This window comes from Panthera leo, chromosome B4 (assembly GCF_018350215.1).
Source record: "Panthera leo isolate Ple1 chromosome B4, P.leo_Ple1_pat1.1, whole genome shotgun sequence".
Lineage (NCBI taxonomy): Eukaryota > Metazoa > Chordata > Mammalia > Carnivora > Felidae > Panthera > Panthera leo.
This window is the reverse complement of record NC_056685.1, coordinates 8,361,145-8,433,233: the sequence shown is the minus strand read 5'-3', so window position 1 is coordinate 8,433,233 and position 72,089 is coordinate 8,361,145. Positions and strand designations below refer to the sequence as shown.

The 72,089-nt window shown below is 37.2% G+C and overlaps 1 long non-coding RNA gene across 1 annotated transcript; it reads left to right on the top strand.

Moving 5' to 3' along the window:
- The first annotated feature begins 32,619 nt into the window (after positions 1 to 32,619).
- On the top strand, positions 32,620 to 58,971 carry LOC122225591. The gene is made up of 2 exons (XR_006205252.1): positions 32,620 to 32,700; positions 58,708 to 58,971. It is a non-coding gene; the product is annotated as an uncharacterized LOC122225591 (long non-coding RNA).
- Positions 58,972 to 72,089: the final 13,118 nt, after the last annotated feature.

The window sequence follows — 72,089 nt, the reverse complement described above, 5'->3', positions numbered from 1 at the left end:
TACATTTGACAGGTTTTATTATGTACTTATGCTCAGCACCATAGTGGTTGCTGAACAAGATAGAAAAAAACCCATGGTGAAACAAATACAAAGCTAGTCTTGGCTTCCTAGGGATATAAACGGTATTTTAGGTAACTCTGAATACTAAAAATATAGCCTAGTTCTTCCTAAGTAAAGGATACATCTTTATTTTTTTTTTAATTTTTTTTAACGTTTATTTATTTGTGAGACAGAGAGAGACAGAGCATGAATAGGGGAGGGTCAGAGAGAGAGGGAGACACAGAATCTGAAATAGGCTCCAGGCTCTGAGCTGTCAGCACAGAGCCCAACGTGGGGCCTGAACTCATGGACCGTGAGATCATGACCTGAGCCGAAGTCGGACGCTTAACCGACTGAGCCACCCAGGTGCCCCAAGGATACATCTTTAAATAAAAGGTGGATCTTTAATCTCCTATTTTGGAAGAGTTAGTTAAAAATTGTTTTATCTTCCTTCCAATAAATGATGCTGAAAAATTTGTAGGGATACAATATAGATGTTGATACAAGAAACCATTTATGTATAATACATTGTATTTCCATGTAAGTCTCTTCTATTGCTGAATTGCCTACTTCAAGTGGTCACAGGTTTATAAGTAATTATTTTTGCTTTAGGCCTATCATTTGGGAAAGTTTGTTAATGTATTGTTTGTTTTCTTTCTGTATGATATTTCTAGATTTAGAATGATCTATTACCTACTACCCCTCAGTGTGTTTACACTTTAACTTAAGTTTCATGTTTAGACTGAATATCAAGTGTATGTGTCATCCAGTAAATAAGACAAGCTCTATAAACTCCAAATTGACACAAAAATAAACATCCTACGTTATAGAACCAGCATCATTCAGGATGGTCAACATCTTGGGCATTCAAACCACAAAATTCATGATTTCAAAGGGATTTTTCCAAAGTTTCAAATATGTGTAATTTGAAGGCACAGATATATGGGTAAACATTTTCCATCTGCAAGAGAAACATTTTTGCTAACTTCGTGAATATGCAGTGTGTATCTGGAAAAAGTAAACCAACTGACAGAACTTAGTTAACTACCTGCAAACACCTGGATTTCAGAAAGGTATCGTTCACACTAGTAATTGACATGACAGTTTTTCTCTTGCTAATCTAGCCATACTCAGAAACTCTGAATCCAGGTTGATACAAAAGCACTTGTCTGGGTAGCTGGCATAGGGCAAATGTGGTCTGGCATTGAAGTGAATCACAATTCATTTATATTTAACACATGAGTGCACGTGTGCACACACACACACACACACGCACACGCACACACACACACGGGTAGGAAACAACCTTTTATCCAAATGCTTTAAAAAAGATTTAATAGCCATAGCTCTATTTTCTACTGTTGTTTTGACAGGCCAACGCATCACTTATATTTGATGTTTTGAGGCAATTATTTTTATGGCTGCTAATGAAAAATGGGTTGAAAACACACGAGGGAGCACAGCTCAGAGGCATAATGTTAATGGAAAATCCAAACGAAGGGGATTAATTTGTACGTAGCCAGTGTTCATGTCTCCTACCTTATTTGAGACAGCTGAAGGACATGTCATTGTTCAATTATTGTAGTCCCTTGGACACTGTCTGCGCCTTCCAAGTCTCTTCCCCTACCTGGAAGTGATGGGTCTTCTGGGAGCAACTTGTAGGGTTAGCACATTTTTAAATCAACAAAAATGCTGACCCACTCAGAAAGGAGACTAAGTATTTCCTATAAACTGTGGTTCTTTATTAGGTCAGGTGCTTTTGCAGTAGAAATGGTTTGAAAATTATGCTGGTCTCATCAGAGGCAACCTGAAAAATGTTCTTTTCTCAGCAGTAGCATCCTGACCTATAAACCCATTGTTAGCACAGCTTCAAAATCTTCTGTTTTCTGGCCATTTATGGATAGTAGCAAGCTTCAAATAAGCCTTCTTTTTACCCCTTTGAGCCTCACTTGGCCTCATGCAGCTTTAACAAGATCCCTGAAGAACCCAATTCAAAGAGATAAAAGGATGTATATATGCACATCTGTTTTATGAGTAGATGAGAGTCAGAGCCAAAGTGTTTTCTAAATATTTTAAGGGAAATTAAACAACAGGTATTGTTTCCTGCTGAGTCTTTATTGCAAAGTGCAGGCATTTGGGGAATCTATGTATACAAAAACAATTAGATAGTTGTACTGTAAAATGTATCAAATCCGTAACCATAAAACCCAAACCATAAAACATCTGACAGCATTTCCAGACATCCTTGAAAAATACCTTTCCCAACTTAATCTCTTAATTCTTTTTCTGTAAGCCATTAGCTAATAGGAGGGAATTTACACTTCAGAAGATTTATTGTATCCCATCCATCTATTGTGGCTGTATCTTTGACCACCAAAGACTAAATTAACCATAAAAATATGGAGTGAATGAGTAGAAAAATATGAGTAGGAAAAGTACACAAGTAGTGTTAGCAACATCTGTATCATTAATTATGTTTACACCTCATGAGTGGTAGAAAACAAAGAAGATATATTCATGGAGAAGGGCACCAAGTCTCCTCTTTTATGAATAATTATTATGACTATTTCATTTCTGGCATATTTATCATAAGTTTGGAAAGAAAACATGGTTTTAAGTGTTGATCTCTCCAAAGAAGAGAAATAAGTGATTCTGAGGCCCCTGATATATGTTCTGGCTGAACTAAATGTCCACTGAGACAGACAGAAGGCAGATCAAGGCTGAGAATATTTTCAAGATGTTTGAGAAACAGAATAAATATGTGGGATTATCTTGGAGTGGAGCCTCCGACGTGGCCGTGAGTGACACATATATGGGCAAAGATGAAGACAATCCACTTAATTGTAGGCGCTGAAGAGCTTATATTTTGATATACCCACTGAGATAGGGCAATGGATTAAGGGGACAGATGCTATTTCATCTATTTGTAGTCTGTTCAGATTTAGAATGTATTACTTGAACGCAAGTAAGAAAACCCTATGGCTGATAGGATGTGCACCAGTTATGAATTATTGCCTCTCAGTTCTCTCTGCACCCTTCCTTGTCCTGGTGATACTGGAATATTTCTCCTGTAACGGATGTCACAGTGTCAGTAGAAGGTTCTGGAAGGAGATTAGAGGAGAAAGGAGAATCTTCTGGTTTCCTCATGCTTCCCTTCCCCCTTGTTCTCATGGCATTGAGCTGGTGCACCTGTGTCCAGGTTCTCGGGGCATTGAGCTGGTGCACTTGTGTCCAGGAGAGCTTTGTCTTAATGTTTCAGAAGCACCACTGGTGGTTTCATGAGATCCATGGACAAACCCAGCTGGCTTCCAGTGGCTTCTGGGTGATGACTTTGTACTTAGTTATGGAAATGGCCTGCCCAGTTTCCCAGAAAGTTCAACACACATCCTCCCCTCCAGCCCCATAGGCAACTCCCTGGTGAATGTCACTGGCATTCTGGCAGGCTGTTCCCAGACCACCAGCCTTAGTCACCAAATATGGGTGAGCTCTGGTCCGGAGCAAGCCAGCAAACTCTGTGGCCAGTCAGTGGGCTGCACACACGATCTCAACAATGTCTGAATCCCAGGCATCCCTTTCTATGTTTGTTCTTCCCTGTATTGATTTACTTGGGCTGCAGTAATGAAATACCGCAGACTGCGTGGTTTAAAGAACAGATGTTTATTTTTGCACAACTCTGGAGGCTGAAAGTCTAGGAGGTAGGTTCCTGCACATCTGGTTTCTGGTACGGGCTCTCTCCCTGACTTGTGAATGGCCACCTTCTCACTGTGTCTTCACAATGGCCTTGCCTCTGTGCAAGAGCATATCCCTGGTTTCTCTTCCTTTTCTTCTTCTTCTTCTTTTTTTAAATATTTATTTATTTTTGAGAGAGAGAGAGAGAGAGAAAGAATGAGAAAGGCAGAGAGAAAGGGAGACAGAGAATCCCAAGCAGGCTCCTAGCTATCAGCTCAGGGGCTCAAACTCACAACCATGACCTGAGCCCAAATCATAAGTTGGACGCTCAACCAACTGAGCCACCTAGATGACCCTGTCTTCTTCTTTTAAGAACATCAGTTATGTGGCATTAAGGTCCCACCCTTATGAGCTTACTTAGCCATAATCAACTCCATAAGGGCCGTATCTGCAAACACAGTCACATGGGGGGGTTGAGGTTTCAACATATAAATTTGGAGTGGGGGAGGGACACAATTCAGTCCATTATAGGCACTCACCCTTACTATAGAGTATTCTTTACTATTCTCTTTTATTCCCATTTGCTAAATAATTTCCTCTGAAGAATAACTCCTTATATATTATTTTCCATATAAATTGCAGTGTGGTCTCTGCCTGCTGACAGCACCTGCTTCATGTAGGAGATAAGGAGATTGAACAGGCCCAAATCCCCCTTTCCTGATAACACTTTAGTGTATAGACATGAGCCTTTGTTTTGCTCCCTTTTTGATATCCCACCTAGTTACCCTAAGTGCCTTGTCTTTAAGCTACACCTGAAGACTTGGTTTCATATATTATTTATATCTATTTGCCTTTCCTGAGACTGGATTAAACCACATATGGGAAGATACCTGAACATTCCCTGATGAAGTCATTGCCATGGTCTCTGTGACCTAGAATCCTTTAATCTTTGCTGTGGAGCCTAAGTAAATTCAACACAGTGGCCAGTCACCACAAAATGAATTTCCAAATATGATGACTGTTGAGAAATTTGAAATCCCATGCCCTTGTTGCCTTACTGATTGCTCCAAAAATCATTTAAGAATTAGAACCAGTGTATGTCTCTCTCAGAAATCAGGATGCTAGGACTTCCTTCCCCGATGAAATTGCTGTAAAATAACTCCACTTTTTTGTGATTATGTCTGACCCTGCTCTGTGTTATGAGGTTGCTTCTTGGCCAACTCAATTAAGGGAGAATGCCATGAACCCACTGCTACCTGCTGGTTTGCGAGTTTAACTGCTACCTTCAATTCCGATTTAACCAGGTTTACGAAGGAGGCAATTTCTGGCTTTCTAATGCCTCGCGTTGAGATCATATAGAAAATACAATCTGTGTCCCTCTCCACTACCCCAATTCCAGCTCCTGAATTTATACTAAATAATTGAGGCGCTTCACACACTGGCATAAATATTGCCTATCATATCATAACCCCAAATTCCTTCCTTCCATCCCTCTCTCTTTCCTTCCATCCCTCTCTCTTTCCTTCCCTCCCTCTCTCTTTCCTTCCCTCTTTCCTCCCTCTCTTTCACTCCCTCTCCCTCCCTTCTTTCCTTCATTTTTTCTTCCTCCCTCCCACCTTTCCTTCCTTCCTTCCTTCCTCCCTCCCTTCCTCCCCTCCTCCCCTCCTCCCCTCCTCCCCTCCTCCCCTCTCTCTCCTTCTCTCCCTCCCTTCATTCCTTTATTTTTTTTTTATTACTATTTCAAACAACGGTGGGCTGCACTAACTAGGGGCCCATTCTAAGGTCTAAGCATGGGTATGAAAGTTTGGAGGATCTGGAATAGAATGAAATCCCCTATCATAGAAAAGAGTAAATTGGGACAGAGAGGACAAGGTTTACATCCAGGAGCTACACAGGTTGGCGCGGTGAAGCGGGAGCTTCAAGGGGAAAAGGAGGGTCACTAGGCTCCATGCCTGCATCCACTCACGCAGTAATGTTGCCGGAGTCTTGGGAGAAGAAACACAACCATGGAGGAATTTGAAGTATCTTTTAAAAGTCTTTTGGGGCGCCTGGGTGGCTCAGTCGGTTAAGCGGCCGACTTCGGCTCAGGTCATGATTTCGCGGTCCATGAGTTCGAGACCCGCGTCGGGCTCTGTGCTGACAGCTCAGAGCCTGGAGCCTGTTTCGGATTCTGTGTCTCCCTCTCTCTCTGACCCTCCCCCGTTCATGCTCTCTCTCTGTCTCAAAAATAAATAAACGTTTAAAAAATTTTTTTTAATAAAAAAATTAAAAAAAATAAAAGTCTCTCTTCTACCTTGCCTTCTCAATCTTCGGCAGATGCTGTCTTGCTCACTAGCTTTTAGAGCCATCTTGGAACCATGCATTGTGGTACTGAAATCTGCTTTGGGTATTGGCACTGGATGGAAAGACTGCAGCCGAGGCTCACCCCACATCCGGGAGCATAGGATACCCAACACTCTCAAGATCCAGAAGTCAGAACTCTAACTGGTCCTGACACTTGAATGCTGATAGGGCAAGTGGCTTAGCCCCTCTGTGCCTGTTTTAGTTTTCTCTTTCATGACATGAAGACAATAATCATCATGACCTCAGAGTTATGAGGATTGAATATCAATACTTACAGTCAAAAAGACACCAACACGTAATAAACAGGCAACAGATGTGTCTATTTTTAGTTTGCATGCTTTTGAAAGATATGGTTGTTTGACTCCAGGCATTAATCTCTCCCAAAATATATGTTCTCTTTTTAAGGACATTTGTTGGTTTGACAGATTTATGCATAAAACACAAAGTTATAAAGCAAAGAAATGCTATCTTTACCAATGAACCCAATTTCTGTGTACTAGTTAAGTCACTTAAAAACGTAATATAGTCCGGGCACCTGGGTGGTTCCATCATTGAAGCGTCTGACTTTGGCTCAGGTCATGATCTCATGGTTCATGAGTTTGAGCCCTGCATCGGACTCTGTGCTGACAGCTCAGAGCCAGGAGCTAGCTTCAGGTTCTGTCTCTTCCTCTCTCTCTCTCTGCCCCTGCCCTGCTTGCACTCTCTCTCTCTCAAAAAAATAAAATAAAATAAAATAAAATAAACTTAAAAAAACCCTGATACAGTCACAAGTTCATTTGTTTAATTCAATGAGACTTCTCTCTGGGCCTAATATCTTGATACTTTAGTCACTATTATAATATCATTAAGTCAGAGTATGTTTCTTGGAAATTGCTCTGATGATTGTATGAAATGAAAAAATAAGTGAAATCTTAACTAGAATTCCCTCAGTTTTGCTAAGTTGGGAAAATCCAATTTGGTAAAACCAATACTGAGAAATTCATCTTGTTAGAAAAAGAGGAAAGAAACTAACACAGGAGTACCTTATAATGTTTACATGAAACCTAATTTAATCCAGTCCTCATGTGGAATAAATAAAACATTATCACCTCTATATACATTTAAGAAAATTGGTTTTTAAAGCTGGTTTTAAAAGGAGGGAATCTGAGGGGCACCTGGGTGGCTCAGTCGGTTAAGCATCCGACTTCGGCTCAGGTCATGATCTCGCGGTCCGTGGGTTCAAGCCCCGCATCGGGCTCTGTGCTGACCGCTCAGAGCCTAGAGCCTGTTTCAGATTCTGTGTCTCCTCCTCTCTCTGACCCTCCCCCATTCATGCTCTGTCTCTCTCTGTCTCAAAAATAAATAAACGTTAAAAAAAATAAATAAAAGGAGGGATGTGAGCATTATGCATACATCACCCTTGGAAGTGGATCATTGGGCATATTGGACGTTCTCACTAGATTCTTGCTTTTCTTGCTTATCACTCCAGTCCACTGTTAACCCAGCTTAAGGTCTTGTACCTTCATCTTTTGTTTTCAGGAGTTCCTTCTGTATCCCTGATAACAGACATGTCTGCTCTGGTCTTGCCTCTCTTCTTTCCATCTGTTTCTTCCTGGGTTTTCTGAGTAGCCACGCACTTGAAAAAGCCTCATTGCCACCTCCTTTCAGGAATCAAATCATCTTCTCCCTGGGCTCCATTCAAAACAGGATAGGAAAGATATCAAAGATCATTTTAGAAATATTCATCGTACAGTAATTTTCACTGATATTTTAAAGACAATCCACATGATTAGGTTATCTCTGTCATTATATAATTCGTTTCAAATATCGAAAGACCAAAATATGAGAACCACATGGGCTCTGTTTCACTTAGCAACATACAAATTACTTGTTGGTAAGTTGCCAATGTGTGTGACTAAATAACCAAATAACTTTAGAGAAATTATCTCATTCCCATAAGCACATCTAAGAAGGATGCTTTGTGAAGCTGAAAATGTTCAAAGTCTTGTTTTCACTGAACGTTCAAACCATAGGGAAAACTAAAAAGGAAAGAAAAATACAACAGAAAAACCTCAGCAACATATAATTTCATAACCTTGGTGACAGAAACATGTTAAAAATATCGAGAACATTTATTTATCCCAAGGAAGGTGATATAATCTTCTTGGTCCTACATTCTCCTTCATTCTTCTTTGCTTGGAAGATGATACCCCTGAATTCCTCCTTCTAAATTATTTTAGGAGCACCTGGGTGGCTCAGTCCATTGAGCATCTGATCTTGGTTTTGGCTCAGTCATGATATCAGGGTCATTGTTGAACATGGAGCCTGCTTGGGATTTTCTCTGTCAGTCTCTCTCTCTGCCTTTCTCTCTCTCCCCTACCCCGCTCCCTTGTTCATGCACTCTTTTTCTCTCTAAAAAATGATAATAATAAATAATTTTATTTCCTGGATTTATTGAGATTAATATGTAACATTATGTAAGTTTAACCTGCACAATGTGATGATTTGATACACATATAAGTTGTGAAATGATAATGATAGTAAGTTAGTACCACCTGCAAATCACATAATTACAATTTTGTTATTCTATGGTGAGAAGGAGCATTCAGGATCTATCCTGTTAACTATTTTTAAGCATACAATATGGTACTGTTAACTATGGTCCCTATGCTGTACATTAAATCCAGACTTATTCCTCTTACACTGGAAGATTGTACCTTTTAAACAACATCTCCTTTATTATACCCACCCCCTAACCCCTGACAGCCACCATCAATTCTGTTTCTCTAAGTTCAGATTTTTTAGATACCACACAGAAGTGCATTCATACAGTATTTTTCTGACTTATTTCACTTAGTGAAATGCCTTCAGGGTTTATCTGTTGTCACAAACGGCATAGTTCCTTCTTTTATATGGCAAAATGTTACTGCATTACGCACACACACACACACACACACACCCCACATGTTCTTTCTCCATTTACTTGGCAATGGACATTCATGTTGCTTACCTATTTTGGCTACTGTGAATACTGTTGCAGTGAACGTGGGACTGCAGATACCTCTTTGAGACAGGGATTTCATTTCCTTCAGGTATATACCCAGAAGTGGGATTACTGGATCGCATGGATAGTTCTATTTGTAAGTTTTTGAGGAATCTCCATGCTATTTCTGTAATGAGTGTACCAATTTACAGGCATGTTGACAGCACACCAGGGTTCCCTTTTCATCACATCCTCACCAGCATTTGTTCTCTCTAGTCTTCTTTTTTTTTTTTATTTTTTTTTAACGTGTATTTATTTTTGAGACAGAGATAGACAGAGCATGAACGGGGGAGGGGCAGAGAGAGAGGGAGACACAGAATCAGAAGCAGCCTCCAGGCTCCGAGCCGTCAGCCCAGAGCCCAACGCGGGGCTCAAACTCACGGACCACAAGATCGTGACCTGAGCTGAAGTCGGACGCTTAACCGACCGAGCCACCCAGGTGCCCCTCTGTCTTCTTATTAATAGCCATTCCAGCAGGTGCAGCATGCTGTCTCATCGGGTTTTGATTTGCATTTCCATGATGATTAGTGATGTTGAACATCTTTTCATATATTTCTTGGTTATTTCTTTGGAAAAGTATGTATTCATGTCCTCTCCCCAGTTTTATCACATTATTTGTATTTTGCTATTGGGTTGTATGATTTCCTTACAGATTTTGGATATTAGCCTCTTTTCAGATAGATGGTTTGCAAAATTTTGCTCTCATTCCCTAGCTTGCCTTTTTGGTTGGTGATTGCTTATTTGTGTAGAAGGTTTTTTTTAAGTCTGATACAGTTTCACTTGTGGACTTCCACTTTTGTTGCTTGTGCTTTTGGTGTCATAAAAACTCATTGCCAAGAGCAAGGTCAAGGAGCTTTTTCTCTCTGTTTTCTTCTAAGGGTTTTACAGTTTTATGTGTTAATGTTTAAGTCTTTAATCTATTTTGAGTTAATTTTTGTGAGTGGTGTTAGATAGGGTCAATATCATTCTTTGCAGGTGGACATCCAATTTTCCCAGCACCACTTACTGAAGACACTGTCCTTTACTCATTAAGTATTCTTGGCCCCCTTGTCAAATATTGCTTGACCATGTACGTGAGGGTTTATTTCTGGGTTCTCAATTCTGCTCCATTGGTCTATGTTTTTATGCCAATACTATATTATCTTGATTATTGTAGCTTTGTAATGTAGTTTGAAATCAGGAAGTGTGATGGCTCCAGCTTTGTTCTTCTTTCTCAAGATTGCTGTGGCTATTCATTGTCTTTTTTTGGTTTCATCACCTATAGATGGTTTGGAGTAGTACGGACATGTGAACAATATTAAGTTTTCTGATCCATGAACATGGTATAGGCTTCCATTTGATTGTGTTATCTTTAATTTCCTTTAATGTTCTATAGTTTAATTGCCTTTAATATCCTACAGTTTGTGGTGTATAGATCTCTCACTTTCTTGGTTAAATTTATTCCTAAGTATTTTATTGTTTTTGGTGGTATTGCAAATGCGATTGCTCTTTTTATTTCTTTCTCAGATATTTCATTGTTAGGGTATAGAAATGCAGTCAACTTTTGTATATCAATTTTTATCCTGCAAATTTACTGAATTTATTTAATATTTTTCATATTTTTTAAGTTATTCATTTATCTGAGAGATAGAGACACAGCGCAAGCTGGGGAGAGACAGAGAGAGAGGCAAAGAGGCAAGCAGTCTCTGTGCTGATAGCAGGGCTCGATCTCATGAACTGGGAGATCATGACCTGACCCGAAATCAAGAGTCGATGCTTAACCAACTGAGCCACCCAGGTGCCCCTCTAACATTTTTTTTTTTTTGATAGAGTCTTTAAAATTTTCTACAGATAAGGTTATGTCATCATCAAACAGAGATCATTTACTTCTTCCTTTTCAATTTGGATAATTTTTCCCCCTTATGTAATTGCTCTGCCTACGTCTTCCAGTACTGTATTAAATAGGAGTGGTGTTAGCAGGCATATTTGTTTTGTTCTTTTTTTTAATGTTTATTTATTTTTGAATCAGAGACACAGAGTGTGAGTGGGGGAGGGGCAGAGAGAGACACACACACACAGAATTTGAAGCAGGCTCCAGGTTCTGAGCTGTCAGCACAGAGCCAGATGCAGGGCTTGAACTCACAAACCATGAGATCATGACCTGAGCCAAAGTCAGACACTTAACCAACTGAGCCACCCTGGTGGACCTGTTATGTTCTTGATCTTAGAGGGAAAGTTTTGAACTTCTCACCCTTGAGTATGTTAGTTGCAGATTTATTGTATATAGCCTTCATTATTTTAATGTATGTTCCTTCCATACCTACATTGCTAAGAGGTTTTATCATGAAAGAATATTGTATTTGTCAAATGCTTTTCTGCATCTATTGAAAGGATAATATGACTGTTCTCTTTCTATTAATGTGGTATATCACATTTATTGATTTATGTGTGTGGAACAATCTATGCATCCCAAGGATAAATCCTGCTTGATCATGGTGTATAATCTTTTTATGATTTTGTTGAATTTGGTTTGCTAGTAATTTGTTGAGAATATTTGCTTTAATGCTCATCAGGGATATTGGCCTGTATTTTTATTTTCTTATAGTGTCCTATTTGGCTTTGATATCAGGGTAATGCTAGTTTCATGAATGAGTTTGGGAGTGTTTTTTCTTCGATTTTTTTTTGAAAAGTATGAGAAGAATTGGTGTTAAGTCTTTAAGTGTTTAGTAGAATTTATCCACAAGGCCATCTGTTCCTGAGCTTTTCTTTGTTGGGAGATTTTGTATTACTAATGTATTCTTCTCACTTGTTATAGTTCTGTTCAGATTTTCCATTTTTGTGTGTGTATGTGATTCAGTCTTGACAGGCTGTAGTTTCTAGAAACTTGCCTAGTTTTTCTAGGTTGTACAAACTGTTGGCATATAATTATTCACAGTAGTGTTTTATGATCCTTTGTATTTCTTTGGTATCAGTTGTAATGTTTCCTCTTTCATTTCTAATTTTATTTATTTGAGTCTTCTCTCTCTCTTTCGCTCTCTCTCTCTTTCCTGATTCGGTAAGTCTGTTAAGGGTTCATCAATTTTGTTTATTTTTTCAAAAAGCAACTCTTAGTTTCATTGATTTTTTTTTCTCATTCTCTATATTTTTATTCTCTATTTCCTTTATTCCTGCTCTGAAATTTGTTATCTCCTTCCTTCTCCTAACTCTGGCCATAGTTTGTTCTTTTTTCCCAGTTCCTTGAGGTTAAAAGGTGGGTTGTTTATTTGAGATACAGTTTTCTTAATACAGGCATTTATGACTATACACTTCTCTCTTGGAAATGTTTTAGCTGCACCTCATTTTTATTTGTATCTTGTATTTCTTCATTTATTCTAAGATACACTTTTTAATTTTCCTTTTGATTTTTTCTTTGACCCGTTGGTTTTTCATGAATGCATTAATTTCCACGTATTTGTGAATTTTCTAATTTTTTCTTCCATTAGTGAGCTAGTTTCATGTCACTATGGTATGAAAGTATACCTGGCATGATTTTAGCCTTTTTTTGATTTGCTGAGATTGTTTTGTGACCTAACATATGATCTAACCTGGAGAATGTTTAATGCATACTTGAGAATAACATGTATTCTGCTGCTGTTAAATAGAATATTATGTAGTATCTGTTAGGTTTATTTGATCTAAGGTATAGATCAAGTCCATTGTTTCATTATTGATTTTTTTGTCTGAAGGATCTATTCGTTGTTGAAAGTGGGTATTGAAAAACACTAGTATTATAGTATTTCTTTCATTTCCCCCTTTAGATTATCTTAATTAGGTGTTCCAGTGTTGGTGCGTATTATTTATAATTGTTATATTTCTTGATAGTTGGCCTCTGTCATTATATAATTACCTTATTTGTCTCTTATGTCCCTTTTGGACTTAAAGTCTATTTTGTCTGATATAAATACAGCTACTCCTGCTCTCTTTTGATTCCATTTTCATGGGATACCTTTCTCCATCCCTTCACTTTGAGCCTGTGTGTGTCATTAAAGTCGAAGTTAGTTGCTTGTAGATAGTGTATAGTTGGGTATTGTGTTTCTATCCATCCAGCCACTCTGTCTTTTGGAGAATTTAATCCATTTACATTGAAAGGAATTATTGATTAGAAGGACTTCCACTGCTATGTTATTAACTGTTGTCTGGCTGTTGTGTAGTCTCTTTGTTCTTTTCTTTCTCTATTGCTATCTTCTTTGTAATGTAATGATTTTCCCTAGTGGGAAGCTTTCGTTCCCTTCTCTTTATCTTTTATGTATCTACTGTAGGTTTTTATTTTGTGGTTACCATGAGGCTTACAGAGAGCATTTTATACACATGACAGTGTATTTTAAGATGATGACCACTAAACTTTGATTACATACAAAAACTGTGAGTTAGGGCAGAGTCAAGTCCAGTTGGAGTTCAAGTACCCGTGCGAGCAACAATCCAGGCATGGTGAATTCTACCTTTCTTAATTTACCCTTAACCCAGCAACTATGTGCCTAAAGGATGTGGGTCAGATAAAAGACTCTAAAGGATAGACATGCTCCTCACCCCCATTGCTTTCTTGCCCTTTTAGAAGTCAGTCTTTCACTGTACCTGCCGACAGACTGTATGTGTAGGTAGGGATGTATCAAGTAACAATAACATGTAAACCATTAGCTTGCTGCCATTTGTGCCGCTGAGGAGACTTATTTGGAGGCTCTCGCATGGTCTACCAATAGCCAGAAAGGTATACATAAGCTTTACTTAAGCCTCATACTACCAAAAACTATTATTTAGTAGAGCTGGATTTATAGTAGGCCTTCACAAGTCTACCACGTTGCGCTTCAGACTTGTAGTCTGCCTTGTCTCCGAGACAAAATCTCTACCCATTACCTCCGTCAGTCAACTGCATTCCTTTTCCATTACCTCAAGCCTGAACTGCTTTGTCAGCCACTGGCTTACTATCCTAATACTTTTAGGAATGGCCCTCTGTCTTGTTCTCAGTTCTTCCTCCCCTCCTCACCACTGGGAATTGACATCTCATCCATAAAACCCAAACTTGCACTGTGGTTCTTCTGCTTGCTGTTTGATGCAAACTAGCTGCCTGTTTTCACACTGCAGATGGTGCCTAAAGTGAGTATTAGAGGAGGACCAATTTCTAGGCCCCAATGCAAGAAGCTCACCTGGATCCCACCATCAGTCTCTTTCCATATCTCTGTATACAGTTCTGCCTGGTGTTTGAATGTTGCTATTCCCCAGTATCTGAACGCACAACTTCAGATTCACGGTGAGCTTGTGTAATTTATTCCCTCATTGTGCATGATATTAACAATCATGCTCTCTATGTTCTAGATAGTCTGTTAGGTATTGTGGATGTAACAGTAAATGAAACATGGCCCTAATTTTTAAGATGTTTCCTTCTAGTTGAAAAGACAGGTAAGTATTAGGCACTGAAAGACAGAATAGTGGCAATTGTACTTGCTATAGGAGTTAGGGCACTGGGGCCTTTGCTAGGAGGGTACTAGGACATTTTATTTTATTCCTTTTTTATTTTTAAATTTTTTATTTAAATTCATGTTAGTTAACACACAGTGTAGTATTGATTGCAGGAGTAGAAGTTACTGATTAATCACTTACATATAACACCCAGTCCTCATCCCAACAAACGGGATCACCCATTTAGTTCATTCCCCCACCCAACACCCCTCCAGAAACCCTCAGTTTGCTGTCTGTATTTAAAAGTCTCTTGTGGTTTGCCCCCTTCTCTCATTTGATCTCATTTTATTTTTCCTTCCCTTCCCCCATGTTTGTCTGTTTTAGTTCTTAAATTCCATGTATTAGTGAAATTATATGTTTGTCCTTCTCTGATTGACTTCTTTCACCCAGCATAATACTCTCTAGTTCCATCCACATTGTTGCAAATGGCAAGATTTCATTCTTTTTGGTCACTGAGTAATATTCCATTGTATATATACACCACATCTTTATCCATTCATCAGTTGATGGACATTTGGGTTCTTTCCATATTTTGGCTATTGTTGATAGTGCTGCTATAAACATTGGGGTGCATGTGCCCCTTTAAATCAGCATTTTTGCATCCTTCGGGTAAATACCTAGTAGTGTAATTGCTGAGTCATAGGGTAGTTCTATTTTTAACTTTTGGAAGAAACTCCATACTGTTTTCCATAGTAGCTGCACTAGTTTGTATTCCCACCAACAGTACAAACGTGTTCCCCTCTCTCCCCAAACTCACCAACATCTGCTGTTTCCTGAATTGTTGAGTTTAGCCACTCTGACAGGCATGGGATGATATCTCATTGTGGTTTTGATTTGTATTTCCCTTAGGATGAGTGACGTTGAGCATCTTTTCATGTGTCTGTTAGACATCTGGATGTCTTCTTTGGAAAAAGTATCTGTTCATGTCTTCTGCCATTTCTTACGTGGATTGTTTGTTTTTATGGGGGGTGTTAAGTTTGATAAGTTCTTTGTAGATTTTGGATGGTAACCCTTTAATTTGTCATTTGCAAATATCTTCTCCCATTCTACCAGTTGCCTTTTGGTTTTATTGATTGTTTCCTTCACTGTGCAGGAACTTTTTATTTTGATGAGGTCCCAGTAGTTCATTTTTGCTTTTCTTTTCAAACTGTTCCAAAAATAGAAATGGAAGGAAAATTTCCAAGCTCATTCTATGAGGCCAGCAGTACCTTGAGTCCAAAACCAGACAGAGACCCCACTACAAAGGAGAATTACAGACCAATTTCCCTGATAAACATGAATATAAAAATTCTCAACAAGATACTAGCAAATCGAATCCAACAATACATTGAAAGAATTATTCACCATGATCAAGTGGGATTTATTCCTGGGCTGCAGGTGTGGTTTAATATCCATAAATCAAACCATGTGATATATCACATTAATAAAAGTAATCCTATGATCCCCTCAATAGATGAAGAAAAAGCATTTGACAAAATACAGCATCCTTTCTTGATAACAATCCTCAAGAAAGTAGGGATAGAAGAAACATACCTCAACATCATAAAGACTATATATAAAAGACCCACAGCTAATACCATCCTCAATGGGGAAAAACTAAGGTCAGAAACATGACAGGGATGTTCACTGTCATCACTGTTGTTCAACATAGTACTGGAATTCCTCGCCTCAGCAATCAGACAACAAAAAGAAATAAAAGGCATTCAAATTGACAAGGAAGAAATCAAACTTTCACTGTTTGAACATATCATGATATTCTCTGTGGAAAACCTGAAACACTCCACCAAAAAAAAAAACCTGCTAGAACTGATGCATGAATTCAGCAAAGTTGCAGGATATAAAATCAACATACAGAAATCTGCTGCACTTTTATACAGCAATAACGAAGCAACAGGAAAAGAAATCAAGGAATCGACCCCATTTACAATTGCACCAAAAACCATACGATACCTAGGAATAAACCTAACCAAAGAGGTAAGTGATCTGTAGACTGAGAACTATAGATTCTTATGAAAGAAACTGAAGAGGACACAAAGAAATGGAAAATGCATGCTAATGAATTGGAAGAACATTTTTTTTTCAAATGTCTCTACTACCCAAAGCAATCTCTACATTCAGTTCAATCCCTATCAAAATAACAGGAACATTTTTCACAGGGCTAGAACAAACAACTCTAAAATGTTCACGGAACCAGAAAAGACCCCAAATAGCCAAAGCAGTCATGAAAAAAAAAAAAAAAAAAAAAAAAAAAGCTGGAGGCATCACAGTCCCAGACTTCAAGCTGTATAAAGAGTTGTAATCATCAAGACAGTATGGTACTGGTACAAAACCAAACACATAGATCAATGAAACAGAATAGAGAACCCAGAAATAGACCCACAAATATATGGTCAACTATTCTTTGACAAGGCAGAAACGGATATCCAATGGAAAAAAGACACCCTCTTCAACAAATGGTGTTGGAAAAACTGGACAGTGACATGCAGAAGAATGAAACTGGACCACTTTCTCACACATACACAAAAATTAATTCATGAATGAAAGACATAAATGTAAGACAGGAAACCCATCAAAATCCTAGAGGAGAAAACAAACAGCAATCTCTTTGACCTTGGCTGTAGCAACTTCCTACTAGACATGTCTCCAGAGGCAAGGGAAACAAAAGCAAAAATGAACTACCAGAACATTTTAAATGTGAATGGAAGTGTGTTCAAAGGGAGAATCTATTGCAGAAGCCAACACAATAAACCAGTTAACTTGGCCAAGGGGGAAAAGGGGGCTGAAACTTAATCAGTCTATTAATGAAGAGATCTTTACCTCACAGCCTTCTTACATACTTCTTACCTGACAGCATCAGAAAGTGGTGATCTCTTGCCTGAATGTCACCAAGGTGTGACTGATAATCTTTACTGTGTCCTACTTGACTTTTTCTCATCCATTGGCCTTTCTTTGTGTCAAAGATTTGATCCTTGGGCTATTGGCATTGGAATAATGCTTTGGAGAGCACTGGATTTGAAGTCAGGCAGACATAGATTGCAACCTTATCTCTGTCCTTTACTAAGCTTAAATAGTTCCCCCACTTGTTAAACCTCAGCTTCCTCACATTTCAAGTGAAGGTAATAATAATAATATTTATGAGAAAAGGCATCTAAAGTATGTCACATGCTCCTGGATATACAGGATACATAATAATTATTAGTTCCTTTTCTTTTCAAATTAGAGTTGTTGAACAGATGTGCAATCAATTCTTGGAAGTGCTGTTCAGACCAAAACCCCTCCCAGGAGTTCAGACAATAGAGCATCCTTTGACATTAATAGGGGTTTGGGACAGTCTAAAAGGCACAATCTGCAATTTCTCACACTTACCATGTTTTATGCTACTGTGGTTTTGCATCTGTATTACAAGCAAAGAGCTGTTGTTACTCATGCATCAAGGTTCAGTTTGATCATCAAATCCTCTGAGGTACTTTCTCTAATCTGCCCTTTCTTCCCCAGAGTACGTTGTTCATTTCCTCCCCTGTAATTCACCAAATATGTAGTTCTCAAAATATGGTCCACTTGCACCGTGTATTTGTATATTTGTTTTGTTGCACACGTCAAGCTCTATTTCAGTTATTTTTGTGTCTACATGTGGAAACTGAATTTTATTTCATGCCCATATTTGCAATATCTCGCTTCATGCTTAGTAAATATATGAATAGTTGAATGGGCAAATGTCTAGACAAATAAAGGAATGTTTGAATGATTCAAGAAAATGAATGTTTACTTGGTGCATAACTCTATCTATCTATCTATATACATAGATATCTCTCTGTATCTATCTATCTATCTATCTATCTATCTATAGAGAGAGAGATCTATATCTATATAGAGACCTATAGATACCTATAGATATATATATCTTCTATAGCATAACACCATTTACTCTGTTACTCTGGGATAAAGAATGGTACTTAGTTAGTTAACAGGTAGTTAGTTAACATATTATCATAGTGGACCAGAAAACTATTTCAAACTACATGTCCAAATACCTCTTTTATCAATAGACTTTTCTTTTATTACCATTCTCTAGTTAGATCTTAATGACTTCTCATTCAACTGAAGCCAAATTCATCTATTATATATTAAGATACTGTATTTGAGAATGAATTTTAATGAAATAATTAAAAGTGCTGCCAGATATTTTTCTCCACATGTCTTCTAGTAAAATTCTTTTTTTTACATCTTTTTCATAAATATTGGGGATTCAAATAACATACACTGGTATGTTGAAGACTGATACCCTATTAATTAAATGAATAAAGCAAGACACAATTTGAATTTAGCTTAATAAGCAAACCAATGTGAAAGCAGCTGTGTCCCATTAGCTTCTGATTTTCTGCAAAATAGAGAGGGAATCAGATACACAAAACAAGTGTCTAAAATTGAGCAGCTTGTGGTTATGTTACTATAGCTACCAGAGGTCTTTCTGATGCTTTCCTGGGTTGGCAAAGAAATAGACTGTTTGGAATAGTGACACTAAAAACCCTTATGCACTGAAATGGTGCTGACATTTGACCATGAGTCTTCAGTTCCTCCACAGAGTTAACACATGGATGTGAAGGGAGAAAAGAAAGAGAGAGGGGAAGGAAGGAAGGAAGGAAGGAAGGAAGGAAGGAAGGAAGGAAGGAAGAAAAATTCAAATTACCTCATGAACATTAGATCATTTTTTCTATTAGCCAAGGAAGTGAAATCCTGCAGTTTAAAAACAAATGTGAGGGTAGGAATATTCCAGATCACTTATATGCTACCTCTTGAAAGTTGATCTGATAGCTCTCAAAAATAAACCCACCTGGGAGGGCATTTAGGAAGTGGAGATGTTAGTGATACACAACATAGAGAACTTAATTTGAAGGAACTCTTTTCCTTAAGGAACTCCTGTAGATGTACATGGCCCAATAAGGAATCTCTTTCCACTAGTTTGGCTCTGTAGCTGTAATGAGAAATATATCCAAGACGAAATAATCAAAGTGAGGGAGAAAACATAAATTTCCCTTCTCTTTAAAGATAAATGCAGAGGTTAAGTTTTCTGTCGTTGTTTCTTTGTGGTTTTATTTGTTTGTTTGTTTTTGTTTTTTGTATTTTTTGGGTTTTTTTTTGTTTTTGTTGTTTGTTTCTTTGTTTTTTGTTTTTGTTTTTGTTTTTTGTTTTTTGTTTTGTTTTGTTTTGTTTTGTTTTTTTCAGAAATCTTGATACCACCATAGGGTTGATGAAAATTTCCTGGAGGATTATGTCATGACCATAAAGAAATTACACAGATTCCAAGAATACTTGGGAGTTGATTATGTTCTTTTTTAATGGGTACCAGTTACCTCCATCCTTCCATTTGTTCTTATGAGAGAAATACTTTTTCTTTTAAAATTAAAAGATTAAACAGAAACCTGGAGTAAGCCTTTAAGACTCAAGAGGACTCTAGGGTGGGAAGGGGCAGAGCCCCATGGCTCAGAATTCTTTTCTTTCCAATTTACATAGTCTTGAGTTTTTCTCTTGTAATTAAAATCGCCCAATACCCCATTGCCCCCTCAACAAGCACAGATCACTTTTTAGCACACAGTATCTCCATTAATATTTGTGAAATGACAGAATTGTAAATGACAGCATTCTTTTTCGGGGCAATGGTCTAATGATAAGTCCCATACTGGCATCTACCTGGTTTCTCAGCTGAGAAATTTCTAGCATTTTGGTGACTCACCCAATGTATGGCCTCACCTTTTCCATTTGACATAGGAAGTGTGATTTAATTCTTTTCAGAACCAACAGGGTAAAGAACATTCTACCATCATAGTAATATGCATAGGACAAGAATGACGCCCATATGTAAACAGTAGGGCTCTATCTGTGCATTCTTCTTGTTTGTTTGCGGAGATATCCGAAGCTGTGTGCAGCACCAATAAATAGAGCCACTGCTACTGTCATTCCACAATTGTGAATAAAAAGATAAGGAATGGGATTTCTGGTTTTTTAAGGACAAGATAATGGCAAGTTCATGGTCAAATCCATTTGCCCGAGCAATTGCAGTGGTGTCCATGTCTTCAATATAACTAATGCAAAGTTTGTCAGCTTTCAGCCAATTAATTTTCTGAGTAAAGATATGATAGCAAAAAGGAAAACAAAAAGAAAACCAAACAACTGAGGTAAAGAATGCCGTGACCGGCGTTACTTTATAAAAACCAAGTAAGCTATATTGGTACAGGACTACCAATTTCTCAATAGACAGATTGTGTGATGCTGGGAAAATTCTTTCTTTCTAATTTTCTCTCTTGCTCTCTCTCTTTCCTTTTCTTTCTCTCCTTCTATCCCCCCCCCCATTCCTCTATAATCTAAGAGGAAATAGTCATTTATTGGTTTGCCTTTTTTTTTTCTATGGTCATTTGTTTCTTATGTTCCACATATGAGTAAAGTCATATGGTATTTGTCTTTTTCTGACTGACATACTTCACTTAGCGTAATACTATCTAGCTCTAAGAAACAGACTCTTAACTACAGAGAACAAACTGATGGTTACCAGAGGGGAGGTGGATGGGGAGAATAGGTTAAATAGGTGAAGGAGTGCATTTGTCCTGATGTGCACAAACTTTAAACAATCTAAGAAGAAATAACTTATGTAAATATTTGCACCAAGCCATAGCAGGAATTAGTCAAAACACATATATACACAGATTTTATATACCTCTAACTCGCTTTCTTCCTTTTTGCAAGACAATTTTTGAATAAATCTAATACCAGCAAATTAGTGCAGTTTGTAGATTAAAAGATTCATGATTAAATGGATGCAACATTATATGGAGGCTAATTTTGTCAACATATAGTTGAAGGTATACTTTTGTGCCCAGCTGTGCCACTGGTAACATGTTTATTTGAACATGTGCATGGGTGTTGTCTTAATGTGTGGTACTTACTTATCAAATCATCTTTAAGAAATGTGGCAAGACTGATGTAGAAATAAAATATGGGTTTTTCCTTTGCAGCAATATTATAGTTTTTCTGTTGGTGCATAATTTTTCAACAGTGAGTTTTGCTCTGGCAACCTGGTATTTATATGTGAACTACACCACATCATCACATCCTCAGAGAATTTAAATGACTCCAAAATTACAACATAGAAAAATGTGAAAATGAAGATTCAGGGTAACAATTTCCGGGCTTCTAAAACAATGGCTGAAGTAATCACAGTATCAAAAAGGTCTCCATGTTTCACTTCAGAATAGCAATTAAGCAAACCCAGCTTTTCAGCTAAGACAAATAAATAAGGCCAAACAGGCAATTGTAATGTTTGTGTATGGTGTGTGTGTGCGTGTGTGTGTGTGTGTGTGTGTGTGTGTGTGTGTGTGTTGGTAGTGTTTCCTTGATTTTAGTGGAGGCTGTTAGATGACAGAAGCAAGGGATTCAATGTTAATTTTCTTTCAATTTCTTGTCAGTTGTGTTTCAAATACAGAAAGAACAGCTCTACAGGTCTTGGCTGCATCTGTTCCAAACAAGACAGGTATAGGGTTTCTGTTGTTAATTCTGTCCACTCTGCTTTTCTTAAAAAAGGGGACACGGTTACTTTAAATTACCAGGCACATGCAACATTGTTAAAACAACATAATTATGATGTGCTGTTTCTCCTGTCTTCTTTGTTTTTGGAGCAGGTGTGCAGGAAAAAGGGCTGGCAGAGCAGCTATGGTGTTACATTTCGGTTTTGTGTACACAAGTCACCAGCTGTGTGATCTGGAATAAGTGACTGTCTGAATTTTTTTTAATGTTTGTTTATTTTTGGGAGAGAGAGAGAGAGAGAGAGAGAGACAGACAGACAGTGTGAGTGGGGGAGGGGCGGACAGAGAGAGGGAGACACAGAATCTGAAACAGGCTCCAGGCTCCGAGCTGTCCGCACAGAGCCCGATGCGGGGCTCGAACCCACGAACCATGAGATCGTGACCTGAGCCGAAGTCAGACACTTAACTGACTGAGCCACCCAGGCGCCCCTGAATAAGTGACTCTCTAAAACTTATCTTTAATTATCGGCGTGGAAAAATAAATATTGACCTAAATTTGTCAAATGATGTATATTAAACCTACCTGAGAAAATATAAGTCACTAAGGAAATACAAGCCATCCCTGCCTTTATCGGGTATGTCAAATAAAAAGTGCTTGTCTACAACCCTGTTCGAGGGAAGATATTCTCTTATTGTTCCCCAGTGCTCTCTAGGAATTCACTACTGTATTTTTTCATCAAGTATTTCATGAACACCCACTAATTGTATAGTTCAGTGGAGAATTAAAAAGGTTAAGTTGTGGCAACGCTCAAGTAATTCATGTGAGCATTTTTCACAAACTTCCTCCTATACAAGTGAGGTGTCATATTTACTGCTCTTATCACATATCTAGAGATAATACATGCTTACAAAAAAATTAAGGACATTAAGAGGTAATGAAGAAGGTGTGTGTGATTTCACAGAAAAGTTCTGGATGTACATCGTCCAGGAGAGTAGCAATTAGCCAGAAGTGGTTATCGAGCACCTGAAATTTGACAACTCCCAAATGAGGTGCACTGTGAGGTGTAAAATCCACACCAGATTTCAAAGACTTAATAAGAAAAGACTACAGGGGCGCCTGGGTGGCTCAGTCGGTTGAGCGTCCAACTTCCGCTCAGGTCATGATGTCACGGTTTGTGGGTTCGAGCCCTGCGTAGGGCTGTGTGCTGACAGCTCGGAGCCTGGAGCCTGTTTCGGATTCTGTGTCTCCCTCTCTCTCTGCCTCCCCCCTGCTTGAGCTCTGTCTCTCTCTGTCTCTGAAAAATAAATAAACGTTAAAAAAAAGTTTTTTAAAGAGAATATAAAATATCTTAATTTATATTGATTTCATGCTGATATGATCATCTTTTGGTTATATTTGGTTGCATATACTATTAAAATTAATTTCAGCTGTTTCATTTTACTTTATAACATATGGCTACTAGCAAATTTAAAATTATATATGTAGCTAGCTTATATTTCTATTGACTGTTGCTATTATAGTACAAGTACTTTTGAATAAGCCAAAAAAAAAAAAAAAAAGAAACAAAGAAAGAAAACAGGAAAGAGAGAAAGAAAAATCAAGGAGAAGAGGATGAAATGAGGAATTAAGTGGTGTATCTTTGCTCCTCTTATCTTATGCTTTGGGGCTCCTACCCAAATATGAATGTGACACCAATCAAATGATCCAAATCTGATTTGTATGAAAATTGAACATTCTTCTTTTCTGCATTTTTGCTATTCTAAGAAACACAAAATAAAAAAAAAAAAAACAATTTAGGAGAGAGGGTATGGGTCGTCAAAAATAACCTTTGTTATTAATGATCAATTCATAATTCACTGCCTTGGCAGAGATAGTTTATCCTTTAGACCTTCAGAGTCAGAGACACAGGGCACTAGGGAAGGCCACTGGGAGTTTAATACATTTGGTTTGAGTTCTGGATCTCCTTAAAAGCAGGTGGCAAGGCAAGGATTTTAGTGGAAATGGTTTATTAGGGAGGTGATCCCAGGAACATTTGTTGGTGGGGTAGGAAGTGAGATTGACTAGAGGAAGCCAATGTATCACTGGTTCACCGGAGCTTTTGAGGAGCTCCTGGAGACCTCTAGTAAGTACATGCCCTCCAGCATCCTCCCTTCTAAGGAGTGGAGGACTGAAGTATTTATTCAGGAGAACCTGGGCCCATTGGTGGAGAATAGCTCTGGAGAGGTCTTAGCTCTCTGCCACTTCCACGATGCACAGTGCAGCCTCAGAGAACTTCAGCCAAAATACCATAAATTCTGGGAGCTGAAAGTTAGGCCAGTCTGCCTGGAAAGTCTCTGTGGGATACAGATAAAGCACTGATAATGTCTGCGATAGTTCATCCTGTGTACTGCTCATCCATCCATACTCCAGGTTAGTTGCAATCTCCCCCATGCCATTGTTTCTTCTGTTTGGCAGTTAATTACAGTTTTCAAGGAAAACACGTATCAGGGAGACGAGTTACAGTCTCCGTTTTTGCAGTCAGTGCCAAGACCATAACTAATATTTATTATGTCTGTTCTCTACCATTTATTCATTTCCCTCACACTCAATCAGCATTCACACTGGTCTGGGTTCCTTGCCCAGTGGTTTAACCCCAACCTTCTCTGAGAGATGTGAGATCCTAGTTAGTATGACCTTATCAGGCCATACTTGCTACCACTTCTCCCCCGCCCCCACCCCATGTCTGTCACTGGATATGCAAATATAAAGATACCCCAGTGAATCTCCTGAATTTCAGACTTGTGACTTCTTGTCTCCATAGTGTAATAGGAACCCTATTTCCTTTTGATATTTAGCACCCATGATCATTTCTAGTATAGTAGCAATTCCTTTCTTTGCCTGACCTTCTTGATCGAGACAAGAAAATATTTAGGTTAAATGGAACCTTTACCGTGTTCTCTAAGGATGATCCTTGGTGGAAGGGTTTCCCACTTTTGGTGATCAAGACATCTCAACAAAACTGTAGGGCTGGGAAGCACAGGTTCCCCAAGTGGGTCAGGAGGAGTGATGATTGGATGAGCTACTTCTATCTCCATCTTGTCTTTTCTGGATTCATGTCTTCTAGCAATCTGGGACTCTAAACCATGTAATGATGGCTGGTTGGAAAGATACACCACTTCCTGGAGAGTCCCACCCTGTGGGATGTCCTCTCTAAGCTAACACGCAGAACTCCGAGCTTTTGACCTTTTCCTCACTGCCCTACCTTTACTACTGGAGGATTTCTTTTTTGTTGTTGTTGTTTTTATTCACTAAGCTGCCATTCTGAATAAAGGTTTCCATTCTTTTCCTTTTAGAATTAATTCAGAGGGGACTATATATATATTTTTTAATAAAAAAGTAAGAAGAGCAAGTGAGTAATTTTAACTTGATTCAAAAGACTGATGCAGTCAGGCCAAAGAGGAAAAGGTATCTACCTTTTGATAGATATTTGTGTGAAATTGTAACAGTATTGTGTGGTACAGTCACACTGAACAAAATCAAAAGGCAGAAACCAACTGGGACTAAAATGTAAGTATAATATATACAGCCATTAAAAGGTTACATTGTTAATATGTAAAGAATTTTTACAATTTAATAAAGATACACATCAGCAGGGGAAAAAAATGAACAGTAACATAAATAGGCTATTCATAAAGATTATGAAGGTTAGGAAGATTAGGAAGGTAATATATGTGTAAAAAATGTTGATTTTCTTCACCAGAAAGGAAGACTGATTGCAAACAAAATCATTCTCTGTAACTTATACGATGAGAAATACTATCACTTTGAGAACGTTTTAAAATTGTCACTGTTAAACCTAAGCTTTAACCATACAGAGAAAGACAGATACCATATGGTTTCACTCTTATGTGGATCCTGAGAAACTTAACAGAAACCCATGGGGGAGGGGAAGGAAAGAAAAAAAAAAAAAAAAAAAGAGGTTAGAGTGGGAGAGAGCCAAAGCATAAGAGACTGTTAAAAACTGAGAACAAACTGAGGGTTGATGGGGGGTGGGAGGGAGGGGAGGGTGGGTGATGGGTATTGAGGAGGGCACCTTTTGGGACGAGCACTGGGTGTTGTATGGAAACCAATTTGACAATAAATTTCATATATTGAAAAAAAAAACTAAGCTTTAAAAACATCATTATTTTTAAAAAGAGAAAATTGTTCGGTTTTAAAAACAGGAAGTGGTCCTGGGAAAATTGCATTGGAGAAAAGCATACAAATGCATTTATAAGATCTAAATACATGTACGCTACATTACAGAGTTTTTAGTAGTAGCAACTATTATTAAATTGCTTATTTGTTCTGCAACAAGAACAACACAAACCTAAAATAATTACACACACACACATACACAATGTCTACATAAAATGTAAGACTACAACATAGCTATGAACATAATTATATGTCTTTATTAACAAAGATATGTAATAATGTAGTAAGTGAGAAAAGCAGATTACTCTTAATGCCCAAACCACTTATTTTAGAACCATACTTGGTTAGGAAATGTTTCATGTGTATTTGTCTTGACCACTTAGCAAGTTCAGGAGCTTATGATGCAAGAGAATTTGTTTTATTTTATTGTTATATATATTTTACACCTTACATTCTAAATCATTATAGGAAGTCCAAGTAGACTGAATTCATATAAGTGCACGTGTGCGCGCGCACACACACACACACACACACACACACACACACGTGCATCCCTCACACATAGATACTCTCTTTAGATAGAATAACATTTTATTTCTTCCTAAGTTTTGCTGATGCAAAAGCTATTTTTCCTCTCATAGTTTTGTTTGTGGAAACTTAATTTTCTTTTCCAAAATAAAAAAAGTGAGAAAAACAAGTGAGAAATTATAATTTGATCCAGAAGAGACATGTGATAAAACCAAGTTAATGAGATAGATTCTTGCCAGGCTCTACCACAGGTCTGGTACCTTGCCAGAGGAATGAAGGAAAGATGAGCAATTCTTTTGTGTTAGACTTTAACAAAAAAAATAACTAAATGAAGAAAAAAATAAGCAATGAAATTTTTACTAATGAGGAAATCTGAAGAGGTCCTTAGAGCACATTGGGAAATAGACTTTACAGAGAAGAAGAAGTTGGAGGAGGAGGAAGAGAAGGAGGAGAAGAAGAAAAACATGGAACTCAACATATGGAGTCCTCTGCTGGAGCAGAAGTTACAATTTAGAAAATGAGAGTATATAACTTCCAAAAATCATGACTAGGAGAGCCCAGTACAAGACTGGGTTTTTCCACTGGATGTTCACCTCTATTAAATAAACTATAAAACATAAATTCCCTAAATGCCACCAAAATTCCCTGAATACCTACATCATGTGTATGAATTTTGCTGTCGTTAAAGCTCTACTTAACAAACCATTGTTCAATAACTGCTCTCAAACCTACCATTTCCCTTTTACAAGGCTTGGAAATGGGTCTAGAGATCAAACTTTTACAGTAGGAGTAGCTCAAGGGAAATCAGCAGTGTTTTAATGATAATAAATGACCTATCTACAATTTTTTAAATGTTCATTTATTTTTGAGAGGGAGAGAAAGAAGGAGTGGAAGAGGGGCAGAGAGAGAGGGAGACAGAGGAACCAAAGTGGGCTCTGTGCCACCCCATTTGTGGGCCCAAACCCACAAACCGTGAGATCATGACTGGAACCAAAGCCTAACCAACTGAGCCAGCCTATCTACATTTTTTAGAGACTGTTCTGAATCTCAGAAATTTGAGTATTAATGAAAGATTAGTAATATAAAAGAACCTTAGAGCTCAATCTCTTTTCTCTCTTCCCCTCTCTTCTGCCTCTGCCTTCTTCTCCTCTTCCTCCCATCCTCCCTGCCTCCCTCCCTTTGCCCCTTCCTCCTTCCCTACCTTCCTCCCTCCCTTCCTTCCTGCCTTCCTTCTTTCTTTCTCCCCTTCTTTCCCTCCTCCCTCTCTTCCTCCCTTCCTCCCTGCCTTCCTTCCTTTCTCCCCTTCTTTCCTTCCTTCCTTCCTCCCTTCCTTCCTTCTTTGTTTCTCTGCTTCCTTCCTTCCTTCCTTCCTTCCTTCCTCTACCTCCCCCTCTTCCTCTCTCTCTCTCTCCCCATCCCCCATTATTTTATTTGACTGGTGAGGCCAACATAATTTGTCTAGGTGTACATGGAGCGATAACTTAGTTTCTGGCTTCTTTCCACTATATCTTGAATCACAATATCAATGAGCTCAAAAATATTTTGGCTGTAATCAAGAAGCTTTTGTTACATAATCTCTGTGTATCCAAAATTGGTCTAAGGACTATGGAGTCATGTAAGGATGTTAACGCATGACCCAAATTACCCTCAGCGTTGAGATAGCAGAAGAATTGTAGGCGGAAGCTAATCATCTAATCATAATTATCAAAACTGAATAGGAGTTCAAACTATAAAAGTTTTTTACTTCTTTCAAAATTACAATAATACATTTCATTGTGCATTTTATGAAAGAGCGGTAAGCTTAGCTTTTCACATTAACTCCAGGGATAGGATGAAAAAAAATAATAATGAACATAAGTCTGAATTGTATCTGTTGTGAGAGAAAAAGTTAGTTCTTCATCAGTGGTTTTATACATTTCTCTTCACCTTTGTTCAGGTTATAAACAGAGAAATTCTGTGATAATGTGCCTCACAATAAAGCAACTTCTAATAGAATTCGTTTGGCCATCAGATCCTGACCTCTGCCGCTCGTTTTGTTCAGTTATCTCTTTAACCTTATGCTAATACGATTTTCCATTTTACACAATTGAATTTTCTGGACCTTAGTTCGAGTGGTAAGGGGTTATACACTCACCTAGATTCACTTTTGTTGTTTATATGAATATAGTTGTCACTGGTTGTCTTCCTCAGCGTAAAGACTAAAAGCCAGCTCCTCACAGGGAATAATAAACTCCAATTAAACTTGATATTTGAAGCATTTCAAAGTGAGTATAACCCTAGAAGATTGTGGCCCACATCGTCATCAGTCTGCTGTCATACACCGTGTGGACCCAAGAGCTCATTTTAGTGTTTTGTCTATGTTGGCGACATGACATGCCCCAAAACAGAAGACTGATTGACACTGAAATGCCATTTTAATTCAAAAAAATGTCGCCGGGTTATATTTGTATTGATCTTTTGATTATTTTTTTTCACAACTTAAAAGATGAGTCTTGTCAAATTTCAGGAAACACTGTTGTTTTCAGTAGATAGAAAGGCTTTCTAGAATGGGAACTCAGTTGACACGTATCATCCTTTCCTTTCTGACATGACTGATAATGTTTCTCTATACTCACTGGCATGAGACTAATAAGAAAATCATAGCAGACTATTGATACCAGAGAAAAAACATGAACGAGACTTTCAAAAGGTCCCATTGCAATTCAGTGATTTAGGAAAAGAACACAGTAGAATGACAGATTATTTTCTGATACTGGGAATATATGTGGATTATATAGAAGGTTCTCACTTTTGAGAAAACTTTTTTAAAGTTTATTTATGTATTGAGAGAAAGCGAGAGAGCAAACAGGAGAGGGACAAACAGAGAGGGACAGAGATATCCACAAGCAGGCTCTATACTGCCAGTAAGGAGCCCGATGCGGGACTCAAACTCATGAACCTTGAGATCGTGACCTGAACCGAAATCAAGAGTCAGATGCTTACCCGACTGAGCCACCCAGGTGTCCCTGGAGAAAATTTTTGAAAAGCAATAAATACATTTCTAAGATATCTGGAGGTCTTATTCTTCATTTTTTGGAGTTCTTATTCTGTTACATAATATATATTGTCTGTTTGACCTTTAAAGTAAGTATCCTTAACTTAATTTACCTGCTGAAAATCTATAGTAAATTACATGAAATCATCTCATATCCTAAAAGTCAGTGATTGGAATGAAACACATGATCTATGCAAATAGCTGTAAAAGACAAGTTAGAACCTGAAAAAGAAGGAAATTAGGAGAACAAAGTTGTGTATAAGACATAAAATATTTTTTAAAATAATTATGAGAAGCAGAATATATGCTGCCACATGATAATAGATACAAATAAAATGAAAACTCTTGGAGAGACAGTTTATTTTCTTCAAATATCAAGAAAGTATCGGCAGAGGAGTTGAAGTCGAGTTGGATATGGGAATGAGTGGGTTTTCCGATAACAGACGTGTTAGACAGTGACAACTCTTTTGTTCTATCTCAGAATATAAAAGGTGGAATGAGTGTTTGAAGTCATAGGTTGGCAAAGGTGCAGAGAATGTTCCATAGTTCCTTAAAACGTCTCACTTGTGTGCGTGTATTTGTGGATATGTGGAATCATCATGTGTGTATGGGGAAGACAAAGACAGTTCTTCTAGACAATTCTGTTCCTGTCCCCTGGTAAAATTCTTTAAAAAAATTTTTTTTTATTAGTTTCCTTTATTTTTGAGAGGCAGAGAGAGGCATGGTATGAGTGGGGGAGGGGCAGAGAGAGAGGGAGACACAGAATCCGAAGCAGGTTCCAAGCTCCGAGCTGTCAGCACAGAGCCCGATGTGGGACACAAATTCATGAGAACCGTGAGATCATTACCTGAGCTGAAGTCTGATGCTCAACCAACTGAGCCACCCAGGCGCCCACCCCTGGCAAAATTCTTACTGACTGTTTTGGTTTCAGCATAAGCATTTTGTTCCTGTGATTCATTTATGTAGACTTGACTTTCCCTTCTTGACATTTCTATAGCACGTGTTATGTTTTTTTATAACTTGATATTGTACCTTCATTACATGATTGTACATTTATGTCCCCTGTTGGACTATAATCTCCTGCAGCTAATAAGTGAATGCTATTAATTTCTGTGGGCTCAGAACCAGACTTATAGCCTGGCACATTGTAAATTTTCATTGAGCCCATTGTTTTTAACTGAATGAAAGAATTGATAAATATAAAGGGGGTTTTAACCTCCTCTCATTATTTTGAATTTTTGTTTATGATGGGAGTGCAGGCTCTTTCTTTTACAAGGAATATATTTGTGGCTATAAGTATGTGTTTTATCAAAGGGTCATTTTCCTGACTATATTCTTCCCGAAGCATTTTAAACAACATAATTTTGTGGGATAAAAACAAGAAGGGTTGGGAGATTGTGTAAAACCTCATAAATTGTTTATAGTTATTGAAGAATTTATAAAGAGACAACTTGAACATTTCCTTTTTATTGCTGAGTATTCGAAAAGGTTCTTCTCCCTCTAATATCAGTTATGCATGGAGGAGTACTTTGTAGGTAAGTGAGAGCATCTTATAACATGAACAGCATGTGCAGGAAACATAAATATCTCTTCATATGCAACATTTAGTTATAACAATGTGAAGCTTATTCTCCTCCCACATGCCTACTAGAGAAACAGAAATTACTGTAAGTAGACACATGGGTATTTAGCATCAGACCTTTAGGTTACATAATTTTGAAGACTGTGAACTACGGGGTAACAATACAAACTTTAATCATAGAAGTTTTTCACCACTTATAATCTATAAAAATATTTATGACCCTTAGATGCTAATTGTGAACATTAATATTGGCTAAACAGTACTCTGATGGGAGACGCCCATTTTATTTAGGAATGAAAAAAGAAAATGGGATATGATTAAAAGCGTCTTTAAAAAGGCAAATAAAGGGTTTCGTGGTTGGCTAAGACTTAGGGATTTCAGTACTGTGGTAATTACACAGCACTATCATAAACTGTAGAAATGATTGTTGGACTGTGCCTCAGTCATACCTTTCAAATTGTTAACAGTAACAGATGGTCCCTTCAGTTTTAACCACAAAGTTGTTCCAATGAATAGATGATGTTTTACTTCAAAAAAATTTTTTTAACATTTATTTATTATTGAGAAACAGAGAGACACAAAGCGTGAGCAGGGAGGGGTAGAGAGAGGGGGAGACACAGAATCCGAAGCTGAGCTGTCAGCACAGAGCCCGATGCAGGGCTCGAACTCACAAACTGCGAGATCATGACCTGAGCCAAAGTCAGTCACCCAACCAGCTGAGCCACCCAGGCGCCCCAATCTGTTTTACTTTTAAATTCTCACAAAGAATTCAGGAATTCTTACATTATAAAATATCAATGTATGTAATGCAAAACTTAAAAATTCTCTTTTTAAAACCTTCTATGACTTTTTCCACCCAATCCCAGCACTCTCTACAATTTTGTATATCCTTCCAGATAAGTATTCAAATATATACATGCATATATTTATACTTGTGAACATGTGGCATTTATAGTTTATATATTAGTATATGTGCATTATATTTACATTATACACCTGCTTCTTTCACATTAAATCCTTGAGAACAGATAAGTGCAATTATATGTAAGCTTTATTTTATTATTATAAGTGTCTGTAATTCCGAAGTTTGCACCACAAAAGTTTAAAACTATTTCTCTAGTTATGGACATTTAATTTGATCCAATATTTACCTGACCAAAAGTCAAAATTCGTATTCTGGTCATGATAGAATAACAGAAAGATTTAACCTCTCCCCTTACAAAACTAGAAAGCAGAAGAAAATAAATGAAACCACTTTTTCAGATGTTGGACAACAGGAAGGACAGGTGTAGCATCCCTGAGAGAAGGGAGCAGAGCAAGGTAAGCCATAAAATCCACCCTGGCTTTCTGCCAGAGGCACATTATAGACCAGAGTACAGGTGTGGACAAGCACTGTTCCAGGACTAGGCTTCCCCAGAGTTGTAAAAGGATCCAGGTCACATCCTGCCCAATCTGCCTTCTTTTTCTTCTTTCCCTCCTAAGCTGACTAGCAGAGCTATACTGCATTCTAGAGAATCTTCCCATCTGCTCCCATCCCACCCCCGCTGTATCTTTCATAGGTGTTATTCACAGTAAATATTTTGCATATCTATTCTGTCTTCACCAATAATTCTCAGAAACTCAGAAAGACACAGACAAAGAAAAAAGAAAACTTGAGCAACGCCATTAACCAATTTAACTTAATTAACAATCTGGAAAAACTTTAACCAACAAGGGCATTTTGTTCGTTTTCCAATTGTATTGAGATAAAATTGGCATGCAGCACTGTGTAAGTGTAGTGATTTGACTTACATATACTATAAAATGATCACCACAATAAGCTTAGTTAGTATTCATCGTATCATATAGATACAAAAATGTGGATTGTTTTCTTGTGATGGAACAGTTAGGATCCACCTTCCAGAACACCATCAATTGGGGCACCTGGGGGGCTCAGTCGGTTAAGCGTCCAACTTTGGCTCGGGTTGTGATCTCTTGGTTCGTGGGGTTTGAGCCCCCAATCGGGCTCTGTGCTGACACCTCAGAGCCTGGAGCCTGTTTTGGATTCTATGTCTCCCTCTCTCTCTGCCTCTCCCCAACTGGCGCTCTGTCTCCCTCTGTCTCAAAAATAAATAAACATTAAAAAAAAACCCATCAACTGGATATATTGGATATCTGTAGACTATTTCATCCAATAACTGATTAAAAATTCTTCCTAAGCTGGAACATTCTGGGCCATAAAGCACACCTTAATAAATTTCTAATAAAGGAAATCCTACATTGTCTACTCTTAGACCACAATGTAATTCAGTAAGATAATAGCAGAAAGATAGCTGCAAAATCCCCAAAAGCTTAAGAAATTAAACAACATACTCTCCAACAGCACATTGGCCAAGAAAAAAATCTCCAAGAAAATTTAATGTATGTAACCTTAAATATAAATTTAAGTGCAACTTATCAAAATTTGTGGTGCAGATTTAGTGATGCAGTGAAAGCAGTGCAAAGAGGAAGGTTTTTAGCATTGGATGACTATTTTAGATGAAAAGAAAGATCTAACACAAACAAACCAAAAAGCCATATATGAAAGACCCAACGCTAATGTCATCCTCAATGGGGAAAACTGAAAGCTTTCCCCCTAAGGTCAGGAACAAGACAGGAATGTACACTCTCACCACTGTTTTTCAACATAGTATTGGAAGTCTTAGCCTCAGCGATCAGACAACACAAAGAAATAAAAGGCCTCCAGATTGGCCAGGAAGTGGTCAAGCTTTCACTGTTTGCAGATGACATGATGCTCTATATGGAAAACCCAAAAGATTCCACCAGAAAACTGCTAGAACTGATTCATGAATTCAGCAAAGTTGCAGGGTATAAAATCAATATACAGAAATCTGTTGCATTTCTATACACCAATAATGAAGCAATAGGAGAAGAAATCAAGGAATTGATCCCATTTACAATTGCACCAAAACCCATAAAATACCTAGGAATAAATCCAGCCAAAGAGGTGAAAAATCTATGCACTGAAAACTGTAGAAAGCTTAAGAAAGAAAATGAAGACAACACAAAAAAATGGGAAAATATTCCATACTCACAGGAAGAACAAATATTGTTAAAATGTCAATACTACCTAAAGCAATCTACATAGTCAATGCAATTCCTATCAAAATAACACCATCATTCCTCACAGAGCTAGAACAAACAATCCTAAAATTTGTAAGGAACCAGAAAAGACCCAGAATAGCCAAAGCAATCTTGAAAAAAAACCAAAGCAGGAGGCATCACAATCCCAGACTTCAAGCTGTACTACAAAGCTGTGATCATTAAGACAGTATGCTACCAACACAAAAACAGACACTCAGATCAATGGAACAGAATAGAGAACCCAAAAATGGACCAACAAACATATGGCCAACTAGTCTTTGACAAAGCAGGAAAGAATATTCAGTGGAATAAAGACAGTCTCTTCAGCAAGTGGTGCTGGGAAAACTGGACAGCGACATACAGAAAAATGAACCTGGACCACTCTCTTACACCAGACACAAAGATGAACCCAAATGTATGAAAGACCTAAATGTAAGACAGGAAGCTATCAAAATCCTCGAGGAGAAAGCAGGCAAAAACCTCTTTGATCTTGGCTGCAGCAACTTCTTACTCAGTAGTCTCCAAAGGCAAACAAAAGCAAAAATGAACTATTGGGACCTCATCAAGATAAAAAGCTTCTACATAGTGAAGGAAACAATCAGCAAAACAAAAAGGCAACTGACAGAATGGGAGAAGGTGTTTGCAAATGACATACCAGATAAAGGGTTAGTATCCAAAATCTCTAAAGAACTGATCAACTCAACACCCAAAAAACAAATAATCCAGTGAAGAAATGGGCAAAAGACATGAATAGACACTTCTCCAAAGAAGACATCCAGATGGCCAACCGACACCTGAAAAAATGTTCAACATCACTCATCATCAGGGAAATACAAATCAAAACCACAATGAGATACCACCTTACATCTGTCAGAATGGCTGACATTAGCAACTCAGGCAACAACAGATGTTGGGGAGGATGCAGAGAAAGAGGATCTCTTTTGCATTTTTGGTGGGAATGCAAACTGGTGCAGCCACTCTGGAAAACAGTATGGAGGTTCCTCAAAAATTAAAAATAGAACTACCCTACAACCCAGCAATTGTACCACTAGGTATTTATCCAAGGGGCACAGGTATGTTGGTTTGAAGGGGCCCATGCACCCCAAAGTTTATAGCAGCACTATCAACAACAGCCAAAGTATGGAAAGAGCCCAAATGTCCATTGATGGATGAACGGATAAAGAAGATGTGGTGTGTATGTATACACACACACACAATGGAATATGACTCGGCAATCAAAAAGAATGAAATCTTGCCATTTGCAACTATGTGGATGGAACTAGAGGGTATCATACTAAGTGAAATCAGTCAGAGAAAGATAAATTTCATATGACTTCACTCATATGAGGACTTTAAAAGACACAGAACAGATGAACACAAGAGAAGGGAAGCAAAAATAATATAAAAACAGGGAGGGACACAAAACATACGAGACTCATAAACATGGAGAACAAACAGAGGGTTGCTGGAGGGGTTGTGGGAGGGGGGATGGTCTAAATGGGTAAGGGGAACTAAGGAATCTACCCCTGAAATTATTGTTGCACTATATGCTAACTAACTTGGATGTAAATTAAAAAATAAAATAAAAAATTAAAAGCAAAAAACAAAACAAAATCTTAGCATCTACTTTAGGAAAATGAGTGAGTTCAATCCAAAATAACAGAAGAAAATAAATAAAACAAAAATTAGTGCAGAAACCAATGAAAGTGAAAACAGAAAATCAGTATAGAAAATCACTTAAACCAAAAGCTGGTTCTTTAAAAAGACCAAGAAAATCAATAAACCAGTAGCCAGGAAAAGAGAGAGAGAACAGTAATATCGTTATTTAAAAACAAACAAAAAAAGGGTAACAAGGAAATACAAAAAGTTACAGGACTGACTTCCTGATTTCAAAACTTTCTATAAAGCCATAGTAATGAATTGGTGATATATATTTAATTGGTATTGGTGATATATATTTAATTTGAACAGAATAGAGTGCCCAGAAATACACCCACATAAATATGGCCAACTGATCATTGACAAAGAGCAAAAGCAAACACAGTAAAGACAGTCTTTTCAACCAGTGACGCTAGAACAAGGGACATCTATAGGCCAAAAAAAAGAAAAAAAAAGCTAGTCACAGATCTTATACCTTTCACACAGATTAATGCTCAAAATAATCATAGTACTAAACTATGCAAGTCCTAGAAGATACATAAGAGAAAATCTAGATGACCTTGAGCTGATGATGACTTTTTAGATAAAACATCAAAGGCATGACCCATGAAAGAAAGCATTGGTAAGGGGGAATTCATTAAAATTAAAAACGTCTGCTCTATAAAAGACAAGGGAATGAAAAGTCAAACTACAGACTGGGAGGAAACATTTGCCACAGACACATCTGATAAAGGACAGTTATCCAAAGCATACAAAGAACTCTTAAAACTCAACAATAGGAAAATAAACAACCTAATCAAAACTGGGCCAAAGCCCTTTTCAGTCTTTGACAAAAAGAAGATATACAGATGGCAAATAAGCATATGAAAGGATGCCTTACATCAGAAAGATGTAAATTAAAATAACAATGAGATACTACTATATACCTATTAGAACAGCCAAAATCCTAAACACTGACAACACTAAATGTTGATGAGCATCTGGGCAACAGGAGCTCTCATTCACTGCTGGTGGGAATGCAAAATGGTACAGCCATTTTGGAAGACAGTTCCTTGGGTTCTTACAAAACTAAATATACTCTTACTATATGATCTAGCAATCACATCCCCTTGGCTTACCCAAAAAGTGGAAAACTTATGTCTACACAAAAACCTGCACATGGGTGGTTATAGCAACTTTATTCATAATTGCCAAAACTTGGAAGCAACCAAAATGTTCTTCAGTGGATGAGTGGATAAGTAAACAATGGTCCATCTAGACAATGGACTATTTTTCAGTGCTAAAAATAAATGAGCTATTAAGGGATTAAAAGACATGGAAGAACCTTAAATGCCTATTACTAAGTGAAAGAAACCAATCTGAAAACTCTACATACTGTATGATTCCAACTCTATGACTTTCTGAAAAATATGAGGACAGTAAAATATGGAGACACTATCCATATATCCCAAATAAGAAGACAGTGGTTATCTCTAGTTAGAAGGGAAGGAGAGGTAAATAGGCATTGCATAAAGGACTTTTAGGGCAGTGAAACCACCCTATTTGATACTACAGTGGTGGATAAATGTCATTATAAATGTGTCTGAACCCACAGACTGTCCAACAGCAGGAGTGACCCCTAATGTAAACTATAGACTCTGGGTGACTGTGATGGGTCTGGGTAGGTTCATCGGTTACAACAAATGTACTGCACTGGTTTGGGATGTTGATAATGGGGGAAGCTGTGTGTGCATGAGGGAGGGGGTATCTGGGAAATCTTTGCCTTCTGTTTAATTTTACTGTGAACTTAAAACTATTCTAAAATAATAAAAAAATAAAAAAATTTCCTGTGCCATAATCGTTTGTAGTGTCCTTTATTTTACAAAAGTAACTTTGTGCTTGCCTTAAAAAAAAAATTCATGGGGCGCCTGGGTGGCTCAGTCGGTTAGGCATCCGACTTCCAGCTCAGGTCATGATCTCATGTTCTGTGAGATGACAGCTCAGAGCCTGGAGCCTGCTTCGGACTCTGTGTCTCCCTCTTTCTCTGCTCCCCTCCCCCAACTCATGCTCTCTCTCATTCTTAAAGAGTAAATAAACATAATATTTTTAATTCAATCATATTTAGAGAATGGTAGAGAGTACTGGGTTACGTGAAAGAAGTTACTGCTTCATAATTCAATTGAGGAAGATTACACATAATCATAAATTTGGCCAAATCATATAGGACATAAATGCCATGCTCTTTAAAATGTGGTTGGAAGCCTTTGCCAACTGAAAAAGAGGTGTTAAGGGCCATCTGATTCCAGAAAATTATTCTATTTATATGTTCTTATATACGGTTTTCTAAACTAAGTGTGGAATCATGCATGGCTATTCGGAAATATAAAACAGCATGGAAAATAACTTCTGTAAGCAAATTGCCTCCAAACCCTATAATGGCCAAACTTTCATTCGTGTCTTAGCAAAGATAATTGATGGGTAGATAAAAGCCTGTAATGTTTTGTCTATAAATAACAAAGAATGTTACATAGGAAGCAGAACAATTAGCAGATTCTAGAGTTGTTCCAGTTGTGAAACAAAAGAGCTGCTCAAAAGTCTGCTCCCTCCTCTGAAGAGCCTCCCTTGATCTCTGGCACAGCTGTAGTCCAGATGGGGGGGGGGGGGGGGGGAGATGTATATCCTGCCTTCTTTTCCCTTTGTCTTTGTTACCTCCCTCAATGATAGAACTGCGAGTAGTCTTAGTAACTAGTGGATCACTGAGTCCTGCTCTGTGACAGACACCATATTAAGCATTGCTTAAAAATTGCTAAGCATTTTACACTCAGAGTCTTAAGTACAAACACGTGTCTTGGTTTTTTGTCTTTAAAAAGAAATGAAAAAAAAATGAAGGTTAAGCTATTAAATTAGCAACACAATGCTGACTCAATCCAAGATTGCCAACATCAAACAAAGCATTACTTTTACCCACCATGCCAGACAGGCCATATTTTATTGTATCAGTTACTTGCATGTGTGTTTCAGGCCCTAGCCTAGGACCACAGATCCTATCTTATAGGTGCTCAACAGACATGTAAGAGAACCAATAATTTCCAAGTTGTTTTGAGACAACAAAGGCTCACAAGAAAGCTTTATTTAGGATATACATTATCTAAAGATTCTATTAAAACCTGTCCAGATATTTTAAAAGAAGAAAAAACACAGCCAGCTTTGATTGACGCAGCTGCGATCTAGGTGATCTGCCTTGAACACAGTTAGGACAGAGAATCAATTGGGCTTGTCGTAGGAGTAAAACCTTTCAAGTCAAAGTACTCCAAGTAAGATGATTACATCCTACATGCTGTGTAGGAGTGTTGACTTAGGCATGCCAGCTAAATTACCTGGGTTTATGCCTTGGGATTTCTAGGTGTTTTATATTTTAGTCATAATTAAATTCAAATGCAAGGATGTCTTTTAAATAGTGGAAATGTTAGAATTTAGAGGGCTACATAATATTTCCCAAATTAATGTATTCCAAATGTATAGCCCTGTCTAGATGGTGTAATGGGGTGGGGTGGATTGGTGTATGTTTTATATATTCTGACATCTGTGAATTAAAAATAAAAACTTAGTTATCTCATTAAGTACAGAAAAATCATTTCCATGCGTCATTATGAGAAAAAGACTGTTATAATAGGGCTACTTCCTTTGGTGAGATTCAAGGAGAGAAAAAAATCTGGGAGAAGGGAGGAAGAGAGAAATGGGAGGGAGAGACCTAAGGCTAATACTCAGGCCAAAATAGGTACAAGAATATATTGTATGACAATTGTCTCTCTTAAACCATTAGAATCAGTGACCTATTTAAATGTGTATGTGTTTCCCCCCACTTTCCTAAGGCATTATTAAACTTAGAAGCTGCATTTGAACAGCTTGTATACACAGCTCTGTGCAAATATAGATTAGATGTTCAAATTCTCACGATTAAGGCATGTTTTGTTTGTGGTTTCTTTTTGAGTATTCCGATTGCAGCCACATGTTCAGTTATCTGCAATATGCCATCCTTTAATTATCTCCAATATACTGTGATGAAAGTCATTTAATAGTCTCTTGAATGTCCACAAAAGTAACTGGCTTAAAATATTAAAATAGGGGTGAGTTGCTAAAGTGACCATTTGCATGGAATTTACGCTTAAATGATTAGTGCATGTCTATTTCTGTTCTCTTAAGCAGCAACTCTCTCTTCTCCTCTGTCTAGACATCTTTGTTTACACACAGGCAATTTAAAAACTTCCTTACAATGTAATGAGTTGGTATTTCCTAGAATTCCCCAAGTTCTGTAAAATGGTATATGCTCTTCCTCCTCAATCATCAATATATTACCTAAACAGCCACTAGAAACATGAAAGCCTGATATGGCATGAGATTGTTTTCCAGAAAGTATCCTACTGGCAGGACACCTTACATAAGATGAGGCATTTTTAATTATTTTCTGAGTCAGTATTTTTTCTGTGATATATCATAAAAGTCTCTTTAGGTAACAGAAACACATGATTCTAGATCCACAATATATGTACTGTTCCAAGAAACACTGCATTCAGAAAGGCTGGGTTTAGTTATAGGAACATTTTGTATATGTTTCAATGTGCACAGGGAAAATCAACATAAAAGAGAAAATGGGAATTTTACCACCATGGCCATTTAAAAGCTACAATCCTTGCAAGCAGTGTGCTGAGGAGTATTTTTCCCTAAAATATAAGCTGGAAAAACTGAACAGAAATAGTCTAACAGTGGTTGATTGCTAAATCACTATCACTTCAGATGCCGTAAGTTTAAGTAACAAAAATTCTAAACTCAAATTGCTTAAACAATGAGAAGTCTTACTTTTTTAAACATTTTTATTTATTTTTGAAAGACAGAGTAGGAGAAGGGGGCATAGAGAGAGAGGGAGGCACAGAATCCGAAGCAGGCTCCAGGCTCCGAGCTGTCAGCACAGAGCCCGATACGGGGCTTGAACTCACAAACGGCGAGATCACGACCTGACCCAAAGTCTGATGCTTAACCAGCTGAGCCACCCAGATGCCCTGAAGACTTATTTTTACATTTAGGAAGACCTAAGGCAGATTGCCTACAGTGTTGGTTAATTCAGTCACCCAGTGTCATCACCAAGAATGCAAGTTCTTCATTTTAGTCTCCTACGATCAGTGCTGTTGCCTTTGTCTTTTGTGAGTCCCCTCCTGTTGGAAAGAATCCTGCAAAGTTCTAGGTGGCGTGTGTAGGTCTATAACATCCAACAAAAGAAAGGAGCCTTCCTTTCTCTTCTTATGGATCTCTTTTAATCGGTGAGGATCCCTTTCCCAAAGCCAGTTACACACTTGGCCCATGACTTACTGCTTGATATGGTCACATTTCCATGGTAAGTCAATCACATCCAAGGGGAATGTGATCACCTATCAGTTAAGCAGATGGCTTCAGGAGTTCCATTGCAAAGGAAGAAGGGCATAAGAATGAATGTTGAAGGAAAAAGTCTACGTGTCTCCAATGTTATTATACAATGTAGGTACCTTGTGAAAGGGTGTTGATTAGATTTCAAATGATGGGAAAACCTAGAATTGCTTATGTCATAATAGTTACCCCCAATACACTGATTGCTAAAATTCACTAAGATGGGAAGTTTATGCAGAAATAACTGAATAACTGGGACATCTTGAGATTAAGATATTCTCTAACAGAACTTCAATTTAAAAAGCCAGCCTCTCCTGGAGTGTCTCAACACTTATCCCTTCTGCCTCTCTGTATTCTACAATCAAGCACTTTGCTTTACACATAGAAAACAACAACAACAAAACTTCTGTGTTTTTCCGTCTGAAGTTATAGAATCACAAGCAGCCTTTGATTTTCAACAGACTCTTTTCCGTTAGTTTATTATCACAGATAGAAGCTGTTTCATAATCTGGGGACAATTTTGGGCAAATGTGTATTTTTCTAAGCTGAAGCTAACGATGAATAAAATATTTATTACGTACCTTTTATGAGCAAGGACCACAGATCTGTTTAAATTTTCTTTAGAGGACAAAGGCAAATGCCTGCACTTGGACAGTGTTGCTACCATTTCTGCTTGGCTTCATTCCACACTCTTATCTGTTAAACGAAGGGAAAGGAGATTCCCTATTCATAGCCTTTGAAGGCAGTTTTGAAAACCTTTCCCCCAAGTGATATTTGAGCTAAATTCTAGCTATAATGGTCAACCATGATTTTCATTTCACTTCTCGGACATGACTGCATCATAATGTTTACAGACCCCTGCTCCAATATCTTCTCTCTCGTAAAGGATATATAATATGAATGACACTATCATTGTTACATCAGAATTTCCATTTTCAGAATCCTGATAGTTCACATATAAAGCTAGTCAACACTGATGTAATTCTACAAAAAGTTTCTCCTTTCTTTCCAATTTAAAATAGTTCAAGAGACATTGTGGCTGGGGCTGACATCTCTAGTTCAGTGGTTGGTGAGTCACAGTATATTCTTTGAGATTGGCGTTCTTAATCAGGAGTAATTTTTTTTTTTTTAAAAAAGCTCTCACGTTATATTTCAGATGTGACTCATACCTTAAAATATATATGCACAGCGTTTTTTCATTAGGTTCTCTCATTTGTCATATCTCAAACAATGAATTAAAGTCATCAGCCAAAATAAGAGGTGTTGCACTGTATTTGGGGCAAATAGAAAGAACGGGATGCTCGGGAAATCCGGTGCCTGCTTATCCCAATAAAGGAACTTTGCATCTTCTTGTGTATTGAAACTGCTAGGCTTAAAATATGTATTTACAGAGGACTTAAACTTTAAACACCCAAGAAAATTATTATTTTTTTTAGGATATTTTATTTCTTTGTAAGCATATGTTGTTGCTTTTTACCATAAAGCATTCTGGCTTCGAATAGCCCCTGTTTCTGTTGTGAGGGGAAAAGGAACAGCTGTTTGTCTAGATTATCCACTTGTGAATTTTCACTCTTCTTCTGTTTTACTCATATTGTTAATATAAAAACCACTGTGAACAAAGTATCTAGGCCCTTAGCCAAGACTGTCTGATATGAATCACACTAATAAAAACAAAAAGATAGATAAGCATTTGTATTAAAAAGTTATAGGAGACACTAAGCTGTGTTTTTAATGCAAGCATTTTCAGAAAAACACAAGAATATTATGCTAATTCCGAACATATTTTCTCCCATGCTTTCAGCATCTTCAAAACATGCATCAGTATTGTTTTCCTTGACATTGTTACTATTCTCATTATTTTGCATAATACAGTGGTAGGTTATCTCAGAAAATATGGAATGAAAAGTAAAAATGAGGAAGTTTGCTGGAAGCCTTCTCATTCTAGAAATGTTCAGTTACCCACTCATGTACTGAAACTTGCATAAAAACCAGTGGCTGGCAAGACCTCATTTCAGGACTTTAATTTTTTGGCTTAAGGGCACTTGAGACAGAAATCACCTAAGATCGTTCCTTGGAATTTTTGTGTGCTCTTAAACTGGCAATATCCAGTCCTCAATCTAATGAACTAGTTCACTAAGCACTGGTGGAGAAAAGAGAAGAAAAATTGCCCAAATGGGACAATGAGGACTTGGAAACTGTTGTTTTCTTCATAAACAGTTTCTTTGTATGGGACTTGAATGGTTGTTTTAAAATGTCTATATTATTTTTAATTGTATTCTAAAAAATATTTTATATCTCATTCTATTTTTCCTGCATAGCAAAGCCATTTGAATGATTTGTTGGCTAATTTTTCTGTGAAATATTTCAACAACAATGGCTTCTTGACATCAGGGAGTCAGTCAGACATAATAGAGTTTTGCTAACAAGCCTCACAGAAATTAAGAAACAGATAATAAATCTGACGTATAATCTTCACACATAATAAAGTGAAGTTTGGAAAATTTAATTGTCTAACACACCACAGTGTATGTAAACATTAAGAGCTTGATTCAAACAGAAAAACAAAAAGTCAACACATATTAAAACTGATATCCCCTTCTTAAATCACCAGGTCTCTGTGCTGACACATTGGCCATCCTATCTTAGAAACAGAGTACAGAGGCCTAAGGGGAACCACTGGAACTAGGATAAGTTCTGGAGTTCTTTGGGAAGTTGGCTAGAAAACCAGAAGCCATATTGAGTAGTTCAGGTACAGCTGTGCAGGACATTTCATTAGTGATATTATCAGTCTCTGGTTAAAAGAGTAAATGGAAATCTTACGAATCATTAGTAACCCTGAGCTGGAAATACAGCTGGCACTTTGCCCTGGGTTAGAAGTTTGAGACAGCAAAGAATGACTGAGAGTATTTGTTTCTTTGGCTTTTCAACATATGATGACTTCTGTACTATTAGTGATACTCAGTGTTGAGCCCTTGATACTGATATTTCTAACATCAGTTAGAAGGTTGCCTGTATTCAAGTAATACTCACAATATTATAGAATTTCAAAGTTTAAATAATGAAAGTAAATAAAAATTTCAGTACTAGGATTATTTTAATTTGCATGATGCTTTTCATCTGACTATCCAAAAATAACTGAATCTCTTTAAAAGCTGATACAAGTCTTTCAAGAAAATGGCTCTTTCAGTATACATTTTCCTTAGCCTGACACTAAAACTTCTAAACTTGTCTTAAATTCAAACCTAGAGTAGTTCACTTAAGAAACCTGGGTGGTGGCTCAGTCAGTTAAGCATCTGACTCTTGATAACTGCTCATGGTCCTGATCTCGTGGTCCTGATCTCATGGTGGTGATATGGAGCCCCGGTCAAGCTCCGCACTGAGTGCGGAGCCTGCTTGGGAATCTCTCTCTCCCTCTCTCTCTGCACCTTCCCTACTTGGGCGCTGTCTCTCAAACATCAAAAAAAAAAAAAAAACAAAAAAAAAACATCAAAAAAAAACCCCACAAAAAACCTAACACCTAATGGTTTGTCATAACCAGTAGTCTTTTTTCATAGCATGCAAATAGGGATTAACTTACATTTGTTCAAAATGTCTTAGAGAAGACCAGTAAATGGTCAGTAATGTTGAATATGAATTGGAAACAATTGTTTAGTGTGTGAATATTAGTACTGATCTGTTCCTGTTTACCAACCCATTTCTAATTGCCAATCCGAAGCTATACTGTGTATTGCCAATGTGTTACTTGATTTTTATAAGAAACAGGATTTTAAGGAGGAAATGAATGAGCAGAAGATAAACAGTAAAAACAGACCTTCCATTTCTGTATCTATAAGTGTCTACATTCACCTATGTGTATACATATAGAGTCAAGTCTACCATCATAGAAAAGCTTAGAGAAAGTCATAAGACTCAACTTAGTTTTTCCCATTTTTGTTGTTTCACCATAAAGTATAGAATCCTATTCATCACATTTTAGCAAAGTAGCTAAAAGAATAGACCAGATAATTTTTTTTCAATATATGAAATTTATTGTAAAATTGGTTTCCATACAACACCCAGTGCTCATCCCAAAAGGTGCCCTCCTCAATACACATCACCCACCCTCCCCTCCCTCCCACCCCCCCATCTACCCTCAGTTTGTTCTCAGTTTTTAAGAGTCTCTTATGCTTTGGCTCTCTCCCACTCTAACCTCTTTTTTTTCCTTCTCCTCCCCCACGGGTTCCTGTTAAGTTTCTCAGGATCCACATAAGAGTGAAAACATATGGTATCTGTCTTTCTCTGTATGGCTTATTTCACTTAGCATCACACTCTCCAGTTCCATCCACGTTGCTACAAAGGGCCATATTTCATTCTTTCTCATTGCCACGTAGTACTCCATTGTGTATATAAACCACAATTTCTTTATCCATTCATCAGTGGATGGACATTTAGGCTCTTTCCATAATTTGGCTATTGTTGAGAGTGCTGCTATAAACATTGGGGTACAAGTGCCCCTATGCATCAGTACTCCTGTATCCCTTGGGTAAATTCCTAGCAGTGCTATTACTGGGTCATAGGGTAGATCTATTTTTAATTTTTTGAGGAATCTCCACACTGTTTTCCAGAGTGGCTGCATCAGTTTGCATTCCCACCAACAATGCAAGAGGGTTCCCGTTTCTCCGCATCTTCTCCAGCATCTATAGTCTCCTGATTTGTTCATTTTGGCCACTCTGACTGGCATGAGGTGATATCTGAGTGTAGTTTTGATTTGTATTTCCCTGATGAGGAGTGACGTTGAGCATCTTTTCATGTGCCTGTTGGCCATCCGGATGTCTTCTTTAGAGAAGTGTCTATTCATGCTTTCTGCCCATTTCTTCACTGGGTTATTTGTTTTTCAGGTGTGGAGTTTGGTGAGCTCTTTATAGATTTTGGATACTAGTCCTTTGTCCGATATGTCATTTGCAAATATCTTTTCCCATTCCGTTGGTTGCCTTTTAGTTTTGTTGGTTGTTTCCTTTGCTGTGCAGAAGCTTTTTATCTTCATAAGGTCCCAGTAGTTCATTTTTGCTTTTAATTCCGTTGCCTTTGGGGATGTTTCAAGTAAGAAATTGCTACGACTGAGGTCAGAGAGGTCTTTTCTAGATCAGATAATTTTTTTTTAATTTTTTTTTTAACGTTTTATTTATTTTTGAGACAGACAGAGACAGAGCATGAATGGGGGAGGGGCAGAGAGAGAGGGAGACACAGAATCGGAAGCAGGCTCCAGGCTCTGAGCCATCAGCCCAGAGCCCGACGCGGGGCTTGAACTCATCTACCGCGAGATCATGACCTGAGCTGAAGTCGGACGCTTAACCGACTGAGCCACCCAGGCGCCCCTCAGATAATTTTTAAAAACATATTGTTTCACAGGCATCAAGCTTTTAACTACTTGTTACTGAGACTTAGGTCAGCAAAACAAAAAGCAAAATGTAAGTTACGCAAAGCTGTGGAGAAAACTGTGTGCAACATTGTTGTAGAAAGTGATGAGCAAAATTAAACCTGACCTCAGGGAGCTCCCACTTTAACAGGAAGAACAAGAAAGGAAAACTGGAGTATGTGAGTACGATTATAAATCAAATAGAATAGCCACACTTAAGGTTTATTTGTGTTTTTGATGAATAGACTTTCTTAATTTTAGTTAGTTCATTTTACCAATATTTCTGAATAGTGCTTTATGTGTACTGTTAAAAAACCAATTTTCCCTCTGTGACATCATGAAGACTTTTGCTTATTTTAAAACTAGGATGTATTTCATAAACCATAAAATTTATCTTTTAAGATATAAAATTTAGTGGGTTTTAGCACACTTACAGAATTATGAAAATATCACCATTATCTTATTTAAAAATGTTTTCATCACCCCAGAAGAAATCCCATACCTACCGGCAATCAGTCCCCTTCTCTCTCCCTCAGTCTCTGGAAACCTTTCATTTGCCATCTTAGATATTTTCCTGTTCTGTACACTTCACATTAATGTTCTGTACACTTCACATGTAATTTTTAGTCTTTTGTGCCCAGATTCTCTCATGTAGAATAATGTGCTCAAGGTTCATCCATGTTGTAGCATTTACAAGCACTTCATTCCTTTTTATGGCTAAGTTATATTCCATTGAATGGATACACCAAATTGTGTTCATTCATCCTCAACTAATGGGCATTTCAGACTGTTTCCATTTCAAGCTGTTGTAAGTAATCCTGCTGTGAACATTTGTATGCACGTATATTTTCACTTCTCTCAAGTATATAATTAGGAGTAGAATTTCTGAGTCATACAACTCTAACTTTTCCAGGAACTATCAAACATTTTTCCAAAGTGGTTGCACCATTCCCATCAGGAATGGATAAGGGGTCTGATTTCTCTCTCTCTCTCCTCCTCCCATAGATAGATAGATAGATAGATAGATAGATAGATAGATAGATAGATGTACATGTATATGTGTGTGTGTATATATATATATATATGTATATATATACATAATATATATAAATGTATACGTATTTATCTACATCTATATATAAAGATGTATATATATAAATATATATATATAAATTTATATATATATATATAAAATCATGTCATCTTTATTTTTTTTAATTTTTTAATGTTTATTTATTTTTGAGAGACAGAGCACAAGTTGGGGAAGGGCAGAGAGAGAGGGAGACAGAATCTGAAGCAGGCACCGGGCTCTGAGCTGTCAGGACAGAGCCCAATGCGGGGCTTGAACCCACAAACTGTGAGATCATGACCTGAGCCAAAGTCAGTCGCTTAACCAACTGAGCCACCCAGGCGCCCCTCGTGTCATCTTTAAATAAAAATAGTTTTAGATATCCCTTGCCAATCTGAGCACCTATTATATATTTATTTTTCTTACCTAATTTCCCATTGCTAGAACCTTCAGTGCAGTGTTGAATAGAAATGGTCAGACGGACATCCTTGTCTTGATTTTTATTTATCTTGCTTTTGTCTTGTTCTTGGGGTAAATATATCATCTTTTATCATTAAGTGTAATGATATATGTAAATTTATGTAGATATTTTCTCAGGTAGAATAAGTTCCCTTTTCTTTCTAGTCTGTTGAGTATTTTAACATGAGTATTAGATTGTGTTAAATGCCTTTTTGCATCCATTAGGAGGATATATGGTTTTTTGTTCTTTATTCTGTATGATGTGTTACATTGATTAATTTTTGTTTGTTGAACAAACCTTTATTCTTGGAACAAATCTCAGTTGGTTATAATGTTTAATCGTCTTTTATATGTGGCTGGATCTGAGTTGCTAGTATTTTGTTGAAGAGTTTTGTGCCTATATGCCTAGAAGATACTGGCATTACTTTTATTTTGCTGAAAGGTTTTTATCCTGCTTTGATCCCACAGCAATACTGTCATCATAGGATATCTTGTGACATGGCCTCTCTTCCCTGATGTTTGGAGTTTTGAAGTACTGGTATTAATTCTTTTTTGAACATTTGGTAGGACTCACTAGTGCATCCATGTAGGCCTGCAGTGGACTTTATGGAATTTTTTGCTTTGTTTTGTTTTGCTTTACTAATTGTTGTCTTTGCAATAGATCCTTTAAATTTTCTTAGTTCATTTCAGTAGTTTGGGTCTTTTTAGGAACTTGTCCATTTCATTTGTTGACTTGCAGTCATTTGTAGTGGTCTTTTATTTATTATTTTTTTAACTTTCTGTGAGATTAAAAATGATTTTTACTTTTCATTTCTGGTTTTAATAATTTTAGTCTGTGGTTAAGAATTTAGCTTGCTCTTATTTTGTTGTTATTTTATGGTAAAACATTACAATATTGACTTGAGATCTATCTTCTTTTTGCTATAAAATTCCCTGTAAACACTCTTTTTGGTGTATCCCATAACTTTTTTGTATGTTTTGTTTCTGTCTTTGTTTTCATTTATTTTCTTGGAAGTGTTTTGTAATTTCTCCCCCCCCCCCCGACATTAGTTCTTTAGTAGTGTGTTCTTTAATTTCCACAATCTTGTGAATTTTCCTAATTCCTTTTTCTGATTTCTAACATCATCCCTTTGTGGTTTTTGTGTTTTTGAGAACACTGTGTCTCTGATTTCACTCCTTTTAAATTTGTTAAGACGTCTTGTGTTGTGACCTAATACATGGTCTGCCTTGGATATGTTCCTTGTGCACTTGAGAAAGTAGTATATTCTGCTCTTGGTGGCTGGAGTGTTACAATTTGTGTGACAGTGATAATCCAGTCTTCTATTTCTTTTGTAATCTTCTGTTTGTTCTATGGATTATCCAAATTGTGATAATGAGGTTTCCAATAATTATTGTTGAAAAGTCTGTTTTTGTATCAGATTTGTCAGTTTTTCCTTTACATATTTTTGGGCTATGCTGTTATTTGTATACATGTTCATAATTGTGTGACTTCATGATTAACCCATTTATCATGAAATACCTCTTTTTTTTGTATCAAGTAGCATTTTTCTTTGTCTTCAAGCCTATTTTGTCTGATATTAGTATAACTACTCCAGCTCTCACTTTTGCTTTTATTAACTTTTAGAAGCTTAATGATTACTTTGCATACTTAACCAAAAATTCTCTGGAACTGACTTAGTGTATGGTGTGAGACAAAAGTCTTTGTGTGTGTGTATTTTATTTGTTTTTATTTGTATAATTTTCTTGTATGGATTGCCAAATGGCCATGCAACATTATTTTAATTCAGTAATTATTCTTTCCCTATGAATCTGTTGTGCCATTTTTTTCATAATTTAAGGATCCATTTATAGACAGTTCTGTAATTTCACCTTTTCTCTTCATCTGTTTCTCTGCCCTTGCACCAAACCCAATATTTCTTACATAATGTGGTTTTTAGGTAAGTCTTTACATCTCTTGTTATTTTCTTTAATAGTTCCTCAGTGATTCTTTCCTCATTGTAATTTTCCATATCAATGTCAGAGTTTTTGTCGCTATCTATGGACAAAATATTCATGATAGTAAAACATGAAATTACAGATTATTATTAGTAGGACTCTCATTTATGTATCTATTTAGTCCATGAAAATAACATTTTTCTAGATTTTTAAAATGATAAAATTTATAAATTTTATATATAAATTATTGTATTTATATTTATATAATTTATATTTACAAATAATTTATATTTACACATGTATAAGTTATTATATATAAAATTTGCAACATATGTAATGTTTTGTCATTCTTTTCTAGATATCTTGTATTTGTCAATATTTTTTTTTTTTTTACAAATTTTTTTAACATTTTATTTATTTTTGAGACGGGGAGAGACAGAGCATGAACAGGGGAGGGTCAGAGAGAGGGAGACACAGAATCTGAAACAGGCTCCAGGCTCTGAGCTGCCAGCACAGAGCCCGATGCGGGGCTCTAACTCACGGACTTTGAGATCATGACCTGAGCCGAAGTTGGCCACTCAACCGACTGAGCCACCCAGGCACCCTTGTCAATATTTTTAAAATAAACTTTAATTTTCAGAGCAGTTTTAGGTTCATAGCAAAATTGAGCAGAAAGTAGAGTTACCATTTACCACCTTCACACCCCCACCCTCCCAACACATAACCTCCCTCATTATCAACATCCTGCACAAGGGTGGTAAATTTGTTACAGTTGATGAACTGCACTGACACATCATTATTACCAAAGTCTGAAGTTTATATTAGGGTTCATTCTTGGTGCTGTACATTCTATGGGTTTGAACTAATGTATAATGACATGTAATGTCCACTATTACAATATGCGGAGTAGATTTACTACTTTAAAAATTCTCTGTACTCTATTTGTCCCTTCCTCTGTTCCAGCCCCTTATATCAAGATTTTAAAATGATACATTTAAAATTTTATTTAAGTTTTATTTAAAATCAGTTTTCATTTAAAACAACTATTTCTTTTTCTTTTGATTTTTCCCGTATCAAACTATTTTGCAAAACTTCCTAAAAATCTATTTGTAGATTTTGGAATTATTATGTTTACAATTATGTCATCTATGAATAATGTTTGCTTTACTATTTTTATTACTCTTATTATGCCATTTATTTATTTTCTTATATTTGTTCACTTGCTGGTACTTTCAGTATGATGGTTGAAGTGATGGTCCCTAATACAGTTCTGTTTTCAAAAAAAGAAACTTTCCAACATTTCACAAATTGTGTATTGCCTTTATAAGATCTAAATATGTGTCATCTAGTCCTTGCTTACAGAGAGTCTTTATCATGAACATATATGCAGAGAGTCTTTATTATGAACATATATGAATATTGACATTTTGTATCTATTGCAATAACTCTCCTTTAAGTATTTATTAGTGTGTTGGGGCACCTGGGTAGCTCAGTCAGTTCAGCGTCTGACTCTTGATTTCAGCTCAGGTCATGATCTCACAGTTCATGGGATTGAGCCCCAAATTAGGCTCTGTGCTGACAGTGCGGAGCCTGCTTGGTATTCTCTCTCTCCCTCTCTCTCTGCCCCTCCCCCACTTGTGTGTGCACGCTCTCTCTCTCTCTCTCTCTCTCTCTCTCTCAAAATAAATAAAACTTAAAAAAAAGAATGTGCTAATATGTTGAGAAATGTTGTGACCACAGTATTAGGCATTGTATAGTTGCAAACTTAATCCACAGTAAGATATGCAAGAGGGTGCTTAAGCCCAAAAGACTGAGAATGTAAACTTTTAGCCAATATGTGCATAAATGGAAACCTTCATACCCATGTGTATCACCTCTGGAAAATCCTTTGGCATCATCTACATACGTTAAAATACAAATTTGCTAAGATTCATCACTTCCACTCCAGGTACATAACTAACAGAAGTACATCAGGATATGCCCTGAGGGACATACACAAGAATGTTTATCAGACTATTGCTTGTAATGACTAAAAATGAAACAAAACAAAACAAACCCCAAAAACAACAACAACAACAACAAAATAAACCATGAATTCCAAGCCAGACGTATTATGCTTAATTCAGCAGTATAATAATATAGAGATTATAAAAATGAATAGGCTATATCTACCTCCAATGACACAATTGGTTCCACAAGGAAAATATTGGGTGGAAGAAAAGGAAAAGTAATACACTGAATGATTCCACGTATACAGCAATAAATACCTCTCTATGTATAATATGTATAAATGCAAGCATACATACAATACTAAAGTGTATTGTGAAGAGATACATGTGATGTGCCTAAACTAAAAATTGGCGGTAGGCATGGGGGGCGGAGGGCCAGTGACATAGCTTCCAGGAACATCAAGATTGTAATTTCTTTAGTGCACAGGAGAAAGACACAACAGGAAAGCGTCTCAAGGTACTGGCAAACTTCTAGCTCTTGATCTTGGTGGTGGTGACATGGATATTTTCATTGTGACGATTTATCAACCTGCAACTTCACGTTTTCTTGCATTTTCTGTATGTGTAGTGTACTCTGCATTTTAAAAAATAGATGTTGTTTGTTTGGGATTTTTTTTTTTTCTTTTATTTTTTTTTTTATTTTTTTTTATTTTTATTTTTTATTTTATTTTTTAATATATGAAATTTACTGTCAAATTGGTTTCCATACAACACCCAGTGCTCATCCCAAAAGGTGCCCTCCTCAATACCCATCACCCATCCTGCCCTCCCTCCCACCCTGCCCTCCCTCCCACCCCCCATCAATCCTCAGTTTGTTCTCAGTTTGTTTGGGATTTTTTAAAGAAGAAGTAGAACACTTAATGGTTACAGTATTTTTTGTTTTTCTTTCTTAAGAGCAAGACTTCTTTCTGAGTCATCCTGCATCGCCTCAGAGAGGAAGATAAATGCTTGTTGCAGGCTATTACTTGTAATATATGTTTCTCAGCTATTTTTGAGCCTCAGTTCCATATGAACCTTATAAAAATTTAAATTGCTTGGTTACTATAAAATTTAAATGTTTGGTATAAATTCAAATAAGCATCTCTCAATAACTATTATACTATCTCTCTTCTATATATTGTATGTGGACCATTAGAATATCATTTGGGAGAAAATGTGTCATTAATGAGAAAAATGGGTAGAAGCCATGTGGCAAGGCTTCTGTTCCAATGACAGAATTGAATTTCTTCAGTCCTGAACAAGTCCCAAGGATAACTGGCTGTATTGTCAATGACAGTAGAGTCAGTTGACAATCATCTGTATCAAAGTTCACATGTGTGTTACCTTTTCAGCTTCATGTGCAAAGTTATCTGCAATGGGCTGAATGTGAATGATTTGAAAGGTGTTATTTATCTTTTAGGTTTAACACCAAAGCAGGAATTCTGCACAACAAATTCATATTATGCAAACCTATTTTATAAATATTTTTTTCATGTTTATTTTTGAGAGAGAGACAGTGTGAGCAGGGGAAGGGAGGAGAGAGAGGGAGGCACAGAATCCCAGGCAGGCTCCAGACTCCAAGCTGTCAGCACAGAGCCTGACATGGGGCTCAAACCCATGAACCATAAGATTGTGACCTGAGCCGAAGTTGGGTACTCAATCGAGTGACACCCGGGGTCCCCTAAATTTTAACTCACCTACATTCTTTCATGATTTTGAAAAAAGTATACCTTATAAAATATAATGAACTATTTAAAGAACATGCAAGTTAAAAAATCTGTCTCATTGCCAGAAACTCTGACATACGACATAATCCAGAGAGTGCTCTAATTTCATAGAATATGTATAGGATGAGAAGTCATTGAATAGAACAAGAACTTACTCTCGCTCTTTTTCTGTGGTGAAATTGCTTATCCAATTTGGGTCACAGATTCCTTGTTCATAAAACCAAAGAATAGGACTCCCAATTTTGGTTTTCAAACTATATTCCAAGATTCTTTAGGCTCCCCATAAATGGCTCAAGGACAGCCATAAAGCAACAGGGAACCTAAGTGAGCAAGAATCCTATAATTTATTCAGAAAAGTAGCCCCATTTTTAAAGATTACATATCAGGCTTTATATAAACTCTCGCTGGGCTAAAGGAGGTCCTGCTGGCTAAATTAAAACAAACGATAAGAATATCAATGATATTGGCGCCTGGGTGGCTCAGTCAGTTGAGCGGCCGACTTCAGCTCAGGTCACGATCTCGCGGTCCGTGAGTTCGAGCCCCGCGTCGGGCTCTGGGCTGACGGCTCAGAGCCTGGAACCTGCTTCCGATTCTGTGTCTCCCTCTCTCTCTGCCCCTCCCCCGTTCATGCTCTGTCTCTCTCTGTCTCAAAAATAAATAAACGTTAAAAAAAAATTAAAAAAAAACCAAACTGCTACCAATTAATCATTCAATTTTGAACTCTTTTACCTTAGTCATCTGTAGAATGAAGAGATTGGACTAGATAAAGCCTAAGGTCTCTTTCTGTTTAAAACTTCTGGCTCTAAATCTTGAGAAGAATCCTAATAAATTTTACCAAGTGCCTTACATTAAAAAAAGAATACTAAGCAATTCTCCACTGGATCCACCATGAACTATTTTTTGAACAAACTAATAACCCTTCTTAAAATATTTAAGAACAATACCTCAAGGAGCTTGTGAAGTGATAAGGGAAAGTTCAATAGTACTTCTTTCATTTTCATGAGAGTCAGATTTATTTTTAAATTACATTTACTCAAGCAAAGCATCCAGCACTAATATGGAAGTGACATCTAAAATTCCATCATTTCAGTGCCCAGTATTGAGTTCTGCCTCTCAAATGAAATGTGAGTGCTCAGATTTAAACTACATTGACTTAGAGTCCATCATTCTAAAATAAATGTCTTCAATTTAAAAATATAACCAAATGTTTATTGGGGATTGTGTAGATTCTAAATTGAATTAAGAAGGAACAGAAATTTCGACAAAATCAAAGCTTTTCATATGCTTGTCTTGAAAATATCAGTAGGTATTGATAAAAACCTTCAATAGCCTCAGTTCCACTTTAATTCTAATTAAGACTTAAACATGAAACCAAAACACAATGAAGATGGAATCAAAATAATTTTGTTACTCAATCTGTAGATTAAGCAGAATACAGAAACATCTTTAGAAAATATCAGGTGGATTGGGGTGCCTGGGTGGCCATTTGGAAAAGTGTTCAACTTCAGCTCAGGTCCATAATGTTCATGGGTTTGAGCCCCGCGTCGGGCTCTGTGCTGACACCTCAGAGCCTGGAGCCTGCCTGGGATTCTGTGTCTCCCTCTCTCTCTGACCTTCCCCCAACTCACGTTATGTCTGTCTCACTCTCAAAAATAAAATAAACATTAAAAAGAAAAGAAAATATCAAGTAGATTCATGATATCTCTGGGAAATATGTTATCCACGGCTATTACGCACATGTGCGTTATTATGCACATGAAATTAGGATCTTCATAACCCCCAGTTGTTTTGGTTTCAGTATGCCTTACACCGATACCACATTCTTCAATGCTGAAGGATTTCTGAGATGACAATAATCCATCAGCGCAACTGTCCCTTTCATACACGGGTACTTGGATGGTCATCTTCTCATGGTCATCTGTGACATCAACATGTAATTGCAAAGGTATTTTCAAGGGTGTTGACATACATGCCCAACTTTAAATATCTTGTCTATATCAATCCCCTAACCTACCAGTTTTAAACTTACCCATGTCAACTTTAAGTTTCTGAAATTAGCCCATTAACATGAAAACAGAAGTAAATAATAATGTAACTTTATGAAACATCCCTAGGTACAATGTTGATTCATGTCCCTTAAGGGAGCTCATTCGTAATGAGATAATTTCAGGTTATTGTAAAGCTACAGTAATAAAGATAGTTTGGTATTGATGTTGACAGACAAATAGAACCATGGAATACAACTGAGCACAGATATAAACTGACAAATATAACGAGAGCTATTTTTTATAAAGGTATAAAGACAGTTCAGTGATTGAAGAATTTTTTTAAATCAAATGGTGCTGGAACATTTGAATATCCGTGTGCAAAAAAACCAGGAACTTGAATTCATTTTTCACGCCAGATGCAGAAATCCTCAAAATGGATCATCTATATAAATTCAAAACTGAAAACTATAAAATTTCCTGAAGAAAGTAGGAGAAAAATTATGTGATCTTGGGTTAAGCCGGTGGTTCTCCAACAAGGGCGATTTTGTCCCTCAGGGGACTTTCAGAAATGTCTGGAGACATTTGGTCACTCTAAGGGGGAGAAGGTGCGACTGGCATTAAATGGGATCCTGCTAAATGTCCAACACGACACAAAACAGCCACGGACAACATAATTATGTGAATGAAAAGACAACAGTGCAACTACTTAGAGACCCTCACTTAGGACCAGTTTTCTCGAATACAACACCAAAAGCACTCTCAATAAAAGAGAAAAAAAAAGACAATCTGATAAAGCAGACTTCATCAAAATTAAGGACTGCCCTTCAAACGACATTGTTAGGAGAATGAAAATACTGACCAAAACTGGAGAAACTTTGCAAAGCATGTCTGATAAAGGATTTAAATCCAGAATCTCCAGATGTCAAAACAATAATGAGCAAATACAAGCAGCTCAATAAAAATGAATAAAATAGATAGACAGGCATTTCATAATAGAAAATGTGGAGATACGAGTACTTAGAAATGTTTACCATCATTAGTCTTTTTAGGGAAATGAAAATAAAACCGCCATGAAATACAAGTTCACATCTTTTAAAATATTGAACATTTGAAAGAATGACCATACCAAGTTTTGACAAAGATGTGGAAAAACAGGCATGTGCATATACTATTTTGATGATGTAAAATGGCACAGTCACTTTGAAAAGCCGCTTGGTAGACTCTTAAAATGTTATACATATACTTGCCACATGATCCAGCCTTTCCACTTGTACATATGACTCAAGAGAAATGAAAGCGTATGTTCACGCAAATACATTGACAAATGACAGAGAACCAACAGAGCGTCGTTGGAGAAGACATGGGTGGGGGATGGATGAAATGGGTGATGAGGAGTAAAGAGGGCACTTGCCGGGATGAGCACCCGGTTCTGCTCCTGAAACCAATACTACGCTGTTTGTTAACTAACTTTAATGTAAATAAATAAATTTAAAAATGTATATGCACAAATGATCATAGCGTCTTTATTTGTAATAAGCCTGAAGCGGAAACCACCCAAGTGTCTATCGTCTGGCGAATGGATATATAAGCTGTGGTATATTTATGCAATGGAATGCTTCTCAGCTATTAAATTAAAAGGAGTATGCGCTACAACATGGATGAATTTTGAAATGAATTTGCTGAACAAAAGGACACAAGCCAAAACACATGTATACTGCAAAAGGTTAATCACTAGTTGTCTGGGGATGGGTGGTAATCTGGGGAGAGGCAACGGAAAGGACTTCAGAAGGTTTTTCCACGTGACTGATATGTCATTTTTGAGATTGCGCTGATGATGCCACAAGTTTGTACCTATGTCAATCACTTAAGTTGTTCCCTTTAAATATGTGTAGTTTGTTGTATGTCAGTTATACTTTAAGAAACTACCCAAAAAGAGCAAATTAAAGAGCTAAACCAGTATACCAATCTAGAGACATTAAGAATGTAAGCCTGAAGGGCATAATGTTCAAACTAGAAAAACAAAATCTGTTCATGAGTTAAACCCCAAATCAAAAACACATTTTTATATCTTATTTAAGAATTTCAGGGACACTGTAGCAAGTTAGAAAGATTTGATTTAAATTAGAGCTGATTTAAAATTGTATTTATTGAATAAAAGTCAGTTGACTGGAAAAAAAAAAAATCTTGAGTGTGGAAAAGCTTAGCCCTTGAATTCAATGGGTGAAAAGTGTCACTGTTCATAGTTAACTCCATTTGGCACAAGGCACAGAATTTCACACCTAGAACACTTTAATGTCCTGTGAAAACAAACCAGTGAGTGCTGTTGAGTTTCATGCCCACAACATAATGGAGAAGACACAGTTAAAAATTGTATAACAGATAGAGAGGACTGTGGTTTTAATTTGAAGCAATACCTAACCCTTGTGAATGGGCCCATCCAGACCATCTGCTCCTCCAAGGAAAGTACCGATTATTACAGCTCTGAGTGGAGTTGGTTCCCTCCCATGATAGCAGAAGGTAAGAGGCAGTTTAAAGCATTCAGGGACCTCATGCTTGTTTTTAAAGCTGATGATTTTTCTGTTGACAGTACTGATTCGTGGGCTCCTTCGTGCTGATTAGCAGAGAGACTGCTGAAGACTTGAAGTCTGGGAACAAAGCAAAACAAAGCCCACATCGTCCCTCTCCTCCCCTCCCCAGCTTCCTACACAGAACATTTCCAAACAAACTTCCGTACCGTCTCATGTGATCGCCTAGGTACACAGCAGCGGCTCCAAGCAATGTATTTATAGTGTTTATCCCAACACAGTACTCATGAAACCATTTAAGTAAATATTATTTTGATATTTTCCCTGTTTTTCTTTTTGCATTGTCTAAGATGGAAAAAAATAAAGGGCTCTCCAGGGAAAGCAATGCAACATTTTAAATTCTCAAATGGGGGCCCATGGGTGGCTCAGTCGGTTAATCGTCTGACTTCAGCTCAGGTCATGATCTCATGGTTCATAGGTTCCAGCCCGGTGTTGGGCTCTGTGCTGACAGCTTGGATCCCAGAGCCTGTTTTGGATTCTGTGTCTCGCTCTCTCCCTGCCCCTCCCCTGCTTGTGCTCTGTCTCTCTCTCAGAAATAAATAAACATCAAAAACATTTAAAAAAAATAATAAAATGAAAATTCTAAAATGTAGTTATGGAAGGATTGATCAATGAAATTTTTAATGGCAACCAAGAAAATTAGGCAAAAATTGTGAAATACGGTTGAGAAAGACATTACTTATCCAAACTGGACCTGAAGAGATATTGGCATTGGGCAAGACCCTCAATTTCACTGAACTGTAGTTTCTATACCTCTGTTGTCAGAATAGATGTGAGGATGCCAAGAATTCTACAAAGAAAACACAGTTACTTGCCTCTGCTTTAGGGAGAGGGTGGTATATAATTATACGGTGCAGAAACCAGAGGTTCTATATAATATTTTATAGCTACAGTGTAAATTCATCATTTCTTCATTTTGTCCTGCACATTGGGGAATGGAATCTTAATTTTTGTTTTGTTTTGTTTTTGAGCCTTAAAATTTAAGTAGAACTTAGTGTGTCTAAAGAGCCAAGAAAAACAGGTTTTCCAAATCTTCACAATATTAGGGCACGAGAAAAATTTTTAGATGTGGCAATCAGCCACCTTCTCTTTCCAGGAAAAGCTTACAAATTACAAATTACAATCATGGGTCATCACAAGGTGATACCAACTGTCTCTGTGATAGTCATCCTTATACAGGGAATAAAATAATTCATTTTTTATTCATAGATATGTTGTTTACATTGATCTGTTTTAATGATGAGTTGAAAGTGAAATCCTTCCATGGAGACTGAATAGAAAATATCAACATTCTACAGAAAGTAAATTGCCATCCTAAGTAATTCATTCTTTGAAAGTCTCCATTGTTCAGGGTTTATATTTATATTTATTAATTGAATATATGTATATATATATGTATATATAATACACATAAATATATGCCTTACTTCAAAATTAGGGAAGTAGCTTCAGCTTCTTATGTAATTTTTCACAATTTATTTGTCTATTAAAATATTTATGAATAACACATTATGTCTTCTAAACCTGCCACTTAATAACTACTAAATCTTGAACAAATTACTTACGTTATCTTTCCTTCAGTTTATTTTCTCATTTGTGAAATGGCTCAAAGAGATATCCTAAATATTAAATGAGCAAATAGAGGCAAAATACTTAGATTAGTGCCCAGAATACAATACTTTTTCAAGACGTTTAGCTAAATAGCTTTACATATGCCGAACACTGGAGAAACCATGGTGTGATAAGACTAGTGTATCCCCTAGCTTCTCAGAACTTAGAATTCCATGCAAAACCTATAGTAGTCACACATGATTATACTTATTTCGTTTAATAATATTTTCATACAAACTATGTAAAAAGGAACAGAGCATTAAAACATATCAACCCCAGTGTCTAAAGGAACACCCAGATACAGATAATAAATAACAAAGCATCATGTGTATAATGAAGGCACAAAATACTGTGGTTTATGGAAAGGGAAAATTTTTGTTCCGTTTGTATGATTATGGAGAATGCAGAGACAAATAATACTTTAACATAATTTCTAAACATGGCCATTGTAGTTCTTTCTAGCCTTAAGATTACAGACCACAGGGAATTCCAAAAACAATACTCCAGTCAAAACTATAATTCCAGAAACAAAACGATAAAATATCCCAGTGACAACAAGAGAAAGGTTTGAAGGAACAAAGAACTTGTATAACATCGTAAGCAACAAAATGATTATTAACAAATTCAGTGTGATCCATTTTTTGTCCAGGAAGATTAGAGGAAATTTACTCATGGGAGGGAAGGAGGGAGCCTTGGTAAGGTTGATTTCGGCAGATATTTTTTTTTTTAATAAAACAGATGCATTAAAGGGACATTCTTTCTGTGCGTATGGAAGTATCTTTCCTGATACAGGATGCTTCTCCACCTAACCAATGAAATTCTCGTTTTCTGTGCTAACTAGTTTGTCCTGAGGGTAGTAAAAGCATTCTGCAAACTGTACCTGCTTGTTTACAAGCAATCTTCTGGCCAGTTCAAAAATAGTGAACCTGTACTTCTAAGAAAAAAGGAAAAACTCTAGTTATCTATATGGACTGAGTAATTGTTTTTAATTCACGTTTAAGTGTGCTTATATGTATTTAATTGGAAATGGGTATGAGCCCTCATGCTCAGAGGTGCTCTCGAAACACAAGCTAATGAGTCTTGGGAGAACAATGTGAGAGATTACGTTTAAAGTGTTAGATCAAATGAACACATGCTCATTTCCTTCTTATCCGGAGGTGGCATTCAGATGCCTAACTGCGGATACATTATTTTTTTCACAGACAAGACATTTGGCTTCTTACACAACTGCTTACTTGGGAAGACTGTTGGGTTGGCAGCTATAGCCAATTCCCATTGTCAGAAATGAATAAAATTGCAAGTTCGAGGATGATTCTTTAAAAAAAAAAGAAAGAAAGTCTTTTTGTTCTTTCACAGACACATATGGATCATTGGGAGAAGAAAGTGTTTTCCTTCTGTCTCTAATTAAGCTTTCATGCATCCCTGGCCTCCATTAACTTAGAAAAGCAGAGACCTTGTGTAAATGAGATTGCAGATGTGAAGATACTTGGAAACTGCAGAACACTATACAATTCTAAGGCATAAACACTACTGTAAATACAACAGGTTCTCCCATCTTTTCCATGAAATCATCACTAACTACCTTACTATGTAATAAGCTTCTTCTTTCAAATCTCGTTACTACAGTCTTGCTAGTCATTCCTTAAAAACAAAAAAGAAGAAGAAGAACTGTAAATTACACTCCACCAAGAATGTGCTCAAACCATTCCATCAACAGGGAACATTCCTTTCTTTATTTTGCCTATATTAAATCCTCTAGCTTACTTAATTTAAAATGCTAACTGATCACCTACTATTCACCAGACACTGTTCTGAGCCCCACAGTACAGCAATCAAAGGGACAGAAATATATTTCCTTGGGAAGCTTAGTTAGTTTTTCTGTTTTCTCCCCTTGATTTCTTCAAGAAAAAGAAGGGAGGCCAGTAGGCTGGAACATGGTGGGATGAGGGAAAGCGAAACCAGAAGTTTTCTGTGGTTCTCTACCACGTGGGGAGCCTTGTTGCCATGGTGAGGAATATGGACTTCATTTTAAGTGTGACAGAAATATACAGGAAGGTTTTAAGCAACAGGGAATAATGGCCTGATGTATGTTTTTATAAGATGATTCTTTTTTTTGCTAGAACTACCCTTAGACTCCGGCAAGAGAAAGCCACTGCCTTGAGCCCCACCATTTAGAAAACTCTGTATATCAGACACACAAACAATAAATCTATTAAAGATATGCCCTCCTCTGTCATTTGGAACATGACAAGCAGCACTGGCACAGGACAACTTGTCACCATAAATACCAGTTCTTGAGACAAATGGTGTTTAGACCCCAGGGCAATGCTTCTCCACATCTCTGGCCCTGTGTCCTTAATACTAAAGGGGCCTGCATTTGAATGCCATAAAGGTCTATGAGTTATACCCTTGTCAAAGTCAGAAACAGACACCACCCCAGTATGCGAGTAGGATTTGGACAGCAGGAATACTTAGGTAGGAGATAAGACAAAGACATATTTTACATCCATTTTCTCGGATGAGTACTGAAACATTCTTTTCTGGTAACAAGCAGTCACATCCTTGTATCTATTTATTGTCCAATTCATGTTTATGTGTATACTTATGAATCAACACAACTATTTATAATCCAGGAATAGTGTACAATTTTAAATAGTTCCTGTTGTTTTTGAATTTGTATACATGTGTACCTAGATCGGAGGCAAGCCAGAACACTACAAAGTTTGTGGGCTAAATTGAGCCCACCTTCTGTTTATGTATGTAAGGCGTTAGCTACCCCCATTTCTTTCTGCGTTTTTTATGCTTGTTTTTGTGCAAGATTAAGTTTTGCTATTGAGACCCCGCAGCTCCAAAACCCTAAAATATATACTACCCAAACCCTTACAGTAAAAGTTTTCTTCCATCCATCTATACATGAAGTGTCATGCTAATTCTTGTATATGCCTAGATGTTGCTTAAGACATAGTGAAACAAAGTGGCTAGCTTTGGAAGTTCACAAAGGTACTTTCCTGAGAGTGGAAAACTATGCCTACACAAAACATACACCATTGGAAATGACAGCTTTACTCATAATATCCCCACACTGGAATAACTCAAATATCTGTTATCAGTTTAATTGATAAGCTCACTGTAGTATGTCCACAAAATGGCATGATTCTCAGCAATAAAAAGAAATAACTTCCACATACACGCAACAGTATGCACAAATTCAAAAATATGCTGAGTGATAAAAAGCAACAAAAAGAATACTTATTGCACAATCCCATTTATTTGGAGTTCTACAATAAGCAAAACTACTTTACATTTAAAAAGGAGTTCGGTAGTTGCCTGCAGCCACAGGTATAGGGAAAGGAATTGACTGCAAAACTCCCTAAATTTGAAAACTCCTAAAGATCTTTGGACGAAGCTCAAGGACAAAGGAAGCAGATTTGTGGGGATTGGCCTGATTTTATACACAGTGTCTGCAAGCCTGAAAGGAAAGCAGGGTGGCATTTAGCAAGCAGCTATCTACTTTGCTGAAAACCACAGGAAACTGGCTGACAAATTGGAGTCTCCTGCACTCTCTTCACTGGAATAGGAATAAGAACAAACGTGCACGTGACACAGGATCAGCTAATACAAATAATGTGAACACTGTGATTGACCCCGGTGCTCATCAAGATGTCCTTCTAAAAGCCAGTTCACCTATTTTGCACCTTTTGGGACTCGGATCTATTGACTATGACTATGACTATGACTGTTGACTATATGACTGTGATCGTATTGCTAGGTCTGTCCCTGAGAGTTCCACAGAGCCTCAGAGACTTGCATCACCCAAGGTGGTATCTTCTCCTGGAAGGTCATGCTTGGTCAGTGGCTAGCCAGCTGATGCAGGGACATGAATTCTGTGGTCCCTTGCCTTGTCATGAAGCATCGATCAAGGACCAAGTTTGGAGCTCCCCATAGGATCCATAGTTTTAGCTGCTCTCCGTGCTCACTACTTTTGACGTAACTTTCTCATAAGAATATTTTTTGAAAAAAATTTCCAGAAATCTCCCATCTTAGTCTACCTCCAAGAAACTCAGTTTAAGAGAGTGCCAGTGGTCTAAGGAAGCGGATTCTGAATGGGGTTTTGGTGCTGGATCACTCCACATGGCAAGTCTGCTTCTCTCTCTGCCCAGTCCTGCTTTTCTAATCTCCTTACAGATGTACCTTCTGAATATACTCCCAGTAAACCTACTGCAAGCAATTCACCATCTGGGTATCTATTTTCAGAGAACTTAATCTAAGACAATGATACAACTTGTGACTAAGATCTTCGGCCAAATGCACAGAGGGACAGAAACCACAAGATTAAATTTAACAGAGCTAAACATATTCTTAACTTTTAGTTAAATACTGAATTTTGAGCATTTATACTTTTACCTCCATCCAAAACTGTCACTAATGTCACAATTAAGGAATTCTTAAAAATGCATGACACCACCACAAAGTCAAAAAGAATGAGAAACAACAAGAAGAAACGTGCACAAAATGTTGGAAATTATAAACTCAGTGGATGAATGTTACCTGACTGAGGAAGGATGAAAAGGGGGAAACCCATGCCAGCAAGAAATGAAGTCAGTATTAAGCAAGTTGATTTGCATCCCAGAAATCTGGAGGCTCACAGGTTAAACATGCCACCACCACAGTTGGCAGAAACATAGATTGAGTCTGAAAGCTCAATGATTAGATACTTTATGAGGACCAACTAATGTGTAAGGTCCCTTCTCCCACCCTGTCGATTAGAAGAGTGCTCTGTCAATCCCAAGAGCAGGCTAAATATTTAACCTATGTACCAGTTTAATAAATAAATTCTGGATGCAGAACACCAGCCGTGGGTAAAGGTGGAGGTGAGGCATTTATACTACATTATGAACTGTGAAACCATTTAGAGTCCCTTCCTCTGTTCTACCCTCAGAGCCTTCTGTCTTCGTTTTAGGTCTCACTGTTAAAGATGGAAATGTAAATTTAGTAAAGCACTTAAAAATAAAACATACAAAAAATGAGAATGTAGAAACCAAAGACAATGCATGGAACAGAGGAATATTTCAAAATAAATATAATCAAATATACTCATTGAGTTAAAAGAAATATTAACATCTCCCAAAATAAACACTAAACTAGACAAACAGGAAATTCTAAAAACAAGGAAAATCTATTGGAAATGAACAGTAACACCCCAGAAACAAAATTCAGTAATAGTTAGAAGACAAAGTCAAGAAGAAAATCTCACAGAATATACTTCAAAGTATCAAGGGGAATTATTCCAGGAGATGCAAAATCCAAATAAGATCTGTAGAAAGAGAACATAAAATATGAAAGGAAATAATATTATTCAAAAATAGTAAAGAATAATATTATTCAAAAAAAGAACCCAGAAAATTCCATCTCCACTTGGGGAAATAGGACACAAAGGACACTGCTCTTCACACAGACCTCGACAGTATAGCCAGATAATCTGCAAAAGCATAACTTTCCTTGAGCCTATCCGAGAATTAAAGTCAGATGGTACACAAGAAAAATCAATTCCAAAGTGGGTCAGTGCCCTCCTAGGAGAGATACATCACAAAAACTGCTTTACTGTCGGCAGAACGAGGAAGGAACAAGAAGCAACTCTTTAAATTAGATCTAGCAGAAAGAGCGAGCAACCCAGGACATTTTAGCTAAGATGGAAACTGTGAAAGGGGCAAGTGAACACGGTAGGAAAAAAACGTGTTAAAAAAGTTGGAGGGTTTCTCTTAAGGCTTATCAACACCACTAGACCAAAGTGTAGACATCAAGCAAATTCAAGGAAAAAAATGGTGTGTGCATTTGTGGGGCACCCATCTTCCAAGAATGTTGGGGCAATAGCAAACAGTGTAAGAAAAGTGTAATATAGGTACAGAATACATAGGGGGTTGGTTGAAAATGTTCCAGGATTAGTAAAAGACATTAATCCCTCAATCCAAAAAAATCAGAGAACCCAAATCATGGTAAAGACAAAAACTCACATCATAGTCAAAATGCTACAACCAAAGATAAAGTCTTGAAGATTAACAGGAAGAGAAAGAGACAGACACACGGAATTGGGGAGAGAGAAAGAGGAATAAGAAAAATTGCAAGGGAGGAAGGCAGGGCGTAAGGAAGAACTACTTACAGAGAAAAAAATGTAAGAAATATACCATGCTTCTCTGAAACTATACAAGTCAAAGAAAATGGTGGGAAATAACTGGATAAAGAGAAAACACCACCCAAACAAAGAATTTTATATCAAGTAAAAATATCTTTCAAAAGTCAGCCCCCTCCCCTCAACAATAACAACAACAAAAAGAGTTTTCTAAAAAAATAAAAGTTGAGAAAATTCACTGGAAGCAGGCTTGCTTCACGAACTAAGATGACAGATGGAAATTTGCAGTTACCCACAAATTTTTTTGAAAACTCCACTAATGGTAAAAATAAAAGAAAATGCAGAAGACATATTTCCTTATTTTTAATCTCTTTAAAATATAATTGTCTAAAGGAGTGGTCAGCAAACTACCTGCAGGTCAAATCCAGTCCACTCCCTACTTTAGTGAACAATGTTTGATTGGAACATAGACAGACGCAGTCATCTATGAATTGTCCCTACCTGCTTTCAACCTGTAAGAGCAGCACTGAGGAGTGACAGAAATACTATGCCCTGTAAGGCCAAAAATATTTACTATCTGGCCCTTTACAGAAAAGTGAACTGATTCTTGACCTAAAGAAGAATAGTGCCAAGTTCTAGCAGAGTCAAAATATTTATTAAAATAAAATATATAAAAAATATAGCACAAATGATGGGAAAGATGAATTAAAAGGATATTTTTGCAAGGTTCTTATACTACGCATGCAGTGGTAGAATATGAATTAAAAAGTTGTGATAAAGATGCCTGTTGCAAATGTTAGGTACCCACTAAAATTAATTAGAATTAGTTGTAATTAACATACTCTTAATACAGGTGAATTAAAATAATAGAAAATCTGTAATTATTTCTTAAATAGGCAAAATAGAAAACAAAATAACAGGTAGAATAGAGAATACACAGCAAAATGGTAGATTTTAATCAAATATACAGCTGACCTTGAACAACAGGGCATTAGGGGTGCCAACCCCCCCCCCAACATATGCAATTAAAAAATCCATGTATAACTTCTGACTTGCTAAAAACTACTAGAACCTGTGGTTGACGGGAAGCCTTACCAATAATATAAACAGTTGATAATACTTATTTTGTATATGTATTCTATAGTATTCTTACTTGTAATCTAGAGAGAGAAAATCTTATTGAGAAAATCGTAAGTGGGGCACCAGGGCAGCTCAGTCGGTTAAGCATCAGACTCTTGATTTCGGCTCAAGTCATGATCTCAACAGTTCATGAGATCAAGCCCCATGTCGGCTCTGCACTGACAGCACAGAGCCTGTTTGGGACTCTCTCTGTCTCTCAATCTGTCTCTCTTTCTCTCTCCCTCTCTAAATAAATAAATAAATAAATAAATAGACATTTTTTTTAAAGAAAATAGTAAGGAAGAGAAAATGCACTTATAGTACTGTACGTGTCAACTGTGTTGTAATTCCATTAAATATAAAGGATTGAAGCAGACACTTAAAAGACAGATGTGTCAGACTAGGAGGAAAAATGTCAGACCAGGCTCTATGCTGTCTTTAACAAATCTTCTTTAAGTGTAAAATGTTAAGTACGACAAAGGTAAAAGATTTAAAATGATTTCTGTTCCAAGCACTAATACAAGGCACTTGGAATGGCTGTATCAATATCAAACAAAATGTAGTACACAACAAGGGATATTACTGGTGATAAAGAGGGCCATCACGTGATCATTAAAGGGCTAGTTCACCAAAAAGACGTAACTAAATCTGTATGCACCAAACAGCAAATATACCTGAAGAAAAACTGATAAAACTCGAGAAAGAGAAAACAGGCCACTACAGTAACAAAATCTAACAGATTTGAAGGACATGGATTTCCAAGGAGATGAAGGAAGATGGGGGAGGGGAGGAGGAAAAGAGGAGTCCCAGGTCACATCAATATGAAATTTCAGAATATTTATGATAATAATTTTTAAAAATCTACAGTTTGCAGACAGAGGGGGAAGAAAGCAGAAATAAAAGATCGGATGAGCGTCGAATTCATTGAAACAATACTGGAAGCTAAAAGCCATGGATTTGTGGCTTTCAAATTATGAAAAAATCTTTCCAAGGTAGCACTTTCCACACCTAGCAAAGTGTCAGTCAAGATGTTTAAAAAAATTCAGTCCTCATGCACCTCTTCTCAGAAAGCAAGTGTAGGATGTACTTGATGCAACCAAAGATATTAACCAATACAAAGACAAAAGAATGAGAAAAGATGCTCTCCAAATACAGGAAACATAAGTGGAGTTCCTGGTGTAATGGTAAGCTCCCAGGATGAAACCTGGTCAGATGCTAGGTGAGCAAATAATATAAATTGGAGTGGGGACAAGGGAGGATTGCTGGAGGAATTTGGAAACATCAAAAAGAAGGAAAAGAGGGGAAGGAAGAAAAGAAAGAAGGGAAGAAAGAAAGAAAGAAAGAAAGAAAAAAAGGAAAGAAAGAAAGAAGGAAAGAAAGAAAGAAAAAAGATAATTCATATCTGAAGCAACAAAAACAGAGTTAATACTATCAGGAAATTGAAGGATACATTATTTTTTTTAGTAAAACAGAACTTAGCTATTTAAAAAATAAAAGAAGTAAGCATCAACTCAAGAGAAACCAAATTATTCACAATATTGCCATAGTTTGATAATTGATTCAATAGTGACTTGTATTTCCATAGTCATAATGAGAAACCCTAAATATTGATTTAAAATATCCTAACAGAGGGGCACCAGGGTGGCTCAGTCCGTTGAGAGTCTGACTCTTGATTTCAGGTCAGGTCATGATCTCACAATTTGTGAGATCAAGCCCTGCATAGGGCTCCATGCTGAACATGGAGACTGCTTGGGATTTTCTCTCTCTCTCTCTCTCTCTCTCTCTCTCTCCCTCCCTCCCTCTCCCTCCCTCCCTCCCTCCCTCTCTCCCTCTCTCCCTCCCTCCCTCTCTCCCTCTCTCCCTCCCTCCCTCTCTCCCTCTCTCTCTCCCTCTCCCTCTCCCCCCCTCTCTCTCCCTCCCTCTCCCTCTCCTTCTCCATCTCCCTCTCCCTCTCAAAAATAAATAAGAAAAATATATCCTAAAAGAATTTTCACAGCAAGTAAGCTAATTCTAAAATTTCTATTGAAAAGCAAAACATCAAAAACTGTCAAAACAATTGCAGTAATTAATAATAGCTAATACTTAAATGGTACATTTTTTAGTCTTTCCCAAAATGTTAAGATAGTGCAGTTATTAACTCAGTTTATATATATATATATATATATATATATATATATATATATATATATATATATATGTCACAGATTTTAACTTCCTCAAGGTGATGCAGGTAGTTAGCAGTATAACTGGGCTTTGAACCCTACTATTTGCTTCTGGAGTCCTTGCTTGTAACCCCTGGGCTGTGCTGGATTCCCATCAGATGTCAACATAGTTGACCCTTAGACAGCACAGGTTAAACTGCAAGTTCCATTGGGCTATTAGTTGTGAAGTTTTGGAGTCAAAAGTTAAATGCAGATTTTGGACTGCCTGGGGGGCTCAGCACCCCTAAATCCCATGTTGTTCAAGGGTCAGGGTACTTATAAAATCTATGGAAATAAAAAAAATGTTTATTTGTAATAAGAGAGTCAAAAATGCAGAAGTAAAGAAGAAATCTGTCTATAAATCTATTGGAACTTGACTAAAGTAGCACTGGAAATAAATGAGAAGTTGATGGACTGTTCAATAAATGGTGTGGTACAGATGGTAATTAAATTGAAAAGAGAGAAAGGCAACGGCTGGGATAAGTGGTGTTCATAAAATAGGGTTTTATTTTATTAAGGCAGAGACAAAAGATGAATTTTGTGAGTTTGTGGGAATTACCCAGTAGAGAAGGAGAAGCCGATGGGGCTGGAGAGAGATAATGTGCAGAAGCTGTAACTCCTTATGAATTGATTGAGATGGGAGTGAAGCCATGAATCAGCCTCTCATAGGGTGGCTTTCCTTCTGTTGTAATAGGAAAAGGACAAATGTCACATTCAGATGCCTATCCTTGTGCAGATTTGATACCAGATAAGAAAGCTTTTGTCTGATTACTTACAATTTCTAAAGGAAGTGAGACATGAGCCTTGTAGAAAGGAAAGAAAGAAGGAGGAAACATCTAGCATGAAAGAGTCAACTTGAAAGTGAAGAAACTGCCCAGTACAAGGGCGCATTATATGCCCGTGTTCATAAACAGCCGTGGAACGATGTGGGCTTTCACGAGTTATGTGCATTTGATTTGCTTCAGAGAAACCAGGTGCTTGAAGGCACCAAGTTTGGGGTTTTCTCAGTTATATTCTTGAGAGGGATAGGAATACGTTTGGTGATGTTGACAGGGGAGTGATTGTAGGCATAGTGGCTGGAGTCCACCCTGGATGGTGGGAATTAGCGAGCACAGATGGACAGCAGGCTACGATTAGCAATGCAAAGTAGGTGAGTGAGTGGATTGGAAGTTCCAGAAATTGTCACAAGTTCTAGACTTGTCACAGTGGGGGCAGGGAAGATGCTAGTTTTATGGGGTTCTAAAGCTTGTACAGTTTGGGGCCCCCTCCTTAAAGAAGAGAATGCAAAAGTGTCTTGCTTTTTAGGCTTTTACAAAAATATGAGACTTTGTTGGGGAGACTCTTCCCGAGGACTTGGATGGGACTCTTATAAATGAGCAATCGAAAGTGTAAGCCTTGTTAGCTTCATAATTAACAGGAGAGCAGATACTTGTAATAAAGTAGGAGACATGATGTGTAGATTTCAAAGACCTAGGTTGTAATTACAGGTGGATGCAAACCTAAATTCCTTTCTTTCTTAACATGGGGGACAAAGACCACTGGAAGTGAATAAGAAAAGGATCAAGAATGCATTGATTCGGATTAGTTATCCCAAAGGATGTAGGGGTCACAGAAAAGTATATGCCAGACATAGAATGAAGATGTAGCCAGTGATCCAGACACTAAAGCCTTCAATTGTCTTGCGTTTCCAGTTGGAAACTTTCCACAGGTCCTTTACCCACTTCTTTATTTTATTGAATTTGGGTAGGAGATTGGGCCAAAACAACCAAAAGCAGTGTCCAAGAAAAGACAGAAGTGTTTTGTTTTGTTTTGTTTTGTTCATCACATAGTTAGTTGAAAAGCTGGCAAACAAGGGAAAGTAAAAGCCATTCCCAATCTGGCAAGACTAGTTTACATGTTCCTATTTATCCCCACAATACCCTATACTTAATTTTGCTCCTTTAGTTTATACCAAGTTCCTTCTGTCTTGTTTCACCATTTTCTAGGGCGTTGTGCTTGACGTTATGCCCGAGGCTTGCTCACAATAACGTGTATTTCCTCTTGAAGGAAGTAACATAGAAGGTGAAACACTCTTCAGACTGCATTAATGAGAACTTGGTAATCCTCTAGCTAGGAATCATGGTCTTTATACAGGGTGTCTTTATGTCCCGCCAACAGTGATGCAGTGTCCAGGAGTTCATTACTGTATGTAAAAAGGGAAGTAGAGCTGGGGCACAATTAACAATCTCTGTCATACCTCTTCGTGAATAGTTCTCTGTTTAATACACGTCAAGGCATCATGCCCTGGAGGTAGCCATTTCTTTTTTTTTTTTTTTTAATTTACTTT